The sequence below is a fragment of the Salvia hispanica genome, chromosome 6 (assembly GCF_029641045.1).
Source record: "Salvia hispanica isolate PSC_SH4W2 chromosome 6, Shi_PSC_v1, whole genome shotgun sequence".
Lineage (NCBI taxonomy): Eukaryota > Viridiplantae > Streptophyta > Magnoliopsida > Lamiales > Lamiaceae > Salvia > Salvia hispanica.
In genome coordinates this window covers 24,256,440-24,317,877 of record NC_142697.1, presented here as the reverse complement: position 1 = coordinate 24,317,877, position 61,438 = coordinate 24,256,440, and the positions used below count along the sequence as shown (strand labels likewise).

At 37.3% G+C, this 61,438-nt stretch overlaps 11 protein-coding genes and 1 pseudogene across 16 annotated transcripts; 8 read left to right on the top strand and 4 right to left on the bottom strand.

Annotated features, from left to right (window-relative positions):
* The first annotated feature begins 6,519 nt into the window (after positions 1 to 6,519).
* On the top strand, positions 6,520 to 10,492 carry LOC125206036 (putative apyrase 6). 2 transcript variants are annotated; one of them, XM_048105310.2, is made up of 9 exons: positions 6,520 to 7,307; positions 7,821 to 7,933; positions 8,165 to 8,272; positions 8,609 to 8,663; positions 8,997 to 9,188; positions 9,271 to 9,368; positions 9,456 to 9,652; positions 9,757 to 9,995; positions 10,075 to 10,492. In XM_048105310.2, the coding sequence occupies exons 1-9, from the start codon at positions 6,713 to 6,715 to the stop codon at positions 10,098 to 10,100; spliced, it is 1,623 nt and encodes a 540-aa protein (XP_047961267.1). In that variant the 5' UTR covers positions 6,520 to 6,712; the 3' UTR covers positions 10,101 to 10,492. The 2 variants fall into 2 exon arrangements, with proteins under 2 accessions (XP_047961267.1, XP_047961265.1); XM_048105308.2 differs by having other exon boundaries at positions 9,757 to 10,492.
* Positions 10,493 to 11,416: 924 nt separating this feature from the next.
* Positions 11,417 to 14,703, top strand: LOC125207689 (uncharacterized). The gene is made up of 8 exons (XM_048107139.2): positions 11,417 to 11,564; positions 12,005 to 12,342; positions 12,842 to 12,913; positions 13,285 to 13,349; positions 13,490 to 13,646; positions 13,856 to 13,945; positions 14,042 to 14,131; positions 14,217 to 14,703. The coding sequence occupies exons 2-8, from the start codon at positions 12,061 to 12,063 to the stop codon at positions 14,373 to 14,375; spliced, it is 915 nt and encodes a 304-aa protein (XP_047963096.1). The 5' UTR covers positions 11,417 to 11,564; positions 12,005 to 12,060; the 3' UTR covers positions 14,376 to 14,703.
* Positions 14,704 to 21,650: 6,947 nt separating this feature from the next.
* Positions 21,651 to 22,367, top strand: LOC125205844 (zinc-finger homeodomain protein 11 pseudogene; annotated as a pseudogene).
* Positions 22,368 to 24,438: 2,071 nt separating this feature from the next.
* LOC125205845 (large ribosomal subunit protein eL34) lies at positions 24,439 to 25,904 on the top strand. The gene is made up of 4 exons (XM_048105001.2): positions 24,439 to 24,597; positions 24,755 to 24,834; positions 25,431 to 25,540; positions 25,643 to 25,904. Exons 1-4 carry the CDS (start codon positions 24,519 to 24,521, stop codon positions 25,734 to 25,736), a joined length of 363 nt encoding a protein of 120 aa, XP_047960958.1. The 5' UTR covers positions 24,439 to 24,518; the 3' UTR covers positions 25,737 to 25,904.
* A 767-nt stretch (positions 25,905 to 26,671) lies between these two features.
* On the top strand, positions 26,672 to 28,064 carry LOC125205846 (large ribosomal subunit protein eL34-like). Its single transcript, XM_048105002.2, has 4 exons — positions 26,672 to 26,830; positions 26,980 to 27,059; positions 27,648 to 27,757; positions 27,856 to 28,064. Exons 1-4 carry the CDS (start codon positions 26,752 to 26,754, stop codon positions 27,947 to 27,949), a joined length of 363 nt encoding a protein of 120 aa, XP_047960959.1. The 5' UTR covers positions 26,672 to 26,751; the 3' UTR covers positions 27,950 to 28,064.
* A 2,426-nt stretch (positions 28,065 to 30,490) lies between these two features.
* On the bottom strand, positions 30,491 to 31,922 carry LOC125205843 (putative NAC domain-containing protein 94). The gene is made up of 3 exons (XM_048104999.2): positions 31,659 to 31,922; positions 31,276 to 31,568; positions 30,491 to 31,200 (listed from the first exon to the last, which is right to left on the bottom strand). The coding sequence occupies exons 1-3, from the start codon at positions 31,846 to 31,848 to the stop codon at positions 30,607 to 30,609; spliced, it is 1,077 nt and encodes a 358-aa protein (XP_047960956.1). The 5' UTR covers positions 31,849 to 31,922; the 3' UTR covers positions 30,491 to 30,606.
* A 3,647-nt stretch (positions 31,923 to 35,569) lies between these two features.
* On the bottom strand, positions 35,570 to 38,521 carry LOC125203815 (CAAX amino terminal protease family protein). Of its 2 annotated transcripts, none has more exons than XM_048102273.2 (10): positions 38,292 to 38,521; positions 37,627 to 37,718; positions 37,303 to 37,410; positions 37,093 to 37,175; positions 36,799 to 36,932; positions 36,651 to 36,700; positions 36,465 to 36,557; positions 36,079 to 36,170; positions 35,872 to 35,978; positions 35,570 to 35,774 (listed from the first exon to the last, which is right to left on the bottom strand). In XM_048102273.2, the coding sequence occupies exons 1-10, from the start codon at positions 38,484 to 38,486 to the stop codon at positions 35,727 to 35,729; spliced, it is 1,002 nt and encodes a 333-aa protein (XP_047958230.1). In that variant the 5' UTR covers positions 38,487 to 38,521; the 3' UTR covers positions 35,570 to 35,726. The 2 variants fall into 2 exon arrangements, with proteins under 2 accessions (XP_047958230.1, XP_047958231.1); XM_048102274.2 differs by having other exon boundaries at positions 35,570 to 35,768.
* Positions 38,522 to 43,663: 5,142 nt separating this feature from the next.
* Positions 43,664 to 47,883, top strand: LOC125204988 (S-adenosyl-L-methionine-dependent methyltransferases superfamily protein). 3 transcript variants are annotated; one of them, XM_048103769.2, is made up of 7 exons: positions 43,664 to 43,882; positions 44,721 to 45,375; positions 45,504 to 45,714; positions 45,865 to 46,159; positions 46,288 to 46,659; positions 46,780 to 46,857; positions 47,314 to 47,883. In XM_048103769.2, exons 2-7 carry the CDS (start codon positions 44,728 to 44,730, stop codon positions 47,537 to 47,539), a joined length of 1,830 nt encoding a protein of 609 aa, XP_047959726.1. In that variant the 5' UTR covers positions 43,664 to 43,882; positions 44,721 to 44,727; the 3' UTR covers positions 47,540 to 47,883. The 3 variants fall into 3 exon arrangements, with proteins under 3 accessions (XP_047959726.1, XP_088916987.1, XP_088916986.1); XM_089060861.1 differs by lacking the exon at positions 43,664 to 43,882 and adding an exon at positions 44,162 to 44,291; XM_089060860.1 differs by lacking the exon at positions 43,664 to 43,882 and adding an exon at positions 44,496 to 44,634.
* A 708-nt stretch (positions 47,884 to 48,591) lies between these two features.
* LOC125204989 (protein PHYTOCHROME KINASE SUBSTRATE 1-like) lies at positions 48,592 to 50,561 on the top strand. Its single transcript, XM_048103770.2, has one exon. The coding sequence runs from the start codon at positions 48,996 to 48,998 to the stop codon at positions 50,166 to 50,168; it is 1,173 nt and encodes a 390-aa protein (XP_047959727.1). The 5' UTR covers positions 48,592 to 48,995; the 3' UTR covers positions 50,169 to 50,561.
* Positions 50,562 to 51,707: 1,146 nt separating this feature from the next.
* Positions 51,708 to 53,160, top strand: LOC125204717 (uncharacterized). Its single transcript, XM_048103432.2, has 2 exons — positions 51,708 to 52,769; positions 52,873 to 53,160. The coding sequence occupies exons 1-2, from the start codon at positions 51,785 to 51,787 to the stop codon at positions 52,908 to 52,910; spliced, it is 1,023 nt and encodes a 340-aa protein (XP_047959389.1). The 5' UTR covers positions 51,708 to 51,784; the 3' UTR covers positions 52,911 to 53,160.
* A 917-nt stretch (positions 53,161 to 54,077) lies between these two features.
* ORC6 (origin recognition complex protein 6) lies at positions 54,078 to 55,973 on the bottom strand. Its single transcript, XM_048104009.2, has 9 exons — positions 55,663 to 55,973; positions 55,529 to 55,575; positions 55,339 to 55,443; positions 55,167 to 55,247; positions 54,953 to 55,064; positions 54,713 to 54,863; positions 54,555 to 54,625; positions 54,372 to 54,468; positions 54,078 to 54,290 (listed from the first exon to the last, which is right to left on the bottom strand). Exons 1-9 carry the CDS (start codon positions 55,930 to 55,932, stop codon positions 54,208 to 54,210), a joined length of 1,017 nt encoding a protein of 338 aa, XP_047959966.1. The 5' UTR covers positions 55,933 to 55,973; the 3' UTR covers positions 54,078 to 54,207.
* A 683-nt stretch (positions 55,974 to 56,656) lies between these two features.
* LOC125205181 (cullin-3A-like) lies at positions 56,657 to 60,354 on the bottom strand. Of its 2 annotated transcripts, XM_048104006.2 has the most exons (3): positions 59,872 to 60,354; positions 56,803 to 58,890; positions 56,657 to 56,687 (listed from the first exon to the last, which is right to left on the bottom strand). In XM_048104006.2, the coding sequence occupies exons 1-2, from the start codon at positions 60,033 to 60,035 to the stop codon at positions 56,850 to 56,852; spliced, it is 2,205 nt and encodes a 734-aa protein (XP_047959963.1). In that variant the 5' UTR covers positions 60,036 to 60,354; the 3' UTR covers positions 56,657 to 56,687; positions 56,803 to 56,849. The 2 variants fall into 2 exon arrangements, with proteins under 2 accessions (XP_047959963.1, XP_047959962.1); XM_048104005.2 differs by having other exon boundaries at positions 56,657 to 58,890.
* Between the last annotated feature and the right edge of the window lie 1,084 nt (positions 60,355 to 61,438).

The following is a 61,438-nucleotide window of genomic DNA, read 5'->3' as shown; positions in this document are numbered from 1 at the left end:
GCCTTGCAGAGAGGAGAAAAGGCGGTTGCCTTTTTAAATTTGAATTCTGCTTTTCGAGGAACGTACGGTTGCTTGCATCATATGGCAACCGTTCGACTGCTACTCTGAAAAGACTGGAGATATTTGATTCTCAATCAGAATCAATCGTCCATTCTCTCTCTACTCTTATATTTCTCTCTCTAAATAATTTTCCCCAAAATCGTTTTCAAACCCTAACCAAACCTACCCCAGAAATTGTGCAGTTGCAGGTAACTATGAAGAAAGTACAAGGAACCACCGTGAAGAAGGGAGACCCAGCCACCGGACCACCGTCAGGCGAGTCGTCCGGACAACCGCCGTTCCAACTGACTTTTTCGGCGCTCGACATTCGTTCAGAATGGAACCCGACTCCTGTGCAAGGTTCCTCTACCGTCAAGAGTCCCAATGAGGAGGCATTTTTGAAGAAACTAGAAGAGAAGTTCGGAAGTAAAGAGGAGGCCGAGAAATTGTTCTCCCGTTTCTCGATGTTTCGCCAGCCACCGCCGGCAATTCCTGAGGAATCAGAGGCGCAACTACCGAGTTCAAACCTAGGGGTTTCCAAAACCCTAGATCAGACGCATGCAATTGGGTCGAACCCAAACAGCGGACTCGAGGAGGAAAGCGTCAGCGGGTTTGCCGACGAAATTGACAGGATGGCGGTGGATTACTCGGCGGAGGGAATCGCGAGGGAAGGTAACGCTTCTGCCATACAATTAGTGGAGGGGGAAACCCCGGTGGTTGAATATGTGAGGGGGGGAACCCCAGTTTCTGAGAATGTGGAGGGGGAAACCCTGAATGTGATTGTGGAGGGGGGAAACCCGTTTGATCTTGAGGGGGCAACCCCGACTTTGCTTGTTGAGGGGAAAACCCCAATTGTGTCTGAGGGAGAAATCCCTAACAAATCTGAGGAGGAGACTCCGGTTAAATCTACGGGGGAGACCCCAGTTACGTGTGCTGAGGGAGTAATCCCTATGAAATCTGGAGGGGACGAGGTCCCCGTTGATGTTGAAGGACAGAGGCCCGAAGAGGAAGGGTCGATGGAGGTAGTAGATCTAGAGGAGGAACCAGAGGACGCACCCGCTGATTCGCGGGCGTCAAGGAGGATGGTCCGGCGAAGCTTGCTGGACGAAGTGGATGAGGATGACAAGACGAAGGGATCAGGATTCCTGGCCCCGGGGGCGACAAGCATGCAGGAGGGAGAGACTCCTGACTCTGAAGAAGAGGTAGACGCCGAGGAAGAGCGTCGAGTGGCCAAAGAACGCAAAAGGAAGGGAAAGACAATTGTCGTCCCTCGGCCTAGGAAATCTCAGAGACTCATCTCCGTCGGGAAAGCTCCCCGTCCGCTCCCCAAGGCCTCTAGACCTGTTAATGAGAGTAGCGAGACCGAGGAAGAGACCGAGGAGGAAGAGGAGGTCCCAAACTTCGAGCGAGAAGAAGTATGGATTACGAAGAAGCTCTTAGGAGCTATGTCTAAGTTCAATGACTCGAAGAGGACACAAACGTACAAGGATCGAAGCGCAGTTGGGAAATTGGCCAAATCAGGGAAAAGGTACGATGCGGACGCGTTGAAGGAGATAGATTCTGACGAAGAATTCCTTGGCCACATTAAGGGAATAGGCTTTGAGTGGCTCCTGAACCACAGTGAGCAGGAGGTGCCAGTTGAAGCGGCCCGCGAATTCTTCTCTACCTTCAGGTTCAAGGCTACTACCGATCCGGATGCGAACTCCATCTCTTTCCGCCTCTTCACCATCGAGCATACCATGAGTGTGAGGGAGCGGTCTTTGAGGATGGGGTTGTTTAGCAACGCCGAGGATGATGAGGGCATTTGGGACGACAGAGCATATGGCCCCACCAAAGGACACACCCGGATTCTCACCACAAACTGCTTGGGAGTACTTAACACATGCCAGGAGCGGAATTTTCAAGACCAGCATATCAAAAGGGATCCACCTCACCGACCATCTCCTCTATTTCGCCCAGGAATTCATCGGGTACAATCTGATGGGCACGGCCAGCTCCAGCATCACCACCACCGAGCTATACTTCACTTGGTGCATGTCTAAACGCATCAGGGTTCATCTTGGGTATTGGTTAGCCCAGGCATGCCACCAAATGACTGCCAACCCCTCTCGTCACATGTACACCTGCCACCTTCTAGGCGCTTACATAGAGCGCAACTTCGTCCTGAAGTATGGGAAGGCTGAGCCGAGTGTTACAATGTGTGAGGCCCCGGAGCTGTTCAGCATGGAGTACTTCTTCAACAAAGGGCTCTTGCACATGGAGGGGACGGAGTTATGCTTCTACAACATAGGTGCCAACGTGGACAAGGTGAAGCGTGAACCGGAGCTGGTGGAAGATGTGGTGAATGCGGACGTGGCAGAGCTGCGGAAGGAGATGGCTGTGGTGAGAGGAGATATTGGTGAAGTCAAGAAGACGCTGCAAGAGATCAAGGGGAGTTTGAACACCCTGGCTGGACACTCATCTGCCCAGAATGAGAGGATGACCGAGGCGGTCAAGCTTATGCAGAAGATGGCAGTATGGTTGGGAGAGATGTTTCCCGAAACCAAAGTGAAGCGGCAACCCGGCCCCGGCAGTTCCTCCTAGCAGCAGCTTCCACCACCCCCCAAGCCTTCGGTAGCCCCGCATGTGTCCCCGGCCTTGACGTCTGTCCCTGTGAAGAAACCCCTATCTAGACCCCCCGTGATTACTGCAGAAGAAGCGCCGGCATCTCCGTCAAAGAAGAAAGTGAAAGTGAACCGCCCCAACGTTCCACTTAAGACTGGCTCCCAAGGGAGCCAGACTCAGAATTGAATTTCCCCCCAAATGACCAAGTAAACTTTACATTACAGTCATTTCATTTTAGTTTCTGTTTTTTTTTTTTTGTCCATGTTATGTGTGTTGTGCATGTTTAACTGTTTCTAGTGTGTTCTCCCACTTAGCCCAATCTTTGTTCTAAGTGTGAGAAGTTTATGTGTTTTGTAAGCATGTTTTCTTGTGATTAGGTGTTCATCTCCCACTTAGCCCAATTCTTGGTCTAAGTGTGAGAAGTTTGAGTATATATTCAGCATGTTTGTTTTCTGTTTTATGTCTGTGTCTTTTCTCTCCCACTTAGCCGCTGTTTGGTCTAAGTGTGAGAAGTTTTATGTGCTTTATTTTGATTGTGTGCACCAACTCCCTCATTTCCCCCCTTCACTAGGATAGCTTGGGAACAAGCTGGAGTGAAGTGGGAGGGGGTGGGAGAGTTAGTGCAGTATGTGCTCAGCATGTGATGGAGTTCTTAGGTCTAGGAGTTTCTAGTTTTCTTCTTAGGTTATGTGTTTAAGCATGAATTAACAAAGATAATAAGGCAAGATTCCCTTAGGGAGAGTAATTGAATATAGGATGCACTACAACTTTGAGGCCTCTTTCCTTAATAAGCTAAAATCGGTTTGGAGGAAGCAAGAACGATAGAAGGTGCCTTAGCCGGCCTAATTATGAAGCCCCACTATTTATGTGAGTTATAAGCGTTAAACATTGAGTGCTGACATAATAAAAGGGGTTGCTACCTGATGCTTAGGGAGAAGAATTTAGAAAGGAGGTATTTAGAAAGAAGGAAAAAAGAAAAAAAATTCAAACCAGGAGGTATAAGCTGGACAAAGTCCAGGGGAGGAGAATAAGCTGGACAAAGTCCAGAAAAGAGGAGGTATAAGCTGGACGAAGTCCAGGGAAAATCATTAGGAAGGAGGATAGAAGGAGAAATTCTCATAACCCGAAGCATCAGCAGCAGGAACTAACTATGAGCGATAGATCCTAACATCCCTGGTGAGGAATGAGTGATCGAGCGAATCCAATAATTAGCAAGCTAATGGCTATCTGGACGAGCTGACAAACCGACTAGGTGGAAGAAGGGAAGGGGAGGATTTGGAGAGTGTAGACTATTGGATTGACCCTAAACTTGTGGGGACAACTGCCCAAAAATCTAAACTAATTTATGCCTATGTGTTTTATTTTTTAAGTGTTAGTGTCTTTGTTTCTTTTCCTTTCGTGTTAGTGTCTAGATCTAGGAGTTTACTTTGGTCAGGGAATAACCATGCATCGAAATTCGCCTTATTTCTCTTTTTCTTGTCTTTATACTTGAGGACATGTATGGTTTAAGTGTGAGTAGTTTGATAAGGCTAATTTCATGCATTGGTTATAGGATAAATTCTGTGATTTCCTGGGTCTAACAAACCTTTTTGAGCCAGGTGTGTAGAGAAAATGCCAGCCCCAGGAAGAAGATAGAGATCACCTGGTGAAGGAAGCTGGCAAGGAAAATTAAGCAGAAGGATGAAGAGCCACTAGACTGAGGAGCATCGATTGGAGGGCAAAATAGGAATCACAAGAACAGTCTAGAAGCTCTATCCACTACAAAAGGAGCATGCAACCAGCAGATAGAGATCACCTTTTCCAGCTCCTAGCTTAGTTCTCTATTTTTCTACACACTCATTTGGGGGAAAGTTTCTGGGGGTTCTCGTTTCATAGGAAGTTTGGGTGCAACACCGTCTCTACGGAGGCGAAGAAACAATTATCTTTTATTTTCTGTCTACTTTTGGTACTCGCCGAGTCTTCGCTGTTCGAGGCTCGGCTTTTGTGTTGTTTCTATCGTTGGATATTTCGTATTTTGCAATGGATATGTTTGCTTTTGTTTCGTTTATCTTATTGTGTTGTTTTGGGTTTGATTTGCTGATCTTTGTTGGTTGATCTGAGTTTGAAGCTGGTTTGTGAGAAATCTGTTGTTGATCGGTGAAATCTGCGTTGATCAGTGAGAATCTGAGGTGGAAATGACGTTTGGTTGTTGTGGATGGCTTGGATCCGGAGTGGATAAAGCGTCCCGTGGCTGGATCTGCTTGTTTGAGTTTCATTTAGTTGTTTAAATTCTGCATTCTCGTTTTACCTCGTCTAGTAGCCGTAGATCTGCCTTAGCTTTAACTGTTCTTCGTTTTACTGCTTTAAATTCCGTCTGCTTCGTTTCGATTTACGTTTTTGCTCCGCTTTTTAACTGGTTGTTTCCTGATAAATGTTGAAGAAGATGATGTCGCTGTTAGTTGGACATTTAGTTAGTTATTTTGCAGCTTTTCAATCGTACTCTACCTTTTCAGGAAATGGTCCCCACATTCAGTTGTTTTCCTAGGTCTCAGTTAATTTAGTAAACTGTCTGATCTAGCAATTGTCTCGCTCTCTTTCGGTTAATATGCATGTTTTTTAAGTCTCTGCCTAAATCTAGCTGTTAGAGTAACATATTTCAATTACCAAGTTTAGGAATTAAAGCTCAACCCTAAAAATGCGTGGCAGCAGCCAACAAAAAATAGTTCCCGAGTCTTTGAACATGTTTACTTGCGCATTCATCTCTGTGGATTCGATCCCTACTTCCACGTACTAGTTTTTCTAGCTAAGCGGGTTGAGGGTTTTTGAAGAGGGAGTTAAGGAAGTGATTGTGTGCCCGACGACAGGTAGCTCGAGGTTCTCTGAGTTCCTGGACCCAGTGTCCAGCGGATTTCCTGGACCGAGGGTTTTTTTCATTATTTTTAAGAACACGCTTTCACTAACCATCGTTAGTTCTGAACAACATACCAGCTCTTCACCTTTCTTAGCTTGACCTCATGGCCTAATCATTTATTGGATGTATGTAAGCAGAAATTGCTAAAATTCTAGTAAATAAACAGTTGAGTATGAATAATGTGTTACAGTAAAATATTTATAGTAGTATTATCAATTCATAACTATTTTATACTGTACGACAAAGTCTAAATAATTAACACTAGTATGATGGAGTCATGGAGCTATTGACATGCAATGGTGATAATTAACAGTGTCATTTTTTTTTAAGAATAGTGACAGTGTTACGAGTATATATTAGTCGAATTTCAGGTTCAAATCTTTGGAGATAGTATTAATCTCTAAAATCTAGTGATATACTTCATCCGTCCCATGGAAGATGATCCTTTTTTACTGGTACAAAATTTTATGCAAATTTATTTCGTATGTTGAGAAGAGAGAATAAAGTAAGAGAGAGGAAATAAAGTAGAGATAAAAGTGTTTCTATTTTAAGTAATGGGTCATCTTAGTTGGGACAAACTAAAAAGGAAAGTGGGTCATCTTCAATGGGACGGAGGGAGTATTATAGTACGATATACTCTCTCCGTCACACTTAAAATGAAACATTTGGAAATTGACACGAGATTTTATGCAGTGTTGTTTTGTGAGCTAAAGAAGAGAGAGTAAAGTAAGAGAGATGAAAATATAGAGATAGAGTTCTTCTATTTTAGGAAACGTTTCATTTTTAATGGGACAAACTAAAAAGGAAAACGTTTCATTTTTAATGGGACGTGAGAGAGTATAAATTATGAAGAAATTCACCAATAGCAAATGGATACCAAAATATAGAAATTCGTTTGAGTATATACTTGGAGGCGAATTCCTTGGTACGGACTACAAATTTTATATTGAAAAATATTTAAGAGGAAATTTCCTCGCATTTAAACAGAAACAGGAAAAAGAAAAGCAGTTTCAGAATCACCAGGAGGGAGAGAGGGCTGCAAAATTTCATTTTGAAGGCCCCTCTCAAAACTCAATCTTTTTCCCACAAAAAAACTAGAAATTTCATCTGTGAATCATAGGAATTTTGTTTCTGTTCATCGTTAACACATTCCTATGGTTCACAAAATTCAATTCTTTGATGCGCCGATTGAATGCCCGCACAGTAAGCCCTAGTCCCGAAGAAGATAACAAAGATATGGATCCGATCAAATTCCAATTCCGCACGGCCCGGCCCGGATTCCGACCCCCCAACAACAAGCAGCCAAATCCAATTTCAAAATTCTGTCTCTACATCGCTATCTCGATTGCGATTTTGCTATTTTGCTACGCTCTGCTCTATGGGAACAGAATTGACGAAAACAAGAAATACGGCATCGTGATCGACGGAGGGAGCACGGGGACCAGGATTCATGTGTTCAAGTACGACGTTGTCAATGGGAATTTGGCCCTGGATTTCTCCGACAAGGGGCGGGCGTCGATGAGGGTGAATCCGGGCCTCTCGGCTTACGCGGAGGATCCGCAGGGGGCGGGCGCCGCCGTGGCACAATTGGTGGAATTCGCAAAGAGAAATGTGCCGAGAGAGCGTAGGGGCGACACCGAGATCCGGCTAATGGCGACCGCTGGTTTGAGGTTGTTGGAGAAAGAAGGTCAAGAGAGGATCTTGGATGCTTGTAGGAGGACTTTGGGGGCATCTGGATTTAGGTTTCGTGATGATTGGGCTAGTGTTATCACTGGTACAGTCAACTTTGATGTCTTCACGTTTTGAATCATTATTGTTCTTGTTGTCTCTTGCTTTGTTGATATCTATGTGGGATATGGTAAGTTTTTCTTGTTCTTTCTAATGCAATTCTTTGGAAGTAAGCTTCTTGCTGATTAAGTTGAAATTGAAGAAAACTTTCGAGGGGAGTTAGTAAAGTAGCGTTGTTGCCAATGTTTATTGTCTTGTGCAGTTTGTGTGGAAAAAATTGAGCTTTGAGCTTATATGTCTATCATATTTCTAGTATTGACGGCTTGATTGGGGAAATTTAGATATTAGCCGGGCTTCTTCATGACCAATTAGTTGACTCTGTACATTCTCGAGCCTATAGTTCCTTAATTGCTACTCCACTTTTAGACTCCCTTGATTCGGAGTAGTTTTTATATCAATCCGAATGTGCAGCGATTTGTATTATCTACTCTTTTTAGTGTTTTTTTATGTGTTTCACATTTTTTTGATGATTTCAATGGTGATTTCTGAATTGTTTTAGGGTCTGATGAAGGCTTGTATGCTTGGGTTGTGGCTAACTATGCTCTTGGAACTCTTGGAAAAGAACCAACACATACAACTGGTATCATTGAACTTGGTGGTGCTTCAGCTCAGGTTCTATTCTGTTTATTGATATGGTTATTGTTAGTGTTTTTTGCTGCAAATCATATCACAGTTGGAAACAATAATATCAATGTTTTGTGGGAGTATTTTTTACCTTTCTGAAAATGAAGCTGCAAATTTGTTACTCCATTAGTCCATGATGTGTCTTTAGCTATATAATGACATTTTTGTTTTCCTATTTTTCATTTCATTGGTTTTTATTTAAATTCTGAATTTTTACAGGTCACATTTGTCTCAAATGAGCCTATGCCCCCTGAGTTCTCCCGGCAAGTTAAATTTGGGAATTTCACTTACAACCTATACAGTCACAGCTTACTTCACTATGGCCAGGTACATGACATAGTATCAGTGTTAAAGCATCCTTCCTGTGGATGAGTTTCATATGTTTTAGTGGATTTCTCAAAATATGGATTGCCACTTTTATAAGACTACAGTCTCTTCCAAATTTCTGAAATAATCTTTCCTTTTGCTTGTGTAATAATGGTGTCATTTAATAGATTTTGCAACTTAGGAATATACATGTATACTGTTGTAAATAGATTTATGGTATTCTGGCTTCTTCACTGCATACAGAAAACATATGACTGTTGATCGTGATGTCATTATGCTATTAGCTGTGAAGACTGCTGCCTCTTCCAAGTATTTTTGATTACTATATTTTTGCAGAATGTTGCCTTCGAGTCGTTGAAAGAATCTCTTCTATCAGGACACCACGAATTGCGTACGTCAAGCTGAAGGATTCTTTTATTGTCTGGTTATCTTTATAGAGCTTCCCCAATTCCCCCCTATACCTATCTCATCTTTTTCTGTGGTGAATTATTTGGAATTTGGAGTGGAAATGCTATGGGAAAACTATATTATACTATACCGTGTTCACTCTTTAGATGAATTCTTTTAAGTTCAATCTTCATTTAGAGTAGTTAGGGTCTGGAACCTTCATGTGAGAACTAGCTGAATTATGCTGTCTAGTCATCTCAGCTAGATTGGTTGCTCATAATTTCTACACCGGGCACATAACCTTTGTTTGAAGTTTGTAAATTTGTTTGTACTGCAGCTGCCGAATCTCTTTACATAAAGAAACCAATGGATCCTTGTACTCCTAGAGGATATGCCTATGAAAAGGAGGCACGGAGGCTCTCTCCTATTTCTTTGGTCGAAAAAAGGAGATACATGTCCACTTTGTCTCCCAGTGGTAATTTCTCCGAGTGCCGATCTGCTTCTTTGAAGCTGCTGCAGAGAGGGAAAGGTACTTTATCTGATGACTTTACATGCTTCTTAAAGATCTTTTTACAGGATATGTTTAACTGACTCTTTTATGTCATATACAGACAAATGCTCTTATCACACTTGCTACATTGGATCAACATTTATTCCAAAGCTGCAGGGGAAGTTTCTGGCAACAGAAAATTTCTTTCACACTTCAAAGGTGTCGTTCAATGTTCGAGTAATTCTGTTCTTTTTCAATACTTGTTGTTTTTTTCCTAAAGTTTTTCTCTTCTCTTCCATCAAATAGTTCTTTAGGTTGAGGCAAAGATCATTTTTGTCTGGTTTGATGGCTGCCGGGGAAGAATTCTGCAAAGATGACTGGTCAAAGCTGACAAAGAAATACTCATTTCTCAATGCAGAGGACCTTAAACACTATTGCTTCTCTTCGGCATATATTGTCGCCATGCTTCATGATAGTCTAGGAATTGCTTTAGATGATCGAAGGTACATTTTTCAATCATCGATCTTAGGGAGTTGAGGGACCTAATATTTGCTTCCTGCTAATTCATAACATCATATTCCACTGTTTCTGAATGATCTTGGAGCAGGATTAAATATGCGAGCCAGGTTGACAGTATCCCACTCGACTGGGCGCTGGGAGCCTTCATCCTGCAGAGTGCAGCCGAGTTAGACACAGATAATGCAGATTGGCTGGCCCCGGTTATAGGAGGTGAATCTTCACCCCTACCTCTTCTCTTCGGAATCTTCCTAATGGTGATGCTTGTGTCATGGTTCGTGGTGAGGAGACGGAAGCCTTATCTGAAGACGATCTATGATATGGAAAAAGGTAAATACATAACCACGCGCATCAGTCGATACTCATAAAAGTAGCGGAGTTACAAATGTACGTCCCTGAATTTACTCAGACAACGACGACCAAGTGCCTCAGTGATCTATCTAGACTGCATGTGAAGAAGAAGTTTGTTGCTGCTGCACTTCCTCAATCTCAGTTCCCATCCAAATCTCGGCCAAGAATAGAGGGATCTGGCCGATTGTCGAGCAAGTTAAGGACCGAGGGGTTTAGCCGGGGCGCATGGCCGTGTTTTCGGGTGAGTACAGTTCTTGTATGTCCATTGGTATAGAAGAAGATTTAGTGTAGGATTCTGTTTACATAATCCAGTGATTGATTGCACAAATGTGAGCTCTGCTCTGATGTGTAGCATCATTTTAACTATTAATCTTATCACTATTTAGGGTTTGTTTTTGTACACAGTGAATGGATGCATTGCTTGTTCCACAATGTATAATGAGTAGTAATTTATATATCATCTCAAATTGCTAGTATTTAATATTTCCCAGTATTTATATGAATCTCTACAATCCTCTGTCTATAATAGTCTTATGTCAAATACAGTATATAATTATTATATTAATTTTCATTAGATTAATATAAGCTATGCATTTGATTTGACTAATACTACGAAACTCAAATCTCGATTGTATAAAGGAAAACTATTCAAAACACCCAAAGCAACATACTCCTTTTGTACTTAATTTTCTTGTATATATTTTAATCTTTGAAGAATTGAAAAACATTTAATCACAAAAGTATCTAATCATTTATGTATGTAGTTCTCATAGGAAAAATAAATATTACCGTGATTCGTTCTTTGAAAATTAAAATTGTTTTCCCAAACTTGGTTATAAAACCAAAACAGAAGGTACTAGAACTATAGGAGTAATTTCTGTCTGAAAATGTAATAATAGAGTATACAGACAAAAGTAGATTCAATCGCCGCCGGTGACTTGGTGTTAACTTTTCTTGGACAACACACCAATATATGGAATCCATTAATATTCATCTAGAAAAAAAGTAAAATTCGAACAAACTTCAAATTGTATTGCATCGTCTGCGCTACGTTTTGTCCATTTCACATTCATATCAGACCGTTGCAAACAATAAATAATACTAATATTAATAGTAATAATAAAAAATAATTAATAATAATAAAACCCATTCCCCCCAATAATTTTTTAAGTCCAAAATACGAACAAAACTTTATATCACCATCCTCATTAATAAAAACAAACTCTTTCACCAAATCAGCGCAATGACTCATTTTTCTAAGTATGTACAAACGAAATAGTACAGTTTAACACCAAACAAAAATTAATTTATATATAATAAAGAAGTAAAGAATCCACCTTATGGCTTATACATCAATAGAGTAATTCTTGTCGATAAGTTTGAATTAGCCAAAGTCATCGAAAGCAAAGTAAAACGCGTGAGCAATCAACAACTCCATAATATATATATATATATACACCCTTTTATAGAAATTTGATTTTCTTGGTTGCGCAACAAATTCGCGATTTCTTTCCCGTTTCCGTATCGAGTTTTCTGTTCCTCATTCAGGTACCTTTTTTTCCTTTTTCTCTCTCTTTTTTCTTCCTAGTTGTTGTTTCCCCCAATTCATTTTTTGAGTTGTTGATTAGATATTGACCTTTTGTTTTGGCGCCCTAAGCTAGAGAATTCGCTGATCCCGCTGCATTTGCCAGCGTGATCAATGAATTTCTGACGCCTTTTGATCCTCAATTTTTTTCTTTTGTTAGGGATTAGGTTTTTACGCCTGTGTTGAGATGAGTTTCTTTTGTTTTGGTTTCAATTTCTTTTCTTTGGGTGATTTGAGTCAATGTACAGGTCAAAAGATCAGAGCTTTCTCGTTAAATTGTAAAGGGAATTTTTCTTATTGTAATCCCGAGGCCGAAAGATTGTATCTTTTCTGTGAATATATTGGAAAATTGCAGTATTTGGATTCTGATTTTGAAGGGTTTCTGTTGACTTGCTCAACCCAGGATTTTTTGTGCTTGTTCTTGTTGCTTGAGGCGGTGGTGGTGTAGACAAGGTTAAAATGGCTGAACCTTTGGTGGGGAATGTGAACCAGCTACCGAAGACTGAGGCGGGTGGGCCGAGCCAACCGCTCCCTGAGGCTGTGGGGCTAAATGGAAAGAAGCCGGATGTGGTGGGTTCCTCATCATCAATGGCTGAAGATAACCAAGTGGTAGTGACAGTTAACAATGAGGAGGAAGACGAGAATGCACCACTGATAGGGATGGGGGAATGCCGGATTTGTCAGGAAGAGGATTCTGTAAATAATTTGGAGAGCCCCTGTGCTTGCAGTGGGAGTCTTAAGGTAAAATGCTCCTTTGATGCTTGCTCTTTTGGTTTCGTTTGGGTTGGTTGTTATCTATTTCTGGGTTGTCTAAGTTTGTAGGTTGCTATGTTTAAGCTGTGTGCTTCGAGTCCACTGAAACTGTCATCTTATAGGTGTTAGGCAAAATATTCAGATTTCCATAAAGATAATAAAAGCATTATGCATGTATGAATTATCGTGAGCATCTAGGTGTCGTAGAATTGATGCAATTTGGGACTGCATGAATATAGTCAGAAGACGACCTTGTTATTTAATGGTGGGGATATAGAACTCTGAATAATTTTTTGTGCAAGTTCTCCTGAAGTTTCTTGAATTTCTCTTTCATGATTATGTTTTTTTATTTGGGTTATCCTTTTGGCCCTTCTTATGTATGACCATCTTTATCCTCCCTCTCCTCTTCTTTTCTCTTTTCTCTTGGGTATTCATTTGTTCAAGTGACTTGTTTACTATTTTACTGAGATCTATTATTACTTTGCAGTATGCTCATAGGAAATGTGTTCAACACTGGTGCAATGAGAAGGGAGATATTACTTGTGAGATTTGTCACAAGGTATGTGATTTTACCTTTACTACTTGATGATATTTTCCCCATTAATCTAGCAAAAAGTCAATCAATGCTGTTTGTTTACGTATTCTCTCTTATGTCAATGTTGATATATCCCAACCATGAAATATATTTGTTGGAACAGTTGTGGATTGTTTTTTACTCATCAATCATGACAACCTCAATGTGATAGTTCAATTTCATGTGATACATTACACTAGGGATGTTTTCACCTATTATGAACTCACATACCCCATCTCACTGCCTTTGGATGTGTATGATTTAGAAAAATGAAATTGCCAAGCTCACATGAAGATATGATTTGTGATGCCGGTGTTTTAATCTCTATCTTTGACATTGTTTACTTTGTTCTGCAGCAATATGAGCCTGGTTATACTGCCATACCACGTCCTCAGCCTGATGAAACTACCATTGATATAGGGTAATAATTTGATTCTTAAAAGTGCACATATATGTTCCCAACTTCATTTGGTCACAATGTAAAGAGGAAAGTAAAAGTTTGTTTCAGTTTTCATGGAATTAAAGTCTAACTATGATTTGGTATCTTGAACCTCTTTCCAGTGGAGTATGGCAAATATCTGGCACACCACTAGACATGCATGATCCACGTCTTCTGGCAATTACTGAGGCTGAGCGTCAGTTGTTTGATGCTGACTATGATGATTATAACAACGCTAACAGCAGTGGCGCTGCCTTCTGCCGTTCAGCTGCTCTGATTGTAAGCCTTTGCTATTTTTTTGTTGCAATTCCTCATTTGGTAGTATCTCTGTGGTTTGACTAAGATTCGAGAAAATAAATTAATATGCTATGCCCTTTTTGGGAAATTATTGTCTGTCTTTAAATTCTAGTCCGCCCATGACTTATTTCTCTCCCTGCATTAAAGACCACATTCAATCGATATATTGAGAGGTATCTTTCAATTGGCAGTTAATGGCTCTTTTGCTACTGAGACATGCACTGTCCATCACCGATGATGGGGATGCAGACGGAGAGGACGACGCATCAACTTTCTTATCTGTAAGTTTTCATAGATCATCTTAATATGTGAGATGCTGTCCAACCCTCTCGATTCTAAAAAATTGCTGAATAACCCAATATTAACATCACATGCAGCTTTTCTTGCTTCGAGCCGTTGGATTTCTTATGCCTTGCTACATCATGATCTGGGCCATAAGCATCTTGCAACGTAGGAGGCAAAGACAGGTATGTTACATATAATTGCTCCAACAGAAATGACGTTAGAAGCCAGCCATTATTAATGTCCTGAAATCGTCGTTTGCTGGCACAGGAGGCTGCAACACTAGCGGCTGCACAGTTCGCAATCATGGTTCAATCAGCACAAAGCAGAGGCCTCATCGTCACCTCAGCCGCACCAGCAGTCACTCCGTTGGCCACTCCCCATGCTGCTGGCCCTTCACAGGCCGTGCCTCAGCAGGAGCACGTCTGATCCAACAATAGTTTCCTCATCTCTCTCTGCCCATTCAAGGCATGTGGGAGTTGTGCTCCAATCTCAGCGTTTGCAGTCGACTCTTTTGCGGTTAATTTCATGTTAAATTTTCAATGTGAGACTTGGCTCTGTTACATTACATGTGTATATGATTTATGAATTTCTGACCGTGAGATGAGCTGATCAACGGCGTTTTTCGACTAAGGTAGACGTTTGCCTACTCAGGACAGAACTCCTCCCAGGAAAAAAAACCCAAAAAATGTACTGATGAAAAGTGTACGTATTTGATGTACCTTGCTAGTGTAATAATATGTATTTTGGCAATTTATTTCTTTGTTTTGCCATTTTGTTCTTTCGAACGTTGTTGGTGGGAATGTATATATGTCTTTCAACGATGTGATGCTAACTTTGGTTAAATTTCTGAATCTTTTGTAAACAAATTCCAAGAAAAATGCGCACAAGAAACGACTTATCGAATCACAACCTTCCAAAAAACAAAACCTAAAATAAATAAATAAAAAATATTGAAAAAAAATACACTAAAATAAAATAAAAATAAAAGAAAGGATAACGGTCATCAATCCCAATACCGGCTTTTTGTGGAGAGATTGATATTTACTCTTTATATGGTAGTGAGCCTTTTTTTTTTTTACTTTTAACTAATAATAGGGGAAATTATTCAATAAGTCATGAAGATGATCAAATGCTGGTTTGTTCTATACTTTTCGATGTTTGGAAAATAAATTATGAAGTTTGAAATTTTTGCTATTATCTTATTTTTCTTGTTCTAGTGAATTGCGGCTGATTTGACAGCCGGTTTAAAACACGATGACAAAACAAATTTTAACTTAATTAGATATTGTCATTTTTCTCAACGTCGTTTTTGTCCACTTTTGTTAAATCGATTGGCACATTAGTGCGTAATTCGATAGAAAATGAAAGGATGAGATGACTGCGAAAATCTTAAACTTCATCATGTCAAAATCTGAAAAATGTGGATCAGCCGATCAAGTCATCAGACTAAAATATGACCTATTTATTTATTAAAAACAGTGAAACAATACCAAAATGGTATTGGTCTAGAATACGTGACATTCCATTTTTCATAAATATGAAAATTATTTCTCACTCATGTTACCGACACTTTAGCCACACTTTTGGAAATTATTAAATAATGAAAAAATGATTACGTTTGATCATCTACTAAAAGATTACGGTCTCAAATTGCAAAACAATAGAATTAATCTAAAAATATAATGATTAGCAAGGATGAATTGAAAAATATTAATTTGACTGTGGATCAACATTCAAAGATCGGAATGGAATGGAGCCCATCTGTTTCATGAAAGGCATAAAAGAACATATTGCTTTGAGACTGCATCGCTAAACTCAAAAAAATTGTGGATATTCTGTGTTACTTAATTCTTGAATATTGATGTCCCACTTATCTTTTCTAAGATAATTGGATCCATCCCTTTTATTGATTGGCCAGCGCTTTAGGGCATGGATCCAAATGCAAGCAATTCTATAACTAATCACGATTTTTGTTAATCCTTTTTGCTTGTCTATTTTTTGTTCCCTTGAAATGTTGAACAATTTCCTTCATAAAACTCTTTGATTAAGTTTGATGGTTACATACTTACACTAAAATACACGAAGAACGGTTTTATGTTAGCCACACCCCTACTCCTATAAGAAAAGGGTCGATTTAAATAGAGTAAACTATGTAAACGATCCTTGAACTTTAATGTTTGCATATCTGCAATCCCGAAAAAGATAGTATCATGGAAAGTCTCTTGACTTTGAGTTTTGCTCGTTGTTTGGTATTTTTGCACATTTTTCCAATTTTCCGGATTGAAATACCTAAAATGCAAAAGTACCAAAAAACGATCGAAACTCAAAGTCCAGAGACTGCAATGTGCAAACGTCAAAGTTTCGGAACCGTTTATGTAATTCACTCAATTAGAGAAAAAATTGGTCTTTTACCTTATATTTATTCCAATTTAAATATGAAACCAAAGATTAACATTCAATATAATATGGTCTCAAAACAATTTGGTTTGTGATAGTCATTTGGATACATCCATGGGGGCAAACCAGTATTTTCACATAGGTATCTATATGCTAAAACCCTAAAACTGATATTCTCAAGAACATATTCATGCATAAGATAAAGTGAAAACTTTCAACAATGGTAAAAGCCCTCTGTTTCACTGCAAGATATGACTGATGTGTAGCCCATTATATATACAAAACACACTCTACTAATCATCTTTCTCTTACTCACATTCATAGATTTCATTGTTCATTTATGACATCTCAATCCTTAACTCAAATTGGACAACCAAAAAGCACAGTTTCTGTCCGTTTATCACATTTTCTTGTCGGGCTGTAATAAGTTCGGACCATTAAATAAAAACAAAAACATTCCCTTCAAACTCCATCGAATCTCATAAAAGCAGAGAGATTTAAAATAAAGCATCAGAACATATGTCTTTAGAATGTTCCAAGTTGCATGTGATTTTAATATTTGATTAATATCCAAAATAAAGTGGATAAAGAAAAAGATGGTCTTCCTGGTTATATGTGAAAATTAGAGATAAAAATAAATAATTTTCATAAAGAAAAAACTCAGAGAAACTGGCAAAAGAAGCATAAAGAAAACACATTTAGCACAAGAAACCAGGAATTGTATTTTTTGTTGCATAGAGAAGAGAGCTTGGAATTCTAAAGTGAGATCTCAAAAATAGCATAAAGCTGAATTTGGGTTTTTTTAAGAGAAGATGTTTATGCCTAAATCCTTTTACCCTTCTGCTTTTATGACTGATCTTATGTTTTGGCTGCTCAAACATAATTAATTAACTAACTTTATTTCTTAACCATTAAGTAAGCTAATCTACTAGTAAGCATCTCATAAAGGTAAAAATCATGATATTCCGACAGTGTTATAGTACATGTCAGAAAAGTGCATCCACGTAGGCGGGAGGGGGCCGATGTGGCGGCCGGTCCAAGATGAGTTGGCATTGGTCTTTGTTGAAGAGGACAAAAGCAGAGCAAATGATAGAAAATGTAAGGAAGAAAAAGATGCTTAGCTTCTCGAGGGTGGTGTAAGTGTTTCATTCCAATCACCTTTATTCATCCCTTATTTAGATTCTTTTCTTTTTCTCTCAATAAATAAATAGACAGCCTTATTAGTTTTTAGCATAGATTTATGATTGAAGGGTGAATCCAAAACTCTTATATGGATTGGGGGCCCTCTCATTGCTTTATGCTTTGAAAGTTGAAACTACCCTCCAAGAATTATATAAGAAGTAGTTTTGGATGGAACATTGTTACACATTTATTAGCAATAGCCCCACATTTCTTACATAATTCACAAGCTAATTAAGCTATGTTGATGATGTGCATTCATAGGTCAGCTTTGGTGTTGATATGTGTGGGATTGTTAGCCTTCCATCCTCAAGAAGCTTGCGGCGGCCGCCTTCTTGCGGATCACCCCATGCTCGTGGCACCTGACACGAGCACGAACACGATGCCCACTGGCAACAAGGGGTCACCTGCTTTGGGGCGGACAATTGATCCGAGCCGTTCCAGCAAGAGGAAAGTTCGGAGAGGATCGGATCCTATCCACAACAGAACTTGACATTGAGGGTCTCTCACTTGACACATTTGGGAGATGGAAGGAGAAATCATGTCTACTATAGCTAGATATGATTTTTAGGCTTGAGCTATTTGGAGTTTGGATTTGGAGATGTGTATAGTGTAGCATAGGAAGCCGGAGAGCCGCCCCCACAGGAAGCAGCCGCGGCGGCGCGAGAAACAACTTGAGGCGAAGCAGTAGACAGGGCTTGTTGAAAGCCACAGAATTCAGTTGGTTTTGATTCATTATTTCTTTGTCATGTAACGGTTTTTTTTGTTGTTTTTTACCTGTTCTATTTTGTCCGATTCTTACATAAGTTTTGAGCACATTCTGAACTTGAAGCCTTTACTAAATTACAAATGATCATAGAAGCATATCAAAGTTGGCAAATTATAGAAGACAGATTCTTTATTTAATCTAAATGGTTATGAACTTATAATAACTAATCTCAGCTTTTAACCCACGCAAACAACCATAATCTTGTAAAATAAGTTTGACATTATGCCCACAAAATAAATTCCCCCTCCACTTTGAAAAAGATGAAAGATTAGCATATGGGAAACTTAGAGCATCCACGTCACATACCGGAAATAGGACCAGACCGCGAAAATTGTGGTTCGGTCCCGATCCCATGCATTGCAAGGGAGGGCGGATGGGTGGGATTTTTTTTCTCCGATTTTTTTTTATAATTTTAATAGGTATATCTCTAGTTTTTTTTCTTCATAAATATGCATTAGAGGTCAATCGTGCACGATGCCTAATTCTTTGATGAATATGCACGAGAGAGAGTGCATGACTTCGCTCGACAACATAGAAAAAGTGGCAAGTGCCTACACAAGCATATTTAAGGCACACATCGGCTTAAAGCAGTAGCCTTTCTAGAAAAGATTATTGATAAATTGTTGCTACATTAATACTTCCATAGATTCGATTGGTGGGAGGTTTGATTTCAAGTACCTAAATTATGTGAAGCTCTTAAAAGCAGTCAATAATATTAGTGGCCGTGTAAGTGTTAGTGTACGCCCCCATATACTAAAGATTGGTAGTATCAAATTTGCCGATAATTCATGGGAGCAATATTTCAAGACAAGATAAGGAGTACAAGTAAAATACTCCCTTTGTTCCATTAGAAATGAAACGTTTTCCTTTTCGGGTTGTCCCATAAAAAATGAAATGTTTCTTAAAATAGAAATATTTTTATCTCTACTTTCTCCTCTCTCTTACTTTATTCTCTCTTCTTTAACTCACAAAACAACACTACATAAAATTCTGTGCTGAAAAACAAACGTTTCATATTTATTGGGACGGAGGGAGTACAAATTAATGCATTAATGCAGATCAAAACAAGATCCAAAATGACTTTTAAGTTATTACATTTGACAGATAAAATTTAAAACAATATCAAATTAGTACTAGTGTTTTGATAGATTAGATTAATTTGTACATGTTTTTATAGTCACAATTTTATTTTATTTTTTTGTCTTTACAAACATATTTATCTTATTTTTATTAAAATTTAAAGTAATACTCCCTCCGTCCGCGAATAGGAGTCCCGTTTTTCCATTTTAGTCCGTCCGCGAATAAGAGTCTCGGTTCACTTTTACTATAAATGGTAATAGGGTCTCACCTTCCATTAACTCATTTTACTCACATTTCATTTAAAACTAATATATACAAGTGAGACCCCTATTCCACTAATTTTTTTCCACCATTTTTCAACATTTCTTAAACCCCGTGCCGAAAATAAATGGGACTATTATTCACGGACGGAGGGAGTACTAGGAATTAGTAGAAATTAATAAAACCACATTTAATTAATAAATTAGTCAAAAAGTAGATTAAACCCACCGACCCACGCATCTAATCACATCCCAACAAATTAAAATCCACCATCCAATCAACAAAATTTAAAATGACGGCAGCGAGACCGAGTGCGGCGGTGGAGGAGAGAGGGGGGTGAATTTAAGAGAGACAAAGGCGGTGGCGCGGCCGAGGCGAGGATGGGCCGGAGAGTGTGGGAGGAAGACGACAATCATGTATCTATGTGAGAACAAGAGGGAATAATTGTACCCCTAATTATTTTATAGTGGTATATACTTATGAACTTTATTTATATATGAAAATTATGCAACCTTAGTTTTTATTCAAAAACTCATTACTACCGCCCATTTCCAATATTAATACATAATCCAATTTATCAACATAGAGTCCAATTTTATGCTACTATACTTTAAATTACAGATACAAAATTATAGTAATATAATATTCGACAGAATAAGTCACTTATGGTCTTGACATTTTCTTGATCCACCAATTAAGTATCAATTCCGCAGACAGGGTGGTGCATAATATTGTTCAAAGTTGACACCATTAAATTTTTCAACACTTGATTGATGCTTGTTTTACTCTATTGCAAATCTTTGGGTGTCATTTCCTACTTTATAGGTTTTTTCCAGCACAAAGCTTAGCACTACTATTTGTCTGCATGCCTCCTTAATTATCACTAGATGATATTTCACTCTAAAAAACTTCTAACAGTTTTGTAGGTTTGGAGTTTAATCAAGTCCCATTTTATGTAAATCAGATCACATCATTCCTAGGAATCTTTTAAATTGCTCCATTTAAAGTGGTCATTTTGTTTCTCTATGTAATAATTTCGAGGTTAGAAATAATTGCTCCATTTTAAGAATTTTTTTTACTATTTTCATTTTTTTTTTAAATTGACTATACGTATAGTTGCTATATTAAAAAATCACATTGTATTATATGGTAAACTTCTAGCTTAAGCAATGCTGTTGCATATTGTCACTATTTAAAACCCTATATTTCTGCTTCGTGGTAGACTATAAGTACTTGCTTATTGAGCCTGAACACCTTTTCGCACTGTTAGTTACAAGTGTTCTTCCTTGAAGATAAACCAAACAAATTAAAAATATTATACATAATAATTTGTGAAATCCAGAAGATACACACACAATAATTAACTTAGAAGCAAATTCTGACCTTAACGACCGACCAATTAAATTCGTTGTTTGAATTTTTTTATGCATTCAATCACACACTCGGACATGCTAATTTGGACTAACAACTCATGATGCATTTTTCAGTATGTACAATATAGTATCAAAAAACCAAAATCATGATGTGCATCGTTATGGTTAGAGCTTATGTATTAATTCGTTTCGTTCTGCTCCAAATAATTAATGAAGATATAGCACGTAGACTCCTCTAAGCGAAGACACGCATTACAAAATATATTTAGAATAGATAACTGCCTTAATTTTATTAAGTATAATTTGATCTTTTTGTTCGTGATCTATGAAAGACCGGTCTCTCATATATACCTTTGTTTGTTCCCACTTCCCACCTAATTAAAAGAATTCATACAACAAAATTTTGATTTGATTAATTGTAAAGAAGACTATCAGTGGCCTTTATCATTAATCGTTTATATTCTCTGTGCTTAAAAAATTAAGAGGGGTTGGGGATTAATTATCTCTTGTGCGTAAAGACACACTTAGTTGTATTAAAAATAGTAGTATACTAGTACTTAATTAGCAATGGACCTATACTTATTCTTCAATATATAGCCACTTATACTTCCATCCTCCACCACACCTCCCATATTACAATTTTATTGCTATTTCTGTAAAATCTGTCTCTCTTTCTTCAATGGACCTAGGCTTAATCCCCACTAAAAGTGGCGAAGAAACCGAGCCCGACACCCCACCGCACACGCCCACTCCATCCATCAAGAACCACCAGCCGCCGGCGTTCAAAGAATGCATGAAGAATCACGCAGCCAATATAGGCGGGCACGCAGTAGACGGGTGCGGAGAGTACATGCCCATGCCTGTCTCACTGATATGCGCCGCCTGCGGCTGCCACCGCAACTTCCACCGCCGCGCCATCCTCACCCCACACTTTCTCAATTTCAATTTCGGACAGCCTCAACGCACCGCCGTTAAAGACGTGGCCGGAAGAAAGCGGTCGCGGACCAAATTCAGCCAGGACCAGAAGGAGAGGATGCATTCCTTCTCCGAGAAGCTCGGCTGGAAAATGCAGAGGTGCGACGACGCAGCGGTGGAGGAGTTCTGCCGCCACGTCGGCGTCGCTAGAGGAGTGCTCAAGGTGTGGATGCACAACAACAAGAACATCAACCGCGGAAATGGAAACACTTTTTTACTTCATTAACGCTCTTTATTCACTAATTAATTTCATTTTATTTTTTCTTCTCATACAACTTAATATATTCTATAATTTTGAAATATGAAAAACTAAATTCAGAATATTTCTCTCTTGGAATCGGCTGATGTACTTGTGAATCATAACAAATTCTTGTATCGGATTTTATTTGCATGGAAAAGAGGATCGAATTTCTCTTTCAAATCTGCTCACCAATTTTGTCGTATTTCATTTTAATTCAACCATTTTTCGCGGATTTAGTTAGTGTATACGTATTACACATTGTACTGATCATGTGACAATCAATATTTAAACTTGAGTAGACTTACACGTAATTTTTAACCCCAAATAAATGTTTCTTCTCCCGAGTTGAACAATAAATATAAAATTGAATTATAAACTATGGTTGTCCAAATAAGTTGTCTCTTTTTTTTTATTTTCCCCTGTTTCGAGCTTTTCTAATATTATGAGCTACACGATCATTTTCGAGTAATTGAATAGCTAAACTCCAACATTCTTTCACCAACAAAACAGATGATTAACATATAAAAATATGAATCGTTCTCCAAACTTGTTTTTCTCTACCCCTACTAATTTAATACAAGTCAAAAGTTCATTCAAAACCAGCAAAAAGGGACCATGAGGTGAACGAAAACCATCCTTTATTAACAATTGAAAATAGTTAATTTGTTGGTTAACTTGGTTCAATTTTTGTAGGAGTATATTTCAGTACAATTTATTTATATAGCTTTACATTGATGAGTTTTAATCAACTTAACATCAAACATAAAAAGTGACAATTTTCCAGTATAGTAACTCAATTATCCAAGACTTGGAAACCATGTATTTTGATTCACTTAGTTATGTTCCTTTTAGTTGCTTTAAATGATTTTTTCATTGCACTGAAGTAACAATTTTCCGTAATTGATAACATTTTTTTTATCTTAACTGTGATTTGCCGAAATAGGACTAGGTGGGTGTGGCGGCAGGCATAATTTTAGATTCTCTCATTGAAAATCTCATGAAATTGATTTTTGTTTACGAAATACTCCACTTTCGTGATAAAATATAGTGAAATTTTGTGGGTTGGGAATGTTACAACATGATTTTCAATCAATATAAATATGACTTTTCCCTTCGCTTTCAATATTGAATATACTAAACTTGTTGATGCTTCTAAAAAGTATACACTATATATAATCTATAGTAGGGTGTTTACTAATTTTGTTTTTTACAAATGTGAATAAATTGGTGTACTTTTTTCGTTCTTTGTTAAATAAGCTATTTTTTCACTCATTTTAAGAAACTAATACTCCCTCCGTCTCACTTTAGGAGTCTCATTTGAGGTTAACACGGATTTTAAAAAATGTAAAGGAAAAGTAGGTGAAAAGAGATAGTGGAATGTGTGTCTTACTTTTACGTATTAGTTTTATAGTAATAAAATGTGAGTGAAAAAATTTTAGTGAAATATGAGGCCTATTACCTTTTATGAAATATTTTAACCGAAACTCCTAAAGTGAGACGCCAAAAACTGGTCAACCGGGCCTCTTAAAGTGGGACGGAAGGAGTAATAAATAGTTAAAATAGAAAAAATATTAAAATAAGAGATGAATAATATAGAGAAGAGTATTATCAACGTTATTCTCTTTTTTATTTTACTTTACTAATTATTACTATTATTTTTTTAAAACATGCGAAAAAAAGAAGTAACTTCATTAATAAGGGACGGAGGTGGGAGTACTATTTTTTCCCACACTCTTATCACTTCTATTTTTTCATCTTCAACTAATAACACGCTAATCATTAATTTTTTTTGTCTCATAAGTACTATTCTAATTTTATATTTATGATTGAGATTATTAATAATGAATGAAGGTAGTCTTTTTAGAATTGGACTCCTTTACAACTTTTTCAGTCTCTATTTTCATTTTATTCTGCACTGTTCCCGGAGTTTGTAACTCTCCTTGTAGTTTCATAGCTTTTGAAGAAATAACGTTAGATTGATTAAAAATATTCAACATTTGAAATAAAGACCACAACATGAAGGAAGGGTACGTAGTTACGAAATATACTACTCCTATTAAATAAGATTGCTATATTTCATCGGAGTCCTACATTGGAAACTTAGTAATGGGCTGAATTCCAACACAAATATTATAATTGGGCTAATTTAGGAGGCATATACAAAGCCCAATCTCATTCGCAGTCCTCCTAAATATAAATATCCACCGTCGGATTTAGGGTTACGACAGCAGCAACGCTCCCCCCTTCATCAGTTATCGCGCTCACATTCTCCCATCCAAACCCCAGTCGGAAAAATGGTGCAGCGGCTGACATACAGGAAGCGTCATAGCTATGCCACCAAATCCAATCAACACCGCGTCGTCAAAACTCCCGGTAAATTTACTTAACAATTTGCTCGAATTGATTCAATGATTTCTGCTCTTTAATAGCTAATTTGATTTCTGATTTGGTATTGTATGATGATTATTCTCCCCGAATCGATTAGTTTTAGCGTGTGAGTGACGGATTGTGCGTCATATGTGAATTCTAGGTGGGAAGCTAGTGTATCAGACCACCAAGAAGAGAGCGAGTGGACCAAAATGCCCCGTCACCGGAAAGAGGATCCAAGGGGTATGTGTCGTTTAATGGATTGATGCGTAGTATTCTGAAAGCTTGATTTTGCAGTTTCACACGAGGACGATTTTTACTTGATTCAGTGGATTTGTGTACAAAAAATATGCTCATGTTCTTAGCTACCAATTTATGGTTTTATTGCACTCAAAACTTGCTTTGCATTGAGGAATAAGTTTTGATTGATTGCGTCAAGTATTCTAGCTCTATTAAGCCTATCCAGATAGTATTTCAACCTTTTTTGTTTAAGAGAGATTATAAACTATATGTCAAGTTTCAATATTTGAAGATTGGATCTGTTGGCATTTTTCTGTTTGCAAGATTGTATCTCGGGATCAAATATGAAGCCTGTTTGGTTCGTGAGATTGAATCCCACAACTCAATCCTTGATAATTAGTCGTAGCCAACCCCCTCAAACTTAAAATAATCTCACAACTCAATCCTAGATTATATCTCGGTACTATTTTATCTAGGAAACCGAACACGGCCCTAGTGTATGCATTTGTATATCAGGAACTTGTACTTCATTGCTTTGAATTTCGTTGGCATCCTGCTTGACTGAAGTAGATATGCTTTAATGTTTTAAACATGGACAGATTCCTCACCTGAGACCTGCGGAGTATAAGAGGTCTAGATTGTCCAGGAACCGCAGGACTGTGAATCGTGCCTATGGCGGAGTCTTATCTGGTTCTGCTGTGAGGGAAAGGTTGGAGCTTTATGTTTTTTAATGTTCTATTAAGCTGTCAATTCTTGACTCGTTGTGATCAAGTTGTAACACATCATTTTATTATTATCTTCTAATGTAAAGGATCATTAGAGCTTTCTTGGTGGAGGAACAAAAGATTGTGAAGAAGGTTTTGAAGATTCAGAAGGCCAAGGAAAAGGTTGCTTCCAAGAACTAGATTTAAAGCTTGAGGCTAAGATAATTTTGAAAAGCAATTTATCAGAGGGATTAAGAAATTGTATTGTGAGATTTTGAGGTGCCTTGATTTATTTTTTTCCTATCGAAATGAATGACTCGTTTTCTTCTGCTTGATAAAACTCATTGATTAACTACTGGTTTCCTCTAATTATGTTCCTCTTATTCACAATTTATTGTTTTGTTGATGCTCATAAAAAAGCGAAGTATATAAGTATATTTAATTATGACACTTCAAAATAAATACTGCTATTAAACTGTTATTATATGAAAGATCCACGGAAAAATGATTTGTTATTTATTAAACCCTTTTTGTAATCTCATTCCTCTTTAAGTGTTCTGTTATTAGAAAGAGAATTCAGCGGGTAAGTTTTATGACTTTATCTACCAATTGTGTTTGAATGTTTTCTTGTGGAGTATAAATTGTAGTTGGAATTATGCCAAAAGTGGATCGTAGTGTCCAATGTTCAACAATCTAATTTTTTGGTTTCTATATGAAAAACGCTCTTGCACATTATTATCAATGCTTTTTTTTTTTTTTTTTCATTTCGATGTCGTTTTTTAATATATGAGGGAGAGAGTTCGAACAATGAAAACTTTGATTTATGGAGATTTGGATCATGTATGTAGTCATTGAGCTAAGTGATAAAAGATTAGTCCTTTAATCAAGTAGCAAGATTAGGCATTTAATATCATGATGATAACTTTTTCGCCCAATATTTGAAATTCATGGACAACTCCATTTCTGGATAATCCTGTCCTTGAGAGCTTAGGCTAGAGTTTTAAGATTAAATTTAATGGGCTCAATTTCAACACAAAAATTATAATTGGGCTAATTTACCAAAGCTTAAAAAATGCATCTGTACAAGCCCAATCTCAGCCACACGTCCTGCTCCTAAATATAAAAATCTCAGCCGTCGGATTTAGGGCTTCGGCAGCAGCAACACTCGCCCCCTTCATCAGCTCTCGCGCTCGCATTATCCCACCAGAACGGAAAAATGGTGCAGCGGCTGACATACAGGAAGCGTCATAGTTATGCCACCAAATCCAATCAACACCGCGTCGTCAAAACTCCGGGTAGATTTATGTAACATTTTGCTCGAATTGATCGTGTTTGTCTTCAGTGATTTGTGCCCATTTATAGCTGAATCAATTACTGATTTGATATTGTATGATGATTTTTATTCCCGGATTAATTGGTTTGTGTCATACTATTTGAAATCTAGGTGGGAAGCTAGTGTATCAGACCACCAAGAAGAGAGCGAGTGGACCAAAATGCCCTGTCACCGGAAACAGAATCCAAGGGGTATGTGATGCATTTTGAAGATCATTTTCTCAATCATGCGATAATTGCAGAAATATTCTTGTTTTTTGAGTGAAAGCTTGATTTTTCAGTTTCATACGAGCACCATTTTTTACTTATTCAGTGAATATGTGAAGTAAAAGTATGCTCTTATTTTTAAACCCCAATTTGTAGTTTTATTGCTCTCATAACATAGCTTAGGTAATGGAATATGTGTTGATTGATTGAGTCAAGTGTTCGTGTTCGTGTTCTGTTAAGCATATCCAGATAGTTTTTGGACATTTTTTCGTTTAAGAGTGATTTAACGATGTCAAGTTTCAATCCTTGGATTTTGGATACGCTGCCCTGTATTGTTGAATATTCAATCAGCCAATCAATTAAAACTAGGCCCAACCCCAAATGTGTGTGAATTATTTGAGATATACGATACACCCTAACCTTATTTACAGGTATCATCTACTTAGATCAGTAAGTAGTATGTTCAAATGTATGCATTTTATATGTCATGAACTTGTACTTCCATTGCCTTGAATTTCTTTGGTCTCATACTTCACTTAATTAGTTATGCTTTGATTTTATAAATGTGGACAGATCCCTCACCTGAGACCTGCGGAGTATAAGAGGTCTAGATTGTCCAGGAACCGTAGAACTGTGAATCGTGCCTATGGCGGAGTTTTATCTGGTTCTGCTGTCAGGGAAAGGTTGGTGTTTTTTGTACTTTAATGTTCTATTAAGCTGTCATTTCTTGACTCGTTGTGATCAAGTTGTGTAACACATCATTTTATCTTCTAATTTAAAGGATCATTAGAGCTTTCTTGGTGGAAGAACAAAAGATTGTGAAGAAGGTTTTGAAGATTCAAAAGGCTAAGGAAAAGGTTGCTTCCAAGAACTAGATTCAAAGATAATTTTGAAAAGCAATTTATAAGAAATTGTATTGTGAGATTTTCAAGAGCCTGTATTTTCCAGGATTCTTTTATATTTCGTATTGAAATTATTCTGATTGCTACATTAGAGCATCCCCATCCGTGCTCTTAGCTAAGAGCACGGAATTGGGCCCGGACCCACTTTTACTGCTTGTCTTTAGCTAAGAGCACAACACCCACATCCGTGCTCTTAGCTAAGGACAAGCTCAAGGATCCCACCATTCTATTATTCAATTTAAATAAAAACATTTCTACAATATTAAAATGTATTAAAATATCCAAAATATTATTACAAATTACAAAATAATTAAAAATTACATAATTAAAATCTTAAAAATTAAAAATTACATAAATAAAATCCTAAAAATTGAAAATTACACTACTTGTTGCTGAATTTCGCCCAAATGTGATTGATTTGATCTTTTTGTAGCTCAGTGTGGGCTCTTGTATCGCGCATTGTGTGTCTTCTTTTCATCCTTTCGTTCACCGTCGTATGCACACCTCGACGTGGGGGAGACCTCGCGGTTGAGCTTCCGGCTTCATCCTCATCGTAAAAGTTACCCGCCATTGGTCCTTCGTCAGCTATAATCATGTTGTGCAAGATAATGCACGTGTACATGATGTCGGCGATATTCTTAACGTACCAAAGCCGAGAAGGGGACTTCACAATGTTGAATCGGCCTTGAAGGACACCAAAAGCTCTTTCGACGTCTTTCCGAGCAGACTCTTGACGCTGCGCAAAAAGAATCCGTCTCGGCTCTTGTGGATTGCTCTTGACGCTGCGCAAAAAGAATCCGTCTCGGCTCTTGTGGATTGCTGAACGACTTCACGAAAGTCGACCACCTTGGGTAGATACCATCGGCGAGATAGTAACCCATGTGGTATGCATTTCCGTTGACGGTGAAGTCGATCGCCGGTGCTACACCATTCAAAACATCATCGAAGAGTGGTGAAGAATATAGCACGTTCAAGTCGTTGTTGGATCCGGCAACACCGAAATATGCATGCCAAATCCATAGGCGGTAGTCGGCGACTGCTTCAAGGATAAGCATTGGGCCGCTACCTTTGTGGCCGCTTAAGTGTTGCCCCCTCCAAGCAGTCGGGCAATTCTTCCACTTCCAATGCATGCAGTCAATGCTGCGTAGCATACCGGGAAAACCATGGACTGTTTCGTGAAGACGAAGCAACCGTTGACAATCGTCGGTGGTGGGTGCCCGAAGGAATTCCTCGCCGAAAGCAGAACGAAAGCCGTCGCAAAAATTCTTGAGGCATAGGATTCCAGTTGACTCACCGACATGCAAATACTCGTCGAAGAGGTCAGCCGTTTGCCCAGTAGCAAGTTGTCGGATGGCACAAGTACACTTTTGCAACGCTGTGAGACTTTGCCGACCGGTTGCGTCTGCACCTTCTTGAAAATATTCAACGCGGGTGGACAATGTGTTGACAATACGCATAAACAACCGTTTTGACATGCGAAAACGGCGCCGAAAGTAATCTTCTAGATACCGCGGCTGGTCGGAAAAATAGTCGGCAACGAGCCTTTCATGGGCTCCCTCTCGATCACGAGGGATGTAGCGACGTTTTGCTCTAGTTGGTTGAGGAGGATGGGCGGGGGTATTGGCGGCGACATAGGCTTCATAGGCGGCACGATATTGTTTATAAAATTCTTGTTCTTCGCGTTCCGCTTCCGCAATGAGATTGGTGAAATCCATTTTTGAATTTTTGAGAGAGAGTTTGGGTGAGAGAGGAAGATGTAGATGATTAGTATGAAAAAGTATGAATGAGAGATAATTTGATGTGAAAAATGGATGATGAATGTGTGTATTTATAGATGATTTTGGGATTAAAAAAAAAATTCACAAAATCCAAAAAAAACGTCTATAAACGGCTCTATTTTTTTGGGAATCCAAAAATATATATATTTTTTTTTTTGGTATTATTTTGAATTATTTATGCATTTAAAAAAAAATCGAATTTGCCAACGTTAATGTTGTTGGCCAATCAGAGCATGCCACGTATGGCTGCTCAGCGGCACGGACGTGCTCTTAGCTAAGAGCAGCGCCGTGCCGCTGGCACGGACGGACGAGCTCGTGCTCAGCGGCACGGACGGACGGACGAAATTTTCAAAACCCCTGCGGATGCTCTTAAGCTTTGGGAATCTTATGCCCCTTTTGATAAAACTTATTTCTGAGTTACTGGTTTCCTCTAGTTATGCTTCTCTTTTACACAATTCATTGTTTTTGTTGATGCTCATAAGAAAGATCAACAGAAAATGATTTGTTATGCATTAAAAAGTGAATCCTTTTCATCTCATTCTTCCCAATTAAGTTCTCTGTTACCGGAAAGAGAATTCAGGTGGCACTTATCCACTAATTTTGTGTTTGTATGTTTTCTGGGTAAAATGTACTTGGGAGAAAATGAATGTGAATGTGATGTTACTACAAGTCTTATAAATATTGATAAGATTACTGATAGCAGAGACATGTTTTAGGAAAAAAAAATCCTAATTGCATTTGTACATCAATATCAGATGACATCTAACAAAATACTCAAGATGACAAGATTCTAATCGAAAGAAAAAGCTAATACAAAAACATGATTCTTGCAACCAAAACTAGTATATCTGCTCAAGTGTAGCACTTGTTAGTAGAATAACTAGTTGACAAATCACTAAGACAAGGAGACAATGAATCCCACATAAAATTCGATGGGAGACCGTAACAAGGAAACTCCATCCATTGCTCATGTACTGAGACTGCTTCTTCTCCACTGCCAATACTCCTCTGCACATCCTCAGGCCCATTCAACGATGCACTCAAGCCCGCATCCGCCCCAAAGTCTCCTGCGGTGGATGTTGACATTTCCAGCAACAAGGAAGTAGCATCATTCACAACAAATCTCGAGGCCGGTGTGGAGGTTTCAGTGCAAGAAAACGCGTAACTAGGCTTGAACTCGTCTCCGTTGCCCAAATATGGGGTCGGGAAGATTCCCACGGACGAGTTGTGCAAATCGTTGCACAAACCGTATTGAAACGATGGAATATTAGTATTCTTGTTTCCCATTGTTGTTATGCTAGAACTGATTGGGAAGGTGTTAACATGGTTGATAACATCAGGGTTAGTAGTGTCAAGAAGTGGATTAGGCCAAGAATGGGAGAGAGAGATAGCCCTCTTTGTGGTGGAGTTGGCTTTCTTGAAAATCCTACATATCGCCCATGCTTCCTGAAAGAAGACAAAGAGCATGCACAGTTATTACCAGTAACATCAAACCAGTTATAAACTTAAATAAATTCATACATTTATTGGGATATTTTTGTTGGTTGAAGAAGAAGAAGGTGAGAGAGAGGGAAGCCGGAACTCATGCATCATCCAGTCAGTTTTGATCCCTTTTGCTGCCTTCCCTTTGTAGAAAACAAGGGATTTCTTCAAACCTATGCATTTACTGGTCTCGGAAGAGTAGATCGGCCGGTCAGTTCCAGTGGCCTTCCAGAAACCAGCCCCGGTCACACGATTAGGCCGGGTGCTGTTTCTGTACTTGCGGTCTCTTGGGCAGTAGAAATACCACTCCTTCTCCCCATTTGTTGCTATCTCTGCTTAAATAAAGTTACCACTACTATTAGTATTTTGAAGTTCATAAAAAAAAACATGCACATTGAATATTTGAGGAGAAAGTTATATACTTGGAAGATCCCATGGATCGTATTTGTAGATGTCGATCTGCTTGATGAGCTCGATCGAGAGAGGTTTGTGGTGAATCTTTCTAGTGAGGTAAAACCCTACTAGCTCTTCATCTGTTGGATGGAATCTGAACCCTGGCAGCTCCTCATCAAATTTGTCACCTACTCCTAATTCATTATTTTTCTCCTCCATATTAATTTTGTTTCAAGATATTACTGGTCTAGTTTTAGGACTACAAAAGAAAACAAGAAGATGAAAACCCTAAAATGGAGTGAGGTGAAAGCATGCAGTAGAAATGGAGAAGATGAAGTTTGAAGAGGCTAAAATGGTGAGTTAATATGGAGAGGCATGGCTTGCTTCCCAAGGAGGAGTCTGCCTCCGAAGCTTCAGCCGCCTTTTCTGGCTGACTTTAATTCACTTTTATTTTATCAACAAATTGAACTAAACACTAACGAAGTCAAGATTACACACACAAAATGAGGAATCTCAAGAAGCCACCAAATCAGTGCTCATGGAGATTTGAATATGGGAGTGGTTGTAATCTTAATTATGCCTATTCTTATTATTAAAGTGGGTGAAGTCGACAAAGCAAGCTTCTAATTTAAAGCATGGTATATATGATAAATAAATTTGATTCGAAAATGTGGACGACCAAGTGAACCACTCCCAATGCAGAGAGGCTTCAAATTGTATTCAAGAAATAATAAAATTGTGTAATGAGACTATAGTATGAGAGCTTAGTTTATTTCTAAAAAAATAATTAAGTGGAGTCAGTGTCTCAGGATCCAATCTTCTATTCCATTCCTGTAAGCTTCTATTCCACTGACTTTGTCAGATTTGACTAATCAAAGATGCCTTTTGTTTAAAACGTAAATAATGGACCACACTTATTAATCCTAACTAGTTAATCACTATTAGGGTTTTCTCCTATTTTTTTGACACAGATCTTGGCTGATCTTCCATTTTCTTCAGTATAGGTCTTTACAATATTAATTGGCCCGATAAACAAGTGCCTTACTATTCAGAGATCAAGAATGGTTGACTAAATTTGGTGAAATTAAGGTAATTAATAGTATATCACTTATGTCACAGGCTCACAGCTCCTTGCTATTTTGTTTTGCCCTTTTATTGTAACTGGCTTGGCTTGAGATTTTAAGTTTCATATTATTTCAATAAGAGTAAAGGTCAAAATTGGTCCTAAACATATAGCCAGAATATCAATTTGGTCCAAAATATTCACTTTTTAAAAATCGAGTCCAAAACATTTGAAACCGTTAACGAAGTGATCCTAAACATTTGACATCGTTGTCGAAGTGGTCCTTTTCCGTAAAAAAACTAACGGTCAACGCCTAATTAATGGTTTTTAAACTTAATTAATATACTAATGCATAATTAATTAAACAAAATTAAACATAAAATTAATAAACTAAAAAAATTCCAAAATCGACTATTTCTCCCTCTTTTTCCTTCTCTTCCAGCAATGGACGGCGACAACAATGGTGGACGACGACGATTTTGATCTCGGACAGCAACAATGCGGAGAAACACACGATGACGATGATTTGTGGAAGAGCGAGCAGAGAGAGAAAGACGCGACGACGTTGAGCGCCGGAGAGAAGAAGAGAGAGATTCCGATTTAGGAAGAACGAAGGAGAGATGGAAGAGAAGGAAAAAGAGGGATAAATAGTCGATTTTGGAATTTCTTAGCATTTTATTAATTTTATATTTAATTTTGTTTAATTAATTATGCATTAGTATATTAATTAAGTTTGAAAAAACATTAATTAGGCGTTGACCGATAGTTTTTTACGGAAAAAGACTACTTTGACAACGATGTCAAATGTTTAGGACCATTTCGATAACGATTATAAATGTTTTGGACTTGATTTTCAAAAAGTGAATGTTTTGGACCAAATTGGTATTCTGACTATATGTTTAGGACCAATTTTGACCTTTACTCTTTCAATAATAATATATATGCTGATTGGTTTGTGTTAAAATGACAACCTCTCTTAAAGTGACACTGTGACACTACTTATACGGCAATATTATAAACGCTATACAGCAATATTACAAACACTACACAACAATCTATAGATTGTTGTATAGTATGTCGAATATTGCTGGACAAAAAAAATTGCTGGATAAAGACCAACAAATTGCTGGCCGTCTTTTTTAAAAAAAAAAAAAATTGCCACGTGGCAGCTTATTATTCGTCCACATGTACAAATGATTGGCTAGAAATAGTGATATGGTGTTATTTTAAGGGGTGGTGGCACCCTAACATGCCCCTATGCTGAATTGGTACATGTACAAATGATATTTTGATATAAAGATATGTTATTGGTGCTCGGAATCATTTGCTAGGTACGTGGCATTGTTTTTTTTTTTTGTAGTGTAGCTAAATCGTTTAAAGTTGACAACCATATGTAACTACATCAACAATTATACTACGTATATAAAATTAAATATAAGGAGTGTTTACTCTAAGTTATATGATAGAATGATAAACATAATCCAAGCTGATTTATTGCTTAATTACTTGAATGGAATAATGATTAATTTTGAGTTTATTTTTTCATCATATCCAAATACTCAAATCTTAATATTTTATCAGTCAATCACATCACTCAAAGTAAACGTATTCTAGTCATAAATACGAACATGAAGTAATCAATATTTCGGTGATGGTAAAGTAGTAATTAGATTGAATACATTTATGATGTAAAATTACTCCAGAAATTAATAAGGTAGGAGTACTACTACATGATTTGATGTACTAATATATAACAAGCATCTAAAATTTAGGAAAAGCTAAGTAAATTGTCGGTGAGTTTTGTAAAGAAGAAGTATTGTGCAAAATGAAAATGACAAATAAATATACTTGCTGCAAGCATTTTTAAATCCAAACTTAACTATTTTTATTTAACTGACTTTTTGAAAAATATTAGTAAAAAAATATAGGAGACGAAGAGGGGGTTTGTTTGGGAAGCAGAAGTCAATAATCTTGGATAGTGTAGCCCTTTTAGAGATTCAGGGCATGGGTTTCCTCAAGTTTTTAATTTTCTTGTTTATAACATCATAAGAGTTTGAATTTCTAGCAAATATGGAACACCATTTTTCAAAGTTAGAACTAGAAGATTACTACTAGTATATAGTATAATTTTAATTTCGTTTTGTCGTGCCAACGTTTTGTCCATAATTCCATGCCTTGAATGTGCTCAATTAAATGAAGATGTAGCAATTCCAGAAACCTAAACCTCGTTTTGTTCCATTCTCATTTGATTGTTTTGACCTAGATTTTTGCTTCCCAATCGTGCAATGTGAAAATACGTGTCCCATTTTTCTTTTCATATTTCAACTCATAGCATCCTAGAATTTTATTACTCCACCATTTAAAGCATCAATTCGTGTGAAAATTTAAGTGATTAGTTATATTACACTTTTATATGGGAAGGGTCAATTCCTCTTCACCCCTTGTATTCCACTATTCCTCATTTTAAATAATAGTAGTAAAAAAAGAAAAAGTGTAACAAGAAAAACATGTTACCGTTTGCAAACTGAAATGAAAATGTCACTAACAAGTGAACTCAACTTGGTGTAAGAATTCCCCATCCTTGAAATAATTAATTCATGCTATGCTAAAGAGTAATTAAAAAATGTATAGTGATTAAGGATATGTTAATAGAATAAACGAATTATGAAAACATTGCCTTTTATGAAAACAAATTTTTATATTTGGATAAAATAAAACAAACCTAATTGTGACGAATGAATAAAAGGAGCTAGTACTTGTATAAATACATGTTCTATCTAGGAGTGTGAACAAGCCATGAATGTTGAGTTGCGTTGAGTCTAGCTAGTTGAGTTAATAACGATTAAATGTAAAATTACTTCTATTCTCGTCTGCAGATGAACAATATGAGCAACTGAAATTGATTGGGGTGGATAATGTGTACAATTTATTAGAGTAACATTCCTGTTGAGAATTACTAGCATATACATTTCTCGAATATGGAAAAAGAGCTCTAACACAGTCGATTCAGGAAGATTCTAGAAAGGTCTTCAATTCAATACGAGCCTTGTAACAACAAGTCCTTGATGTCATAACCCTGCAGCTATGGAACACAAATAAAATGAATTTCTTATCCATCGAAGCTACAGTTTTAACAGATCAAAACGGCGTCATATCAATGTGTGAGTGAGGGAAATTACCTGAAGGAAGGTTAGAAGCAATATGACACCCGAGTTCCATAAGGCGTGGATAGTGATTGGTGCTAGAAGGTTGCGTGTTTGAGCGTAAGTTAGCCCTAATGCCGTTCCTGTGTACATACCAGCATTGCAGTGTTACCCATATCACATGTAACTGTGTGTTGATGCTACTTCAAACCATGGACAAATGTCGTAGATAAGAATAAATACCGAGTACAAACAGCTGAGGAAATTCGCCCGGAGTGAGATGTGCTCCTGCAAATACAGCAGCACTGACGAGCACAGCAAGAGGCGTTGGCAACCTGCAAGGGAAGTCATATATCCCCAAATTCATGCCATTGTGCCCAAAGAGACCTTTTTGTTTGGTTAATAAATCCAATAGCCGTTAACATTTGAAAACATCAACTGGTTTAGATGGGTAGGCCTTGTAAGAGAGTCAATGATTCTAGACATAAAAAGTGTACACTATTTTGTGGGACACCCGAAAATGACTGTTCTATCATGGGACGGAGGGAGTATAAAGTAACGTATCTAGTATAACCACATAGTATTTCCTAATTGTTGGTACTATCCATAATGTAATTTATAAAGCTTACCATTTGGTGAGAGCTACCATGAAAAACCCTCTAAAGACAGTTTCCTCGAGAATAGGAGCAAGCACACCTACAATACCCACCAAAGCAGCAGTGCTATATTTCACAATGGAAAATGGTTAGTTCCTTGTGTATCATACGAAGGAGGAAAACAAAGTGGCAGAAAAATAAACTGATTGAGATAAGTACCTGATACTCGAAGATCCGATAAGTGGAAGCAAGCGCACAAGGGCATCAGTCTAGAGTAAGCGATTGAATTATCAAATTATGTTGAATGTAGTATTTATGAGCTAGACAAGGACAGAAAACATGATTTAAGAAAGAAAGATATTCTCACCTCTCTCTGTGGCGGCTCACCATTGAAAAAAGACATCACAACTCCTGTTCCAGCAATGGCAGCCAAAGCTCCACCGAGACCAATCCCCGCCCATAGCAGCCAGCCTTTTTGAAGATTGAAGGGATCCCTCCAATCTAAAGTATGAATTGAGCTTATCTCAGATAGTTTTTTTTGTAATAACTAATAAGTAATGGCAATTAAACTTTTGCTGAAAACAATCTAAATGAGACCATTTTAAGAACAGCAAACCCCATAAATACAACTGATTTTATTTATATAAACTGTGCTAGTTACCATATCGATATATGTCATCAGGAAGGGGAGAGAATGACTTTGTCAGACTATACAAAACCGCGAGAACCACTGTAGTTGCAATTCTACAATAGAGAAAATGGAATACATCAGAATCGGTGCAAATAAACAATGACAAGCAGAGGAGAATATGTAAGGATAGAACCAATAAATCCATGATAAAGAAGTACATGTCTTAAAGATGTTTCGTACCCTTGATCCAAAAACAAGACCTCCGCCTTCTCATCCAAACTTAACTCCTCGATTTGAATCCCTGAGTACTCTACTGCTGCTGCTTCAATTAGTCCTGTCAAAACAAAACTGTCTGAAAAACTTATCAGTTTTTCCCATATAAACAGAGGAAATCCAATATGCTTAACAACTCCATGACTACAGATCATCTATTCATACATAAGGTAGACAAGACATCCGATTACATTGCTAGAAAAGACTGAAATTAAGTCTGCATCATCAATCAGAGCATATATGACTGCTCTTATACTAGAATAAACTATAAAAGCCAGTATCACAATGCACCTTATTCCACAAGCAAGCGAGGTTAGTGAGATTGTTTGCCAATTCCATGGAACATCCCAACGTTTCAATATTCGCCATTCTAATCTCTTTTCCTGTAAAGATTACAATAAAGCACTGTAACTGACAAAAAAGGCACTTAGGTCTGCACGCATCACCATCAATGAAATCAACTAAACATATTGCATTTCATTTTATTCTTCAAATACATACTAAAAGCTGATTCTTATCAAATTGCTAGCAGTTATCAATCCTTCTAAATCGAAAATCAATTCACCCCCACCCCCACACACACCGAAGTAGTTTCATTACAAATGTTATCTTGTTCACGAATTCCAAGTAATCCACTCCCTATTCAACAATAAATCAGCATTCATGAAAAATCAAAGAATATCAATATATCAATCCTAAACCATGTTAGGTTTCATGCCTTACCATCAATTCTTAGTAGTTGGCTATAAAATCAATTCAAGAACCCCAAATAGTTGCATTAAAAATGTTACTCTTTTTAGTAATTCCAAGAAATCCACTCTCAATTCAACAACAAATCTTCTGCCCGCAGCAGAAAAGTTCAAATCAAGAAGGCTCTTTCATCAATTGTATAGATATATACAGGCAATTTACAGGGAACGGAGGAATCAATTGAGTGAAAAGTGTACAAAGCTTACCTCTTTAACGGATTCTTTTGAATCATTATCCTTATAACAGCATATGCCGCACAGCCCTCTTTTTTGAAGCTTGAGAGCAGGTGTTAATGGCGAAGATCGAAGGGGAAGGGTTTGCTCTACTTGGGTTTTGAATCTTTTGATGGATGGGAGAGAGGGTGCGGAGAGACTATACGAAGTGAATACAGCAACTGACATTTTGAATGGATTTTACAAAATTGATTTGAGTGAATTTGGATGTACAACGCATTATATATTGTTGGGAAATAAGATGAAGATAAGCCTTTTTGTTTTGATGTCATCTATATAAAATCTTGATTAAAATCATCAAAAATGAGAAAAGGAATTCTTGTGTTTGACCAAGCCAACAAACCATCCTCTCCGCCGGAGCTTGAAAATTCGAGTAGCCTATAATTCGAGTAAGGTTACCGTTGAAAATTTTTAATCCAATAATATTCAACTCCGATTAGTTCACATCCGATTATATGAAGTAATTGAAGATAGTCCAATAATCTAAAACTAGTACACCTTAGAATTAACCTAAAGAATATAATTAATTGTTTCGTAGGGGTATTTCTTTTTCTATTTATCTTTGAATAATTGTACCATTTTTATTTTATTAAATTTAGTAATGAATTATATATTCCACTAATACTTATTCCCTTACATTTATAAAATTATACCCCATCGTTCTCGATTACAAGTTCATATTTAATATCACATCAATTTTAAGAAATGCAGTAAAAAGTGAATAGAAAAATGATAGTGGAAAAACTTTTGTATATTGATTTTATAATGAGGTGTGAGTGTGATAAAGTTAGTGGAATGTATGTTCCATTATAAAAAAATAGTGTTATCTCCGTCCCATCGAAAATGACATACTTTCCCTTTTGATTTATATCATTCAAGATCACTCATTACTAAAAAAATGAAAATTTTTATATCTCTAATTTATTTACTATCTCTTATTTTATTCTCTTCATTAACACATATAATAAAAATATATAAAATTTTGTATTATCCAATGAATCATCTTCTTTGGGACGGTAGAAATAAAAAATAAATGAGATATTTATTGGTGAACGGATGAAAATGATAAAATATAATGTTCAATGGATGAAAGGGAATAGTAATCTTAAAATAAAATTAGAATATCTTTTTAGTTTTAGTAATTTTGTTTTTATATTTCTTAAATTTCATATATAAGTAATTATAACCAAAACTTAAATTAGCATTGACAGTTTCATTATCTCACATGATGGATCACATGATTGATAGTACCAATCACCTTAACTGCTTGACTTTATGTTGGTGTGTAATCAATTATATTGATCTTTGAGCCACTACACTTTTTTTGTCTTTAAACGAGAGGGCCGGTATTTATATACTCCGATCGGGATCACGCCTATCTAATACTCCTATATGATAGCTATTTTACTACTCCCTCCGTCCACGATTAAGAATCTCGTTTCTAAATGGTGCTGGTTTTAAAATAATGTTAAGAAAAGTGGATAGAAGAAAGTTTGTGGAATAGGAGTCTCACTTGTATATATTAGTTTTAAATAATACTCCCTCCGTTTACAAAAAATAGATCACTTTGTATATGACACGAGTTTTAATGTAGAATTGGTAAAGTAAGAGAGAGGAAAAGAAAAAGTACATAAAGTAAGAGAGATAGAGAGAAAAAGTGAGTAAAGTATGAGAGCGGAAAGAAAAAGTGGGAAAAGTATGAGAGATAAACTTTCCATTTTCAGAAATGGTGTTATTCTTTGTGGACGTTCCAAAATGGCAAAAGTGGTCTATTTTTTGTGGACGGAAGAAGTATGTGAGTGAAATGAGTTAGTGGAATGTGGGGTCTCTTTACCATTTATGATAATTATGAACCGGGACTGTTATTCGTGGACGGATCAAAATGGAAAAACGAGACTCTTATTCGTGGACGGAGGGAGTAGTAGTTCAAAATTAGTACTCCCTCCGTGCCACAAGTCTCATTTTCCCATTTTCATCCGTCCCACAAAATTTGTCTCATTTTACTTTTTACCATTTTTTATACTGGACCTCATATTCCACTAACTCATTCATACTCACATTTTACTACATTCCACTAACTTTTTCAACTCACTAATATATAAAAGTAGGACTCACATTCCACTAACTTTTTCAACTCATTTTTCAGGAGTATTTATTAAAACTCGTGCCCAATCAAAATGAGACAATCTTTGTGGAAACTGGGAGTCTGGGACAGAGGGAATACTATTATACTTTTTCTTCCGTCCCTAAAAAGTACGAATAATTTTATTTTTCGTTATTTTTGAAAAGTATGTACTTTTTAATTTTGAAAACTTTTTTTATCTCTAATGAAACTCGTTATCCACTAACAATACATTAAAAACTTTTCTTTCTATGTATCTTTTATTGTTCCAATTATACATTAAACTCATATCTAACCAAATATTCATATTTTTTTTCGGAGAAAGTACTATGTAGTTGTATAGTACTCCGTAAAAGTTAAATTTTTGGTACACCTACCCGCCAATTTTGCTTTGTCATTATTAGTTTCACAAAATAATGTCATTTGACTAATAGATTTGGTAAAGAAAAGCGAATATAAAGGTTATTGGAATATACTTAGATTTCATTTTAATATATAATATTAAATGTACAATATAAAGTGAGTATAATTATTTTGTGAAGTGTGAACTCTAATTAATCAAAATTAAAATATAAATAAAACTTTTAATTACGAAAGCATCGATATTACAAATAAAGCATTATATTGCATACGGATGGAGTATATGCTTATTATCACCCCTGGAATATACCGCCAACGCTGAATATATATATAAAACCAACTGGATTTTTTTTTTTTTTTCAATAAATTAGTAAAACTGAATGTATGTAAAAAAAACAAATTTTTAAATGTCCAACGGTAAAAATAGTTATTTTAAAAATTAATTTTAAATTTCATCTATAAAGTACTTCCACTTCCACAGTTCCACTTCACTTTATAGTGATTCTCTACAAAATTCCTTCTAATATAGTAGTGAATATATTAGGGGTGGGTCGATACGATATATCGTATCGAAAACGTTGTATCGTGTGTCGTATTGAAAATATCGATATGAAAGAATTTCATATCGTTATCGTATCGAAAGTTCTGATATATCGAACTTTCGATATGGATAACACCAATATCATTGTCGTATCGATATTTCGATATATCATACCGAAATTCGATATATCGTTAAGAACGATAAATATTGTTATCGTATCGAATACCAGTATATCGAAAAATATAATTTCAATATTGAAAAATAACACAAAAATTAAATGGATTTATATATATTTATAATTTTAAACTTCAATATGTATTGAATTTCAATATGTTTCGATATATACGATATATATCGTGTATTCGATATAAAACAATATTGAAAATATCGATATATATCGTATATTCGATATAAAACGATATATCGCGATATAAGGAAATTCATATCGTTATCGTATCGAAAACTTACGATACAGTATCGTATCATATAAAAAATTACGATATATCGAAAATTCGATAAATTTTCGATATTTTTCAATACGATACGAGCGATATATCATTTTTTCAATATTTTTCTCCAGCCCTAACAGTGATTAGGCAATTAATCCTAAGCGTGTGTATGTTGTGACTAATATAGTACTCCATTTATTTTATAAAATAATAACTTTTCTGGATTTGATTATCATTAAGTCATATGTATAAATGTAGTACATGCATTACATATTCCTGCATTAGTAATTTCAAAATTATTAAATACTAGTACTACTGGTATTAGATACCACGATTTGGTATTGGTGGACATCATATGATGAACAATAAATCTATGTGATCAAATTTTGTACAACCAGAATCTAGTTTATTTGATTAAAAATAGGTTTATTTATGCATTTAATTAAAATATTTAGATGCATATATAATACATGGAAAGTGCATAATATTGTGGTCATATATTTATAATTTTTGTATAATTTTTTTATTTTTTTAGAACCATAAATATAATTAGTGCATACTTTAATTCAAATATTAAAATCAATAGAAAGAAAATTCAAATATAAATATAAAAAATGAGATTAAAGGCTAATAAGTCTTTTTAACTTATCCACTTACTATATTTATAATTTTAATATATAACTAATTCATCAAATTATTAATATAACCTTATTTTGATTGTACAAAATTTGGTTGTTTATCATTACTCAATGACGAATCCCTCCTATAATTTATAATTCATAGTAGTACGAAATGATGAATACATTTAATTCATACTGGTGGGCCTCACCATCTTTATCAGATGGTGTGAGACAATTTTATGGGCTGGATAATCGCTAGTACATCATATGCCTAATACTCTATAACTTAACAAAATGTACAAAATGACTAAATTATAAAGTTTGGTTAAAAAAAATGTACAAAATGCTCATGATATTTGGTTTCTGAGCATCCAAACTTTAAAATAATTCTTCCTGAATCAAGATGAGATAAAACAAATAAGAAGCCAATGACTGTTAATGATGTCCGCTTAATATGATTTTTCAATCGATTTATTAGTATGATTCTTGGTAGTCCTTGATCGTTTTATGTTTATCGCACTTTTCTATTTCGCCTTCTTCAAAAGTACTTACACTATTTTTTTAAAATAAAAGTTAGACATTTAATTAATACTCCATATAATTAATTAAGTGTTGCCGTAATTTTTCATTACACTTAAAATACTAGTAATTTAATTACACTAAAATTTAATTTCAAATTTACTATTTAAAAAGAAATGTGTAAGTAATATGGAACTTAATGAGTACTCCACATTATTAAATCTGGTCATATATCAATTGTAATGCACATAAATACAAGAACATTAATTGCATGGATTTACTCTGTGTCTCTCTCCATCAATGTGTCAATGGCAATAATTTAGTAGTAAAATCATCCTAGTACTAAAGCCTGATTGCATGACATTAGTGCTCCGTTGCTAATAACTCAAATAAGTAAAATGTATAAACATAACTTTGCCTACGATTTCTGAGATGAAGTTAATGGTTTGAAATTGCTCAGTATAAATAAATAGTGAAGTACATATGGATATTTTGCATTTTATGTTTTTCCACCATAAAATATTTAATTTTATATCTAAAGAGGCATGGGAGCGCAGTGCACCGCAACAGCAGTGGATCCCACAATAACCCATAAAGTGCATACCTATGCTTTATCTTTATTTATGTTTAATTATTTTCGCCCTCATATAGTAAGTCGGTTACACTAGAATTCAATAATATCGCATTATATACTGGAGTACTATATATTTGATTTTTAAGCAACAATCCAATTTGTAAGATAAATTTAAAAAAATATTGAGCGCACGACGTAATATGATGATCTGTATAAAAATGTTTATATATATACAGACTGTTTCCTGAATGTCAAAGTTGGGGCTTTTTTTTCTCTACTTATTGGATCCGTTCCAGCCATTTTCAAATTGAGAAGAAAAAAAACCAAAGCTGCGAGATTTATAGATCTCGATTCGGAACTCGCTCAACTGATGCAATTGGTATGTGATTTCATCGTTCATGCATCATATTCATACGTGAAACGTTACAAACTTAATGATTTGTTTTCACCTTTTTTTTTTCTTTGTGAGTGAATCAATGAATGGATGAATGATATCTGTTTTCAGGCTTTGGTAATATTGTTTTGACTTTTGAGATTTGAGTTGAATCATTAATTGGGAATGGTATACTTATGAGGGGGGGCCTTTCAAATCTAGCTACTATTTGTACTAGGATGCCGGTTTATCTTTGTGTTTGTTGGTGTCATTAATGAATTATTTAATTTTTGCTGTATATTGAAGCAAATGTCTCTTGATTTGAAGGATTATCAATTTGCTGGAGTGTGATTGACGTTTGATCATTTTCTATGTATTTTCCGAATCTGGATCATGATCTAATCTAATCTTTTAGGTTGGTGTATTGGTTTGCTGAAATTGGTTATTAAACTTAATTATTGGTTGAACTTGAAGCAAAAAGGCAATTTTTTTTTAGATCTGAGCTCACATTTCATTAAAAAGTCGAAACAGATCTTGATAGTGTTGGTGGATCTTACTTCTGTAGCCTACAAGTAATTAGTTGTTCGAAGAAGATTTTATTTTTCATATTTTTATATTCTTTGAGTGGTGCTTAAGATTTGGATGTACTCATCCCCTGATGGTTGTCATTGCCTTCGCACTTTTGTAGTTTGGGGCTATAATTATATTCAAATCTTATCGTGTATATATGCTGTTTGGACTCTCGTGCTTTATAATACGTGAGTATTTTGTCAAAAAGGAAGTAAGGTTAACAGGCATTCCACTGCCTCTATTTAACTTGAGTTATGCCCTATTGATGTTTCAGGCCTGTAATGGCGAACAAGTTTAATGCGGGAGATGGTAGGACCAGGAGTCATGTGTCAATTTTTATAGTAGCAGGTCTTTGCTGTTTCTTCTACCTATTAGGAGCATGGCAGAGAAGTGGGTTCGGAAAGGGGGACAGTATAGCATTGGAGATGACTAAGAGTGGAGAAAATTGTAATGTTCTTCCCAATCTCAATTTTGAAACTCATCATGGCGGTGAAGCTGGGATTATTGATGATTCGGATTCAAAAGCAACAGTGTACAAACCGTGCCATCAACGGTACACTGATTACACCCCCTGTCAGGACCAAGGGCGTGCAATGACCTTCCCGAGGGATAATATGATCTACCGTGAGAGGCACTGCCCTCCTCAAGCAGAGAAGTTGCGTTGCCTCATTCCGGCTCCAGAAGGATATGTGACCCCATTTCCGTGGCCAAAAAGTCGTGATTATGTGCCCTATGCTAATGCTCCATATAAGAGCTTGACAGTAGAGAAGGCTATACAAAACTGGATCCAGTATGAAGGTAATGTGTTCAGGTTCCCTGGTGGAGGAACCCAATTTCCTCAAGGAGCCGATAAGTACATTGACCAGCTTGCTTCGGTTATACCAATTGACAATGGAACTGTTAGAACCGCATTGGACACTGGTTGCGGGGTATGTCATATTAATAGAATTCTTTCTTCAAAAATCCTGTATACTATGCAATGTATATTTCTCTTCCAAAAATTAGATTATGAGATGGACTGCAGTGAATTGACTTTCCATCTGATCCTGCTTTTCAGGTAGCCAGTTGGGGTGCGTATCTATGGAAAAAAAATGTCATAGCAATGTCTTTTGCACCTAGAGATTCACATGAAGCCCAAGTTCAGTTTGCTCTGGAAAGGGGTGTACCTGCTGTCATTGGTGTTCTTGGGTCGATAAAAATGCCATATCCATCTAGAGCTTTTGACATGGCTCATTGTTCTCGCTGTCTTATACCTTGGGGGATAAATGGTGAAAATTAAACTTTTGTTGTTCTTGTTTGCACAATCATCATGGAAAGCCAAACCTTTATCTTATTAGAGGAAGTCATTAGAATGTGATACAATTTGAGCTGTGGAGCTGTTGAAGTTATATTTCAACCTTTTTACTTCCATTTTGCAGATGGACTATATATGAAGGAAGTTGATCGTGTGCTTAGACCTGGTGGCTATTGGGTGCTTTCAGGCCCTCCTATCAACTGGAAGACTAACTACAAGGCATGGCAACGACCACTGGAAGACCTTAAGGAAGAGCAGAGAAAGATAGAAGATGCTGCTAAACTTCTCTGTTGGGAGAAGAAGTCGGAGAAAGGTGAAATTGCTGTGTGGCAGAAGACAATGGATTCTGATGCTTGTCGTGCTAAACAGGAAAGTGCCGGAGCAACATTCTGTCAATCTAAAGATTCTGATAATGTCTGGTATGTGTCCGACAATTCATTGATAGATTTCTTGTTACAGATCTTATTGTTTGATTATTTTTCCTTGTTACCAAAGTGGTTGAGTTTGCTCACCATGAGTAATAACTAATGCTTCTTTTTTTTATCAGGTACAAGAAAATGGAGCAATGCATTACTCCAAATAAGAATCCTAACAGTGAAGAAATTAAACCATTCCCCGAGAGGCTTCATTCAGTTCCTCCACGAATTGTTAGTGGCTCAGTTTCTGGAGTTTCTGCAGAGGCATTCCTTGAGGATGATAAACAATGGAAAAAACATGTCAATGCCTATAGAAAGACTATCCCAATTCTCGACTCTGGAAGGTACCGCAACATCATGGATATGAATGCTGGATTCGGTGGTTTTGCTGCTGCACTTCAATCCCCCAAATTGTGGGTCATGAATGTTGTACCCACTATTGCCAAGAAAAATACCCTCGGTGTTGTTTATGAACGAGGATTGGTTGGTATCTATCATGACTGGTATGCATTCTTTGTCCGCTGTTTTCTGTCACCCTATTATCTACCTTAAACTACATAAATATCTTTGGTGCAACAACTATCTACTCTGATATTGACAGCCTATTGAAATTTCCTTGCCAGGTGTGAAGCCTTCTCTACTTATCCTAGAACATATGATCTCATTCATGCTAATGGTGTTTTTAGCTTGTACAAGGACAAGTAAGTTCACTCATAATCCCTTTACTCTGATATTTTGCTGCGAAACATTATTCTATTTCCATAATAATCAGTATGGACTCTGGACTTCTCCACATGAAATTAGCTACCTGACATAAATAAATTTAGAAACTTTTCTCGCAATCAAGGAATTGCAGAAATACAGGAGATTAGTGATTTAATGATGCTTCTGACTGATGCCTGATTCACTAAGTTGAAACCAAATCCTGACATACTTGATCTTATCTCGAATGAATTTGAGGATCAATAGTCAGTTAAGTCGGGACAATTACATTTCTACTTATGTGAGAATTCTTTTGATTATCCTATCCTGTGTGGTTCTCCTCTATTCAATTATAGAAGAATGTCGTCATTTTTCAGTTGTCTTCCACTCCTAAATGCATGTCTAGATTTGGAAAATGATTCTTTGAGTTCATGGTTTTTCCCTCTCCAACACAGGTGTGACTTTGAAGACATATTATTAGAAATGGACCGGATTTTACGTCCAGAAGGTGCGGTTATATTCAGAGATGAAGTCGATGTACTTGTGAAGGTGAAGAGAATGATCGGAGGTATGAGATGGGACTCCAAGATGATCGATCATGAGGACGGTCCACTTGTTCCGGAGAAAGTACTGGTTGCTGTCAAGCAATATTGGGTTGGCAACTCGACTTCTTCCCATTGAAAACAAGGCTGCAAAACTGCATGAGCTCGCTGCAACTTTTTGATCTTTAATTCAATCTCCCTGGATCACTATCCCTTTCACCATGAGAGTTCTGCAGATCAATGATTCTGCCAGGAAAAAGAGGCGACATTGGGCTTGATCCCACAAGTACTAACCAGGGATAGGTCAGTAAGTTATAGATTGTACTTCTATACTATGTAACTCTAGTGCATTTTTTGATCCCTTCGGAAAATCGCCCGAACTTTACCATATATGGGCTTTTGTTTTGCTTCTAGCTCTACCTTTTTCAAGCAAGTTGCTAATGACAGAACTATTTATGCCAACTACTATACATTCGTGTTTAATTAGAAGTCCTGGATGCTTAAAGTTTCAGTCTTTCCTTTTCCCTATGTTGCTATACAGGAGAATTTGCCAGTTAAGTGAAAACCAAAAACGTTGCTATCTATGTTGATTTACAGATTAAAAAGGTACACGAACACATACTGTTGTTTTGCTATGATTTTCATGTGATGTGTAGTAAAAGGACAAGTTTGTCTGGTTACAAAAAACATTTAAGATTGATTACATGTATAGGTCTGTGTCGACAGTAAGTAGATTTTGGAATCAATTCCGACAGCATGACAAATTCATTTAGACAGCACCATTGTTTTTAGTGTAAGAGTTTATAACACAGATAAAACAAGTGGGGCGTATGCAGTAATGTTCTCAAGAAACTTAAATCTGGAATTATTTTTTCTATGATTAGATTGAAAGAAAATGTGGAGACAGGGAATATTATTGTAAATTCTACTGATAAATTTCCAGTCATTTGGTATAAGCTTATCAATTATTACACCACATAGGTTAAAACTTGCTTTAGTGGATGTTTTTGACTGCCAAGAATAAAAACACAATTTGTTTTCTTGAAACAAGCCATTTTCCTTTGTGGGCTCATGCATGCATCATAGTAACATGCTAGTGCTAAGTAAGTTAACCTTATTTTTTTATCTAGCAGTTCTTGAAAAGATGAATGATGGTGTGTGTGTGTGTGTGTAAAGTAAGGCAGCCAATGATGTTTGAAAATCCATAGATGGTAGCTGGAGAATAGTGATGAATGATGATGGATGGTATAATACTAGGCTGAGATGAATTGACCAAAGATATGTGAAGGGAAAAGATGTGAATGTGATCATAATGCTACTGTAGAAGAAAGTGAGATGCTGTAGCTGCTTTATTTTCTTGTCCAAAAATGGCTATCATAATGGGATTCTGTGGTGCTCACACCCTTGCTACTTAATTCAAATCCAAAAGAGTATTTCCAGTTAAATAACCGCAACACAGTCAATCTAGTCAGTCTCCCTTATATATACACTTATCATGGTTTGCCAACTTTCCACAAACTCACCCTTTTCTGTTAGCCTTTTTTCACTTGAAAAAAAAAATCTTTGTGAAAACCCTTCTCCCCCATCTTTCTTGTATGAACACTAAGCTCGAACCCGACCGGGTAACAAAAATGTCGATGCCTGTGGCCTTGCTGACTCTGCCTCCCAAACACGCTTCCGAAATCACCAAAAACAACACTAGCAGTGCAGCCTCGTTCACTCAAGACCTCACCGCCAACCTCACCGCCACGCATGATCGGATCTTCCTTGGCAAGAAAAAGTCGCCAGACAAAGAAATCGACGTCTTCGATGCCCGGAAATACTTTGACGAGGTTCTGTACGACACTCCCAAGATCTGCACCAAGAACCATCAAGATCACCTCCATCAGCAGCAGCTCAACAAAGATGTTGTCCAAACTGCAGTCAAGGAGCATCCGCCCCCGACTGCAGCGCTCAGCATACGCTCCCAGTCGAGCTGGAACAGCCGGAGCTCCCTGCTCCGCACTGCTCCGGGAAGCCAGCAGCAGCTGAGCAAGGCAAGCAAGAAGAGCTTCCTTTCCAGCATTGGCTGCAACTGTTCCTGCTTAACCACCAGCATCATCAGTGGCAGATCAAAATCAGGAAACAAAACCAATAATGATCTCTTCACCAAGAGAGAGAAACAGGAGATCGAGAGGAGATCTCAGAAACAAGTGTTTGGCTCCCCAATCCACATAAAAGGGAACAACTGCTTCAACTTGGACGCCGTGGTTACATGGGATGCAATCACTCCATTCTCAGCAGCTGAAGAGCTCAAAATCCCTTCAATATCAAGTGAAATGCACAACGACAGTGACAGCGATGCAAGCTCCGATCTGTTTGAAATCGAGAGCTTGTGCATAGACAACCCTTTTGATCCCACAACATGCTATGCTCCGAGTGAGGCCAGCATAGAATGGAGTGTTGTCACTGCCAGCGCTGCAGATTTCTCCCTCCTTTCGGATTCAGACGACATATCCTCCACCATCCAAAAGCCGTGTGCCAAGAAAACTGCTCCTTCCAAAGAAATGCCAAAGATTCGGCCGAGTATTCTCTCAGGCTGCAAGAGCCAGAAAGCTGTTAATGTTGCCGGAGATGCACAGACGAAGAGGCGGCCCCTCACACCGATGACACGGTTCCACGACGAGAGCAAGCTCAGCTTTGATGGAAAGAGCAGGCAGAACTCACTTGATCACCGTGTCCTGTCTCAATCAAGATCTGCATCTTCTGCACATCTCTTGTGTACTTAGTCAAATTTTTTTCCTGTTAATTTTTTACCAAGACCATATCACATATGTATAAGTAGCTCATTAGTAAATAAATATGATCATTATTGTAACGTACAATGTACAACCAAGACATCACAAGCTAAATATTCTGCAAAATTTTGTGGTAAGTCATGCCAAGAGTGGGTTGTGTTTTTGCCTTTTGGTGCGACACGTTGCTCTAATGGAGGCCACGAGACAGGACAGCGTGAGACGAGATGGTGGGGTGCAGTCGCACTCCATAAGCGCCGTATTAATGGCAGGGCCCCTCCTTCAAAGGAGACAGCTAGCCAGTATGACATTTTAGACTAGCATTCAATCTTCATACATGGATAATGGATCACCTAGTGCAACTAAATATTGTGATTCTTGATTTCATTCCTTTTTTCTCAGTTCTTTTTCCTTTCTTGAGTTATGATTAATTATATCTGAATCACCAACTGAAGAAATAAAATGGGGCAAGTTGAAGAGTAAAAACTATGTAGTTGAAAATTTGTTTTCATGATTGGGGATTGGTTGAATATGATATGATGAAGAGATAATAATCCCCACAGCAAACTACAATAAATGAAGAATTGATACCTTAGTCTAAACTGCCAACTACCTCATGGAATGTAACCAATGATGAAGTAGAGAAGTGCATGGTTTTCATGATTTAGAGAGGTATGCTATTTACATATAGCACTATCATTTTCTTCATTAACAAAATTCCTCGAGTATATATGCAGTTGTATAGTTTTGTTGATGGAGAAAGCTGGTGTGCAATTCAGCTGGGGACCTAAGCGTTAATGCAGTTGGGACTGAATAGATAAGTAGTATCAAGAAATTTGACTATTAAATGACTTGCTAGCAAGGCAAAAAGAACAAAAAATTTATTGAGAAAACAACACATACCAAAAAACTCAAATAAGATGGCGATTGGCATTTGGATTACACCATATGTAACCATACGCCAACTCTTATTTTTGGTGTAAGAAAATTTCTCCATTCATACCGCAAACCTAAACCTTTTTTTGCTTTTTCATACACAATGACACCAACTACGGTCTATGGAGCTATTGCAAAAATGGTATGAAATTTTGAGTTTGGTATAAATGATTGGAGTAAAATTAGTTTTGGTGCGACATAAACTTAAAAACCGTGAAGCATTTACGATAGAATTAAATCAGCTATGTTGTTTGACTTACAAGAACAAAAACCCTTACAAACATATTAATTGGATTCGGGGATCGTTGAAATTGTTTTATTGCTATATTAATAAACGATCGTTACTAGTTTTCCAATCGTTTACAAGAAGAAAAACATGTACTCCTAAGTGTAATCACCTAATTCTAAGTTTCCTAATCGGAGAAGATTAGAATAATTAAAACAAGCCATCTTAGGAAAACAATTGAATCATTTTGATGAACTTTATATTCACAAAACGCCAATAAATCTGTTTAATAATTGTCAGAAATTAGAAACTCGATGATCGATACATATAGAATGAAATCAATGTTAGGAACAGAAATTGATATGTTAACAAAGAATATTATTTTCCATGTATAATTCATAATCCTCTCCATATAAATAGAGCTACCAACACCTGCAAAATTTGAAAAATGTCGATTGAAATTACAGAGGAATTAGCCCTAAATCTGGCAAAAATGTTTTTGCGCCACAACCTTGTGGATCCGCAAACCCTAGCCATCGACAATACACCAACCGATATCGCTGTGAAACTAAACAACGACAACTACCCGGTGTGGGCGACCCTGATGAAGCGAGAGCTGGGCGGCAAGGGTTTGACGTCTCACATCACCGCAGATCCAAAGCCCCCTCTCAGCACAGATCCCTCTTTCCCCCTATGGCAGCAATCAGACCACAGGGTATTCATCTGGATCATTCTACACATGAATCCAAGCCTTGTCAACTTAGGTGTTGCTCAATACCCAACCGCAAAGCACCTCTGGGATGGCCTAGCCACCATGTACGGGAGCGACTCCGACTCGTATCGAATGTACGAGCTCTATCGGGATGCCTATTCTATTAAACAGAACGGAGGATCGTTGGATTCAATTTGGAACAGATTTCAGGAGATATGGTTTGAGATGGACTGCAGGAAACCAAATCCGATGACGTGTAGTGAGTGTAGAAATCAATTCCATGAATACGTGCAAACGGAGAGGCTGTTTCAGTTCCTTATGGCAATAGACGATCGATTCGAATCGGTGAGGAGAAAGGTGCTGTTGACGGATCCGTTGCCCTCATTGACGACGGCATATGCGATGGTGAGGCGAGAAACGGAGATTCAGATGCAGGTGAGAGAAGATAAGAGCAAACTTGTGTGCTCACATTGCGGAGGCCGGAGGCACGACAAGGATAGCTGCTTCTACTTGATCGGGTTCCCGGAATGGTGGGAAGGGCCGAAGAAGATGAAGCCATCGACAGCCTCTGGCATCCGGCAGCCGCAATCTCGTCAGCCAATGGCAATCTCTGCGTATAGCATGGCGAGATCAGCCAACCATGCCGAAGCAGCCAAGCCCACCTATGGCGGATTCTTCCGTGAAATCGGAACAGCTGTGTCAAACATAACAGAGGAGGAGGGTACAATCTCTCAATTTTGCTCAACTACTCTCAACAAGTCATGTTACTAAGGAATTAAATCATAACTATCTTATTAATGCAATCGCACTTTTGTACATGGCAGAATATACGGACGAGGAAGATCTTTGGTTCTGGCACTGAAAGAAATAACGAAACGGCTCAACAAGGTACTGTGTTGCTGACACATGGGCTGCAAACGGTCGGGGCTTTGGCATCGTCAGTTAAGACACTCATTTAAAAAATCTTGTTCTCAGAATTGAAACATGACACTTGTTTTTGGCCAAAAGCCACACACTTGCATGGAATCTCTTTTTTCTCTAATCCATTCGGATATTTAGGGCTGTGCTCCTGTTACTGATGGTCAAGGCCTTAAAATAGTTTTTGTTGTTTATCAATGATCGCACTTTGTGGACAATTTTATGCACTTGTTCAAATTCGGTATTAAAAGACCATCTAACGTTTTGTTGGAAAATAAGAAAAACAAAACAATGGATTGCAAGAGATACCAACACTCGGTTGGAAAATTGATTTACCTCTCACATACTCGACCAGATAGCTTATGATGTCGGGCAAGTAAGCCAATTCATTCATCGGCCACAGAAAGCTCATATCAATGTAAAACTAAGGTTTGCCTCATATTTGAAGGGAACTGTGGGATATAGCCTTTCTTGAAAAGAATGGATACTTAGAGATCTGTGAATGTGATTTGGCAAGCAATCTCATCGACTCCATTGCTTGATGTTTTACTTTTGTTGGAGAAAACATAATCACTTTGAGATGTACGGTAAGAAATAAAATGTTATTGTCCTATCAAGTGTTGAGGTAAATTTTGATGAGGAAAAGTGGCATAACATAGATATTATAGCTAAGAAAAATATTAACGAAACTTGGGTTTCCCCTAACGCATAACACCAAATTGTTTAGTGACAATAAAGCAACGACTAGCATTGCATAAAATCTTCCAAACATGACAAAAGCAAACATGTAAGATAGATTGACACTGTGAAACTTATCTTTTTCCTATTAGAGGATCAATTGTCACATATATTAACAAAGACAATAAATTGAAGTTTCAAAAACATTTTTGGTCTTTGTAAGTGAAGCATTGTATAACTCACAATCCTCCCATATAACGAGAGCTTGTGAATCCTATAATACATCAATAAAACTATGAATTCTAATTATATTCTCTTGTTTACCATCTAAAATAACTATGCCATAAGATTGAGATATGTTTGCATATTTGTTCTATAATTATTTTGACACCAGAATCAACCATGGTAAACTTGCAGATGTTGTAATATATGATTGTTTCATATATGAGCCAATTTCATTTCAACAATAATTTATACTCCCCATTTCTTTCAATTGTCATGTACAGCTTGAAAAATAATCTGAGATCAGCAAAATTGAAAAAAAAATAAATCAATATCTATGATCACAAGGCTTTTGCTGCAGTTTCAGGAGCCTTCTTCAGAAAATCAAGCCTGCTCTGTCTGCTTTTCGTTATCTTGGCAGCAGCTACAATAGAACAAAAAACCACATTACTCACTAAAAATGCAACAAACTTCAAAAAGTTGGAAAGTTTTTCTTCTTAACTACCTTGAGCCTTGCCAAGCTTGTTAGACTTCAAAACAGCCGATTTCCACTCATCGTGATCCCGTTTATCCATCTGCTTGCGCTTCTTGTAGGCCGGAGACTGCATCAAACATCAGTTTAACTTCAGCACCATCCAAAACTCATGCTAGACCACAACACATTACACCAATGAACAATAATTATTACCTCTTCACCATCACTAGAAGAGTAGCCACCATCCTCTAGCCTTCTCTTTTCAGGCAATGCATCAATAAGCTCTGCAAATACAATTTGTTTGATTAAAGATACTGATACAGAATGATCTTAGCCGCGTTAAGAGCTAAGGTGATCCAATGATGTTATACCTCGGTTGCCTTGGATTTTCCTAGCATCCTTTTTCTCCTTGGCTATCCCAAACACATCAAAGCATAGGTCCAACATCGAAGTAGATATATTAGCAAATTCAGACTCTGATGTGCCAGCAAGCTCAATCAACTTGAATTTGTCTGCCTTGAGCTGCATTCACATAAAACACTCACCAAAATGACTCAAAACACTCTCTCAACTCAACATAAATGATAGCAAAATTGTGCATATATATGTACCTTATGCCTCTTGGCACAAAGGTAGAATGCCACCGCAGTAAAAACAGGCCGACTAAAGTCCGTACCGCCCCTTCGAGAAAGAGGCAACGAAGCAAGAAACCGATCCTTATACCTAAAACAACTCCATATGATTATAACCACAAGCAAAAAGACCACAAAGCAAAATCAACAATTTGTCATTTTGGCTACAAAATTAGGGATTGCAAATGCTTACAAAGAAAGGCCCTTGTGAACAAAGGGGATGAGGCGCACACATCCAAATTGAATGGCCAGTTCTCTTACATCAAGTTTATTCCTTCACAAAACAAGATTACTAAATAAGTAAAAGAAAATTTTGATAGCATCAACACCCTAAAAAGGTTAAAATTTCAATAGCAGATACTGACTTCAAATTCATCCCATTCTGCATCGAGTTGAAGGATCTGTTGTAAGCCTTCTCGGAAACCCCACTCAGCTTTATTGCCTCATGCCGATCAAACAAAACTTCCATTCTGATACATATATACATAGATCGCATCAATTAAGTGAAATTAAATTCGAATACGGCTCGCAATCTTATCATGATTAATCAAATACCTGGAAGCTGCAATCTCGAGGCAAATTACGGCCTTGCAAATCTCGCCCTGAATATCAAAATCAAGCACACTTAATAAATCAATTGAATCGATGAAAATGGGACGATTTTATCGGAATGAAAGGAGAAAACGTACGACGCCGATGATGGAGGAATCGAACTGGATGTCGGCTAGGCGGCGGAGCTCGGCAGCCTTACGAACGACGTATTTGGATTCGGAGAGGCCTAATTTCCTGGCTATGTCGGACATGTCCATTTTTGGAGCAAATGAAATTGGACTAGGTCGATTCTTGTTGTTGGTTTTTGGGATTGAGAGAAATGAAATCTCTAGTGAAATTGCGTTATTGGGTTGCTGGGAATTTTCACTTTTATCATCAAAGATTAAAGGCGGGAACGCGGCAGGCATCGAAATTTTGAGGGTTCATTGGCGCGCGCTGAAAATTAAAAATGCCGATTCTTTATTAGGCGCCAACTGGCACACAGTTATTCGCGAATTAACGGCGAATATTTCTGTAATTTTATCTCAACTATCAATATCATCGCCCTCATTTTTATTTTTACATCAACGCTAACAATTTTATTTTTTTTTCTTTTATTCATGATCCACTTTACAAAATTAAATAATGGAGTACTCCGTAGGGAGTAGTATTTAAATAACAAGAATGCTCTTAAAAATTATTAAGTGAAATGTGTTGATATTTAGAGTTTGAAAATTACAAATACCAAAAATAAATTTCCTAAACAATACACAATGTACATGATTTGAAAAATTAAAAATAGATAGAAATGTCTTGCAGCGCATACCCTTCCCCGTCCAGACCAGGTGCCGGAGACTACACCCCTCTAAGCGGTCCAGCACATCCAGAATGGGCTCTCTGGAACATTCTACTAAGCCCAACATACTAATACAATCGGTTCTCTGGAACTTTTATTACTCTAACTCTAATTATAGGTCTAAACTTCAACTTATTTTTATATATCGATGATTGGATGTTGTACCCCTCAATCATATACGAAATCCCCTCGATGAAGAATGTATCAGAACAACCCAATAAAAGCTTCTACAGGCAAACATTTACACGTTTTCATCACAGTTATGATAACTTGTCAATGAGTATAGCACACAGAAGGAACTAAAGACGCGAGAGAGTGAATTCATAACTGCAGGTAAAAATGTAAATGACGTTACAAAGGATTGAATTGAACAGTGGCCATTGCATGAAGAGATAAAAGTTTCACTCAGAATATAAATTGCATCTTTCAGAAATAAACTTGCCTTAACTGTCAATCAGCAGCACTTTCATGGCAAAGTAGACAAATTTTTCAGGCGAGATACCGGTACAATCGCCTATCTTCATTATCCCTTTCCAAGAAGTCTCGCTCTATAAGCGATTCAATTCGTTTCTTGATCTCCCCAGGGTTGGCCAGGAACCGTGACTGCAACTGTTTTGTCACCTCGGCAATGATATTATTGTGATCCAATACCCTCCTCGATTTCATGATTCTGACTATTGCAGCCTCAATCTGGGGTTTCCTATCTTCCTCCACCCTCTGCCTTGTCTCTTGCTTCTCAGGCTCAGATTCCTTCTGTGCAACCACAGTTCCTATTTTAACCTTTCGAAGTTTGCTCGTGAAACTGTCATTAACAGAAAATACATCATCCTCTCCAATATCCTTGCTCATGGGCTCTTTACGGAGCACATTTTTCCCTTTTACGCAAGCTAGGGACTGCAGGCACCGTTTCAAATCAGAAGAGGGAATCTCTGTGGCCTGCTCAATCTCCTTGTAGCTAAGATGTTCAGTATTGTTGAACAACATTAGGACACACATTTGATAAGTCGAAACATTCAGCTCATACTTATGTACTTCCCCAAAGGTTGCTCTCAGATCAGCTGTTCCCATATTTGTCTGCCAGGTTAATCTCCTACCTGTATGAGTCCCCAAGTAATATGATCGAAATTTCTCGCACAGAGTTGACAGCTCAACTGGAAGGTTGCAAGTATTGGTGGATTGAGTAGGCCAAGATCCAGTAGTCAAAACCTGTACAACTAATGTTGGGCCATTCCCCAGCTCAGCACCGCATGCAGCATAAAACCCTTGCATTGTGTCCTGAGACGTCTTCATATCTGTAAACATCCCTTCCAATTTCGATGTAAATTGATAACCACATTCAGTCTTCAGTTTGACAATAAGACTTCTCTCTGCATCATCAGATACTGTTTTTCCAGACAAGAGCCTCTTTGCCAAGTGCTGCTTGTAGTATTTCTCAAAAACATCTTTCTCCTGAAGGTAACGAAATAATATCATCACCTTATCAAGAATAAGCTCAACATCATCGTCTTTCACTCCCTTCAGTCCCTTGCGGAGCTTATCATCTACAAACAAAGATATGTACTCAGGAGAACGAGGATTTAAATTGATGAAATACTCGAATGAAGAACTCAAGGCATTCTGGAAGGTCTTATCATTGCTGAATGCCGAGCTTATGATTTTATCATACTTATCCCTTTTCTCAAGGAGGGTCTCAACAAACTCCACTGGATTCTTTGATTTCTCAGGATCAGTAACAAGCTGTTTGCCTGTATCTCTGATGTGAGACGTCATTACATCCCTGATTGTCGAAAGACCTATAGAAACCCGATGGAATAAGTTGTACATCCTTGCCAAGTCTTCAAATTTATCATCGAGAAGCATCTTTATCAGTCCTGAGTTCTCCATGTGTATTAATCTGAGCTTGTGGTTGGCTATCATCTCCTTTTCTACAACATTGGTTATCTTTGTTTCAGTCTTCGTGTCTAAATAATGCGATACCCTGTCAATTTCTTCATTGAGTCGCCTTTCAGCTTTCTTCAGATAGTCTGCACAATCACAACATTCGATATATTCCTGAGATTCTGCTCGATAGAAATCAGCAGAAACTTGAAGAAATGATTTCTCAAAATCTTCTTGGTAGACTGAAGGTCCCAAGTCCATTAGCATTTTGATAATGTTTCTCATAAGCCCTCTGTTGATAACTTCGCCTGTGCGTTCCCTCTGTATCAGTTCAAGAATGGTGTTTAAAAGCCTTGACTGGATATTACTATTGTGGATTACATGGTCCCTCCAGAGGTTTAACCCAAGCTCATGAACAGGGGTTTTGTGGGTGCTTGGGATGAATGTTCTGTCCATGTACATTAGTATGTCACGGATCATTTGCAATGCTTTATTGTGATCGTTCCATTTGGTATTAAGTTCATCCAGGAATGAAGCACCTTGGGCAGCTTCTATGGATTCGGACATTGACTGAAGATGGAGTGTCATAGTAGACACAAGTCCAGAATAAAGTCTCTCACCAAATTTATGTAATACCATATTGTAAGCATTTCTGGATGCAAAGAAATTCCAAATTAGAGACCCAATATGTTGCAGGAAGAGCATGCAATTTGGTAAGTTACTCGTTTCACACATACACTCCTAATGTCTGACTTAAGCAAGGATTCACTTCAACCAAAAGATAAAGGACAACATATTCAACAATCACAGCCTCTATTAGAAAATGTGCCTCTAGACAGCATATAATGATAAAGGACACAAATCTGATTCTCCTCATTCAAACTCTTATCAGTGATAATGTTTATTGACTCTTTCAACAAATCACAACTCAAATTACCTTCTGCACTGGAAGGAAGGTTCTTTTCTACAGCATAATGGTGACAAAGAAGGATTGAAGCAGAGGGATTAAAAATTTTAAAAGCACAAGTAATATTCAAATTAACTGAAACAAATTCAGAAGCAAAGTTCTTTCCACTACATAGAAATGTAGTAACAGTACACATACAGAGGACAAGGCGCCAATGAAACCATATTATGTGCATATTCTATTAAAAACAAACACAGCTCTCTAAAAATAACATTCAATGTGAAATCCTTAATCTGTTTAGTTAATAGTATGTAAAGACCGGATAATTACACATCAAGTATGTATAAACTATGCGCCTCGGGATTACACTTTAAGATAACATTGTTCAAATGTGATAGGGGAAGAGGAAAGAATGAAATGCCACCCATGAACACATTGATTAGCTAGGGTGTCTTGCATAGAAATGGTGGTAAAACGCGTTTGAACGCTTACCAAATCAAATGTAAACTCCTACAGCGTACAGCTACAGAATCATCCATCAATTTAAAGAAAACTAGCAATTCAACAACCATACGCAGACAATTGACAGCCAAAAAAAAAAAAAAGAGTAGCGCCCAATCAACTTCAATAACGAATATCTTAAGAAGCTAGTGACGAACTAAACCGTGAAAAAGGAAGCAAAAACAAAACTTCACGAAATTGGGGCAGGAAACAGCAAAAAGAAACCTGTATAATTCTTCAAAACTAAGGCCGCTAGCGTTATGGTTGTAAATCTCTCTAATCGCATCCTCTAAAACCTTCCAAGTCTTTTCTGCATACTTGGGATCCACCACCACTTTATGCTTAAACGCTTCAATCTGAAAATTCCTCTTCTTCGGCCCGCTGCTCATCCTTTCGGAAAATTTGAAATTGTGATCTCCGAGAGCAAATAATCTACGAAACCCGAGGTTTTAGGGTCAGATCGATGACGCGATTTTAGGGATTTTTTTCAATTGGTTGATGAGGCGAAGAAAACAGGTTCAGGGGATGAAATTGGAGCTGAAAACCGTATAGATGCAGTGATAGATTGGATTGTGGGCCGAGCTAATCCAGCATGAACATGAGTTTGAGATAATTGATCAAAAGGAACAACTGTTCTTCATTTCTTTTGTCAAAAAGGGATGCCAGTTTTCGTTAGGGTTTTCGCTGGGGTCGATTTGGAAATTATAAGAGGGAAATTGAAGGTGACTTGGTTTACCACACACAATTATGAAATGTGAATTACCGTATTAATTAATTCAGTAAATTTTTAGTATAAAAACTCTACACTTACTTCTCATTCTCATTCTATTTATATATCCATTTGATTTGTAATCATTTCCCCTTTTGATTAATCCTCCTAAACCATTTTACATCAACTAATTTTCTCTTTTTATATCTGTCACATTACATTTATAAACCATTGGATACTAGTATCTGCTAATGGTTTATTAGAAACTAAAGCATTGACTGGAAAATACTATGGACAAGATGATAATGACATAAAGTAGGATACATAATTCATCCATCTTGAAATGATATAACTAAAAATGATTTAAAATGTGTATTTTTATAATGTTTTATTTATTAATCTTTCTAATTAAATTGTCGTTAGACTGTGTCTCCATTTCCACTAAAGTCTAAATGCAATTCGCTTTCTCAAGTTCAGCTTACTGTTTTTAGTTACAAGGCAATGTGTTATTGGCTCTAGCCACAATGAGGAGGCAAGCAATTAACGCCGATCAATGAGGTAAATAACGCCACAATGGGTATGATATAACCATTGATAAGTCATCATACAGAGTGAACGGTACCACATATAAGTGTAAACATCCACTATAGGGGCGGCCGCCCGATCGCGGCTAAGCCGCGGCTGGCTATTGCGGTGGACGCGTCCGCTCTGGAGGCGGACGGCTTTTGTGGGGCGGAAGGGCTTTCGCCCTGAAAGCGCCGAGGACGAGCTGGAGGAGAAAGAATCGCGGCGGCTGCCGCGGCTATCTATCGCACGGCGAAACCGCCGCGGCGGTCGCTGATTTAATTTTTTTTTTTTTTTGGATTTTTAATTGTTTTTATTATAAATATTCCTCCCATTTTCATCTTCTCTCCATACACATCTTCACACCCATTTCACTTTCTATCCAATTTTTCTATCTCTAAAAGTTTGTAGATTTCCATTGCTATGGATGATTTGTGGAATGAAGCATGGGATTCTTTGATTCAAGAGGTGCAGAGGGAAGCCGACGAGGAGGATGAGGCGGCGGCGGCGATCCCTCGT

Bases quoted from the DNA above. Each gene is read 5' to 3' on its own strand.
- LOC125203815 (XM_048102273.2), bottom strand. From the start codon at position 38,486: ATGTCAGTTGCTGTATTCACTTCGTATAGTCTCTCCGCACCCTCTCTC. The intron at 37,411-37,626 runs GTGCATTGTGAT...TTTTTCAGACAG, and splicing joins TCGCTTGCTTGTGGAATAAG to TTTTGTTTTGACAGGACTAA. The intron at 36,701-36,798 runs GTGAGAATATCT...CGCTTACTCTAG, and splicing joins GTGAGCCGCCACAGAGAGAG to ACTGATGCCCTTGTGCGCTT.
- LOC125205843 (XM_048104999.2), bottom strand. From the start codon at position 31,848: ATGGAGGAGAAAAATAATGAATTAGGAGTAGGTGACAAATTTGATGAG. The intron at 31,569-31,658 runs GTATATAACTTT...TTATTTAAGCAG, and splicing joins CGATCCATGGGATCTTCCAA to AGATAGCAACAAATGGGGAG. The intron at 31,201-31,275 runs GTATGAATTTAT...GTCTTCTTTCAG, and splicing joins ACAAAAATATCCCAATAAAT to GAAGCATGGGCGATATGTAG.
- LOC125205845 (XM_048105001.2), top strand. From the start codon at position 24,519: ATGGTGCAGCGGCTGACATACAGGAAGCGTCATAGCTATGCCACCAAA. The intron at 24,835-25,430 runs GTATGTGTCGTT...AAACATGGACAG, and splicing joins CCGGAAAGAGGATCCAAGGG to ATTCCTCACCTGAGACCTGC. The intron at 25,541-25,642 runs GTTGGAGCTTTA...TCTAATGTAAAG, and splicing joins GGTTCTGCTGTGAGGGAAAG to GATCATTAGAGCTTTCTTGG.
- LOC125205846 (XM_048105002.2), top strand. From the start codon at position 26,752: ATGGTGCAGCGGCTGACATACAGGAAGCGTCATAGTTATGCCACCAAA. The intron at 26,831-26,979 runs GTAGATTTATGT...TTTGAAATCTAG, and splicing joins CCGCGTCGTCAAAACTCCGG to GTGGGAAGCTAGTGTATCAG. The intron at 27,060-27,647 runs GTATGTGATGCA...AAATGTGGACAG, and splicing joins CCGGAAACAGAATCCAAGGG to ATCCCTCACCTGAGACCTGC.
- LOC125205181 (XM_048104005.2), bottom strand. From the start codon at position 60,035: ATGAGCAGCGGGCCGAAGAAGAGGAATTTTCAGATTGAAGCGTTTAAG. The intron at 58,891-59,871 runs GTTTCTTTTTGC...CTTTGCATCCAG, and splicing joins AGTTTTGAAGAATTATACAG to AAATGCTTACAATATGGTAT.
- LOC125204989 (XM_048103770.2), top strand. From the start codon at position 48,996: ATGAACACTAAGCTCGAACCCGACCGGGTAACAAAAATGTCGATGCCT.
- LOC125206036 (XM_048105308.2), top strand. From the start codon at position 6,713: ATGCGCCGATTGAATGCCCGCACAGTAAGCCCTAGTCCCGAAGAAGAT. The intron at 7,934-8,164 runs GTTCTATTCTGT...GAATTTTTACAG, and splicing joins TTGGTGGTGCTTCAGCTCAG to GTCACATTTGTCTCAAATGA. The intron at 9,189-9,270 runs GTACTTTATCTG...TGTCATATACAG, and splicing joins GCTGCTGCAGAGAGGGAAAG to ACAAATGCTCTTATCACACT.
- LOC125204988 (XM_089060860.1), top strand. From the start codon at position 44,519: ATGTACTCATCCCCTGATGGTTGTCATTGCCTTCGCACTTTTGTAGTT. The intron at 46,160-46,287 runs GTATGTGTCCGA...TTTTTTTATCAG, and splicing joins AAAGATTCTGATAATGTCTG to GTACAAGAAAATGGAGCAAT. The intron at 46,660-46,779 runs GTATGCATTCTT...TTTCCTTGCCAG, and splicing joins GTTGGTATCTATCATGACTG to GTGTGAAGCCTTCTCTACTT.
- LOC125204717 (XM_048103432.2), top strand. From the start codon at position 51,785: ATGTCGATTGAAATTACAGAGGAATTAGCCCTAAATCTGGCAAAAATG. The intron at 52,770-52,872 runs GTACAATCTCTC...TGTACATGGCAG, and splicing joins AAACATAACAGAGGAGGAGG to AATATACGGACGAGGAAGAT.
- ORC6 (XM_048104009.2), bottom strand. From the start codon at position 55,932: ATGCCTGCCGCGTTCCCGCCTTTAATCTTTGATGATAAAAGTGAAAAT. The intron at 55,576-55,662 runs GTACGTTTTCTC...TTTGATATTCAG, and splicing joins ATTCCTCCATCATCGGCGTC to GGCGAGATTTGCAAGGCCGT. The intron at 54,626-54,712 runs GTATAACATCAT...TTGTATTTGCAG, and splicing joins GAAAATCCAAGGCAACCGAG to AGCTTATTGATGCATTGCCT.
- LOC125207689 (XM_048107139.2), top strand. From the start codon at position 12,061: ATGGCTGAACCTTTGGTGGGGAATGTGAACCAGCTACCGAAGACTGAG. The intron at 12,914-13,284 runs GTATGTGATTTT...TTTGTTCTGCAG, and splicing joins CTTGTGAGATTTGTCACAAG to CAATATGAGCCTGGTTATAC. The intron at 13,946-14,041 runs GTAAGTTTTCAT...CATCACATGCAG, and splicing joins ACGCATCAACTTTCTTATCT to CTTTTCTTGCTTCGAGCCGT.